The sequence below is a fragment of the Xenopus laevis genome, chromosome 4S, assembly GCF_017654675.1.
Source record: "Xenopus laevis strain J_2021 chromosome 4S, Xenopus_laevis_v10.1, whole genome shotgun sequence".
NCBI classification, from domain to species: domain Eukaryota; kingdom Metazoa; phylum Chordata; class Amphibia; order Anura; family Pipidae; genus Xenopus; species Xenopus laevis.
In genome coordinates, this window is record NC_054378.1 from 77,805,068 (window position 1) to 77,876,692 (window position 71,625).

At 38.8% G+C, this 71,625-nt stretch overlaps 4 protein-coding genes, 2 long non-coding RNA genes and 7 other non-coding genes across 26 annotated transcripts in view; 11 read left to right on the forward strand and 2 right to left on the reverse strand.

Moving 5' to 3' along the window:
- The window catches only part of serpinc1.S (serpin peptidase inhibitor, clade C (antithrombin), member 1 S homeolog), an 11,794-nt gene extending 11,271 nt beyond the window's left edge, over positions 1-523 (forward strand). The window contains exon 7 of the mRNA XM_018260937.2: positions 82-523. Coding sequence (XP_018116426.1) covers positions 82-273 — 192 coding nt within the window. The 3' untranslated portion in view covers positions 274-523. The remainder of the gene's footprint in view (positions 1-81) is intronic.
- A 2,057-nt stretch (positions 524-2,580) lies between these two features.
- On the forward strand, positions 2,581-6,594 carry LOC121393318. The gene is made up of 2 exons (XR_005960974.1): positions 2,581-4,699; positions 4,752-6,594. It is a non-coding gene; the product is annotated as an uncharacterized LOC121393318 (long non-coding RNA).
- On the reverse strand, positions 6,262-16,840 carry zbtb37.S (zinc finger and BTB domain containing 37 S homeolog). 3 transcript variants are annotated; one of them, XM_018260941.2, is made up of 4 exons: positions 16,140-16,840; positions 12,868-13,822; positions 11,544-11,643; positions 6,262-8,297 (listed from the first exon to the last, which is right to left on the reverse strand). In XM_018260941.2, exons 2-4 carry the CDS (start codon positions 13,794-13,796, stop codon positions 7,770-7,772), a joined length of 1,557 nt encoding a protein of 518 aa, XP_018116430.1. In that variant the 5' UTR covers positions 13,797-13,822; positions 16,140-16,840; the 3' UTR covers positions 6,262-7,769. The 3 variants fall into 3 exon arrangements, with proteins under 3 accessions (XP_018116430.1, XP_018116429.1, XP_018116428.1); XM_018260940.2 differs by having other exon boundaries at positions 16,066-16,840; XM_018260939.2 differs by lacking the exon at positions 16,140-16,840 and adding an exon at positions 15,578-15,998.
- Positions 16,841-17,370: 530 nt separating this feature from the next.
- Positions 17,371-27,463, forward strand: xetrov90011961m.S. Of its 12 annotated transcripts, none has more exons than XR_001935547.2 (13): positions 17,814-18,062; positions 18,674-18,709; positions 19,305-19,350; positions 20,806-20,853; positions 21,243-21,305; positions 22,273-22,299; positions 23,623-23,644; positions 24,291-24,336; positions 24,723-24,779; positions 25,016-25,037; positions 25,716-25,758; positions 27,105-27,128; positions 27,303-27,463. It is a non-coding gene; the product is annotated as a Xetrov90011961m S homeolog (long non-coding RNA). The 12 variants fall into 12 exon arrangements; XR_001935546.2 differs by having other exon boundaries at positions 17,827-18,062; positions 21,239-21,305; XR_001935545.2 differs by lacking the exon at positions 22,273-22,299 and having other exon boundaries at positions 17,396-18,062.
- Positions 18,342-18,420, forward strand: LOC121393495. The gene has a single exon (XR_005961108.1). It is a non-coding gene; the product is annotated as a small nucleolar RNA SNORD74 (small nucleolar RNA).
- On the forward strand, positions 20,657-20,735 carry LOC121393485. Its single transcript, XR_005961098.1, has one exon. It is a non-coding gene; the product is annotated as a small nucleolar RNA SNORD79 (small nucleolar RNA).
- Positions 21,094-21,173, forward strand: LOC121393497. Its single transcript, XR_005961110.1, has one exon. It is a non-coding gene; the product is annotated as a small nucleolar RNA snR60/Z15/Z230/Z193/J17 (small nucleolar RNA).
- On the forward strand, positions 23,491-23,553 carry LOC121393463. The gene has a single exon (XR_005961083.1). It is a non-coding gene; the product is annotated as a small nucleolar RNA SNORD78 (small nucleolar RNA).
- LOC121393494 lies at positions 23,843-23,916 on the forward strand. The gene has a single exon (XR_005961107.1). It is a non-coding gene; the product is annotated as a small nucleolar RNA SNORD47 (small nucleolar RNA).
- LOC121393498 lies at positions 24,825-24,900 on the forward strand. The gene has a single exon (XR_005961111.1). It is a non-coding gene; the product is annotated as a small nucleolar RNA snR60/Z15/Z230/Z193/J17 (small nucleolar RNA).
- On the forward strand, positions 25,080-25,156 carry LOC121393496. Its single transcript, XR_005961109.1, has one exon. It is a non-coding gene; the product is annotated as a small nucleolar RNA snR60/Z15/Z230/Z193/J17 (small nucleolar RNA).
- Positions 27,464-32,055: 4,592 nt separating the features above from the next.
- Positions 32,056-38,869, forward strand: cacybp.S (calcyclin binding protein S homeolog; the record flags this gene model as incomplete). The annotated part of the gene is given in 7 exon segments (NM_001086745.1): positions 32,056-32,160; positions 32,926-33,136; positions 33,285-33,381; positions 34,581-34,680; positions 34,999-35,093; positions 35,872-36,378; positions 38,740-38,869. Coding segments are annotated over 6 exon segments (681 nt in total).
- Positions 38,870-39,816: 947 nt separating this feature from the next.
- Positions 39,817-43,212, reverse strand: mrps14.S (mitochondrial ribosomal protein S14 S homeolog). The gene is made up of 3 exons (XM_018260944.2): positions 43,063-43,212; positions 41,904-42,071; positions 39,817-40,346 (listed from the first exon to the last, which is right to left on the reverse strand). Exons 1-3 carry the CDS (start codon positions 43,105-43,107, stop codon positions 40,164-40,166), a joined length of 396 nt encoding a protein of 131 aa, XP_018116433.1. The 5' UTR covers positions 43,108-43,212; the 3' UTR covers positions 39,817-40,163.
- Between the last annotated feature and the right edge of the window lie 28,413 nt (positions 43,213-71,625).

A 71,625-nucleotide genomic window follows, 5' to 3' on the forward strand; every position in this document is an offset into this window, starting at 1 on the left:
ATGGTATTTCTACATTCTATCAAACAATGATACTGAGTCTGATCACAGGTCCTACAGAAAGCCTTGTCTTTTCTTCTATAGGTCAACGAGGAGGGTACTGAGGCAGCCGCATCCACCGCCGTGATTTTAACAGGACGTTCCTTGAACCTCAACCGGATCATATTCAGAGCAAATAGGCCCTTCCTGGTCTTTATCCGAGAAGTTGCTATAAATGCCATTTTGTTCATGGGGAGGGTAGCTAACCCCTGCGCTGATAGCACCAAGCAAGCCTGACCTACTGATGTGATGAAGACCTACAGTACTCAAACACACTTCCTAAACTATTTGAATAAAGTGTGTGTAATGTGTTCCCACTCTATGGCCATATAATGCCAAATATAACAAGTATTTGATTTTACATTTTCTGATAAGCTTGATGATAGCTGCCTTTTCTTGGGGGTTATAATTCCTCTGTGAACCATACACAAAATGGTTTAAGTCATGGCATTACTGTAGAAAAAAATAAACCAGCACAGCAGTCTGACATTTGGCTTTGTGGAATTCACTTTTTTGAGAAAAACTGGTTACTGTTGTATTCATGCCAACCTTCAACAGAGTTGTATAATAATTAAGTATATCGGCAGGACTGGAGTGTCAGGGCCCACAAGGATACCACTCACTACAGTCCCATACTCCAAATCATTTTTCCCCTATCTTTTCACTTTCTTTTAATTGTTTCTCCTTACATACTATGTGTCATTCTGTTCTTTTCTCTATGTTCTCACATAGAAATTTGGAATGGCCATGCTATAGACATGGTCAAGGAGGCAAATGGTTGGGTGAATAGGAAGCTCACTGACACCTGAGTTCACCAGGAATTTTGCTAATATCATAATGTATATGGGTCCCTACTGATCTGGCTAATCAAATTCTAGCTTAGTCTAATCAGAGATATGTGGCCTGTGCTGGCCAGATATGGGATGACTTTGACGTAGTTGGCCAGCTTAAATATATTGCAATATATGGACAAACAATCCCTGTGTTGTTTAGAGGGTAAGGCATTTTTTAGTAGCAGTATGAACAAAATGTCTCTGTCTTAAATATATTGATAATGGGTTGAGTGCAGAGGAATCTTGTATTTGACTATATGTATTTTGTGGTCACAGCCTCATTGCACTCCCGCCTAATGGTTTTAAAAACTAGTGGTGAGCACAACTTTCCCTTGTTTGTTATATATATATATATATCTCTCAAATCCACAGTTGTAAGCAGCGCACACCGGAGTTTAAAAAATTTGTTTCTTTATTTATCAAAAGATTAAAACCATAGTCGCAAGGATCATATATATATGTGTGTGTAGCTATTCAAGCACAGGATACATAGTAGATAACCGAGAAATACTGAAGAACCTCATTTTATCCTATAGAACTTTATAGATCTGTTATCTACTATGTATCCTGTGCCTCTTCTCCTTTTCCAGATTTGAATGGCTGCCCCCATGGCTACACAGCAGCTTGTTTATATAAACTATAGTACAGTTTCTGAAGCAAACACACCAGTTTTACCAGTGCAGCACAACAGTAGATTATATTGTCAATTCTTTAGGCCACTTTCATTGTTTTGGTGTTACTGTTCCTTTAAGTATGTTTCTGTATATCCTGAGTGGCTGCTTCTCTTTAATTGTTAAAGAATAGAAGAACTTTGAACATCTTCTGACACTTTAGATTGTACTGTGGATGAATGTGGAGTTTAGGACATTGTAAGTAAGAACCAAAAACCTTGCAATGTTTTAAGGGCATGGAAATTGGGATATTTTAAGTCCAGATCAGGTTATCACTTCTCCCAGCCGTAGAAAGGGCCCAGCTTTACTGTGCTAATTACCATACTACAAAGGAATATAGGCTAATTTAATTGGGTACAACATAGAGATCATTGGGTTAATTTACTATGGATAAGGGGTGTGTGTTGTTCAGTTAGGGTATAGTGTTTACATATTCCTTTGGGGAATAAAATGTTTGCACATCTTTTATTTCGAAAATAAAACAACACTCTGCCCTGTTTGAATTTGAATAAGTTTTGCTTCTTCAAAATTCAGCCTTTTTTGTTATATTTTTTTTTATATAATTTGCTCACTGGTAGCACTAAATCACTGAAGCCTATTATATCTCACATATAATATATATATATATAATACCATGTAATAGTATACTAATGAGTTGGTAGACATTCTATTGTGCAGAATAAACATCCACTTGTGTTTTACCGAAGCATAAAGGAAGTGAAAACAAAAAATATCTCTAGTCTTGCTCCTTTTTAATTAAATAAAATGTGTAAAATGTAATTGAGAATGATTGAGAGAATATTACCTTCAAACAACTAGTTCTTTTCAGACAGATCACCTGAAATAACTTTTTCCAATTACTTTCTATTTTCTATGTCTTATCAATATTGAAGTGTAAAGTGTCTTTTTTCACCTTCTAAAGCAGCTCTGGGGGGGGGGGGTCGCCGACCCTGTAAACTGTTCTAAATTGATACATTTAGTTGATACATTTGTTATCTTGAGAATCCCTGAGTTTCATTACAGGCAGATGTTAGAATTGATACAATAGTTGCTAATAATCCAGAGATGCTGCTGAGAAATGTATCAACTAAGTGTTGCAAAATTGTAACAATTTAGTCTTTGCCTGAGTTACTTAGCGGCCAGACTCCAACGCCAGAGCATTCAACTGTAAGCTTAGATTTGGGAAAAACAGTCAAAAATAAATAATGGAAAGTAATTGAAAACAGTCTTTATTTCTGGGGAACAATCTGAAAACAACTGAACTGAAAAAAAGTGAACAACCCCTTTAAGCTACAGCCCATGACTAGTACCTGCTTAAAGGAAAATGCACACAAGCCATTCTATCTCTAGGGAAAGACAGCAGCAGTAAACTTTAAACTATTAAAGGGGATTTATAACAAAAAAACAACAGAAAAAAATGATATAAGCTTCACCTCATTGAAATAAGAAATTGTAAAAGTAAAATTTTCGAAACGGTTTATGAAATAATTTGTAGATGTATCTGCTTCTGAACTTAATTATAAATTAAATATATTACAGTATGTCCTTTAATCCCAAGCAGTGTGCCCAAGAGCATCCTTTATTCCAACAGACAGCTGTGTATAATGTAGTAAACACAAATATAGCAGTACATTCCACTGCAGGTAAAAGATGAATCACAACAGAAGCAGCTGAAAATCTCTTTGCAGCACAACAAATGTACTTTGCTCTTTCAAACAGTCATTCACATTTAGCTAGTGTTTCCTGGGGTGAGGTTTTGTTCCGAGTACTCTCTCTCTCTCTCTCTCTCAATGCGGAATATGCCTGAAAGGAATCTGATGGATCAACGGAATGAATGTTCCAAAATGGAAATGTAGATGGAGCATCATCACCCTTCCCTGAAACATGTTAACAGCAGAGACCAGGAAAAGGAACAATATAAATCGTTTTGGGCTAGTTGATTGCACACCATGTTCATTTCATATTATAGTTTAGCCCATTTGTGGGAACCATGTTACTGTAGGCATTTGAGTGTTGGGTTATTCAGTACTCAATACTCCTGAGCACATAATCACTAGAGTGCATGACTGTGGCATCTATGGTTCAAGCAAACAGTTCTCAGGTTGATTGGGATTTATTCTTTGCTTGTGTAGGTCATGTTGCACCCCGTTATCATTCACAGTAAAAAGTGGACAGCAGAGATAGACCAATTTCCATTCAGCTTGCAGGATGCATTCTCCATAGAGAGTAATCGTAGGATGAGAGCACCAGATAAACTCGATGGAAACAATGCTCACCCATCAGCAGTATATTCTAGACAACATGCTATGTAAAAATATCCTCCATCCTGTGGATGTTTCTTATATGGAAACGAAAGGGCTGCCCTGTGTGTATGTTCTAAAGAGTAGTCAGGTCACTAACACAGCTTGATATAGCGGAACAGGGAAGCATGAGGTCTAAGTACAGAGATGCCCTCTACTCAAGTTGTGCACAGAGCCTTCTGACTGATAAACCTTGCGGAAACGGCATTGTGGCTAAATGATTATATTCCCTTTAATGCACAGGGCATTTGGAAATGTAAATAATCATAATGAGGTTACTTCAGTGTGAATTACTGATTCTCTCGCAAACATATGGCATAGATAGAAGGCACGTATAAAGTTTAAACGTCACAGGAGTTGAGTGTTGTAAGTATGTTACCGTGCATTTAGTCATACTTAATAGCAATTGATGAGTTAGGAATTAGTGGCTTGTACACTCAAGAGTGAGGAGGCTTGCCTTCAAAATGTCTCCATCTGTTCCTAACAACTACAGTTTAGCTTATAAGGTGAGCTTTGTGTGTCCCCCCCGTCACTATAAGCCCATTTTGATTAATGTGGAAGATAGGTATCGGGACAGTCCCATTAGATACGCAGAACAAATGACACCATTCTAATATTGGGGCTAGGGTAAACAAGGGTATAGAATACTTCTCTCTGCATAATTAATATTAATGAGGTGGAGAGAAGTAGATCAACTGAAATCAGTCATTAAACATCCTGTATCTGCCTTTAAAAAAAACAGTTTCCACCTTGTGAGCAGAGATTGGCTTTAAAATGTCTTCTATTGCACATTTCATTCAGATCTCTGCTTGGCTCTGTCTTGTCGCCTGCACATGGTGGAAACTGTTCTTTTTTAAAGGTAAATACAGGATGTTTAATAACTGATTTCAGTTGATCTGTTCTTTTTAAAGGTAAATACAGGATGTTTAATGACTGATTTCAGTTGATCTGTTCTTTTTAAAGGCAGATACAGGATGTTTAATGACTGATTTCAGTTGATCCGCTTCTCTGACTCATTAACATTCATATAAATATGTGTTTAATACGCTTGTGTGCCCTTGAAGATTACACATAGCCTGTGGCGTTTGCATTGGCTAGTTTAAGGAGACATACTATGTAAAAAAACATTAATGTGCCAGGGGCATTAAACGCTCTTAAATATGGAAGAAATGTGATTAAAAAGTAGTGTTTGCGGGTTGATTTATTGGAGAATTCTCCAAAACCCCTACTAATCCTGCCCATTCACTTCCTGCTTCCTCCTTACCCCGGCTGTGCAGGGGAGCTGGGGGAACTCAGCGCACTTTTACTGAGAAGAGCTCATTAAATTTGGAGTAACTGGAAACTGATTTCAGATGAATTTCCAGGTCCAAAACACTGGAAACCAGAATGAATTAACCTTTTACTGGGTTCCCTTATACAAGGAAGCATAAATTGGGCAGAAGAAAACAACATTTCTAGACATTGTATACTGTTAAAAATTGTAATATACAAACCAGAAATTATACAGCCAGATCTTTAGTCATAAGTGATAACATAAAAGGCTTTTTTGGAGGCCCAAGGGATATTAGTGGCCACAAGGCTGCCATATATATATATCTCTTTTTCATGTCATTGATCAGCGCCTATAAAATATGCTATACTGGATATTTGAGCTTTCTATATAGAAAGTGGTGAACTTTAAGAGGCCTAAACTATCATCATTTAATGATGTGGCCCATATGTACTTTATTAGAACCACTATGGCTGGAAAGGCTGGTCATCTGCCAAACCTAAATGAAATGTATGATTTAACTTTCTCCTTGTATAAAATACTGAAATGTTTCAGGACTATTACAGTATTATTGCAGTGCTAAAACCATAGCACCGATTGTATCAACCTAATCAACTGAGGTGCGTTTATTGCCTTAATAGAAAAGGCTAGCTTGTATTTAAAGTGCAACTTTACAGTTATAAAACTTTCAATTTTTCCACATCCTGTAAGAATTTTGTCAGAAAAGATGATTTTCTATCAAAGGGCAGGTGGTTTAAGTCCTCTGCCCATTGTGATGGTTACAGTATTAGCTTTCACTATGAAGATATTAACCATTGTTTCATAACTTAACCTTTTCCATACGATTTCCTATAATGCTGACGGTTCAGTCATTTTTCTAAAATCATGAATCTTTTTGTTTAAAGTGAGATGCTACTTCCCAGCTAGTCAAAATGTTGCATGTAGGTATCAAATGGAAGAATATGTCAGCTTCTGTAATACTTCTCCCTATTGCACAGTACTAGATTCTAAGCTTGAGAGGTACATTGTATAGTATCAGTTAAATACCCTGAGTTGTAAAGAGAATTGGGCCTGTTCTTCAATCTACACAAGTTCCACTGAGTAATAATAATGAGACAGCAACAAAGTAATGTACTACTGAAAGAAGCAAGCAGAATTAATGATGTGCCATATTAAAGAGAGAAGCTGCAAAGGAAAGCCAGAATAAGTATTAATAATCACACATGCTGCTTGTTTCTGGTCAGAAAATTAGCCACGCCATATTATCTGAAATACTGCTGTTATCCCATTCCTGAGAGGCACACAGCACAATACATTTTTCTGTGGTTGGGGTTAATGAAATGCATATTATATAAATCACGTTGTGTAAAAAGCAGTGTTGTATTTTTGTTTCTGCAGTTTGTTTTAAAAACAGAATCACCCAGTCAATAGAAAGTTGGGGAAGGTTGGAGCCCACTCAATGGTAGCAAAGTGTTTGGGCTCCATTGCAGTGTTTGATGAAATCTTTTAGTGCAATTCCAACTTGGGTCATTAAAAAAAAATCTCAGCTGCTGTTGAAAACCAAAAATGCCACCGTACATACTGGAACCTTCTAAAGAGGTCCACCTGCAGCACCAGAGGTGAATCTCTAAACATCATTGGAATCAGAAGAGTAATAATCTGAGATGTTGTTGACATGACTAGAGTATGCAAGCATCATGCACCTCATTCTAATGCTTAGTACAACTGTCACCTCAAACTAGAACATTTTTAGGGTGGTGGAAGACCTGGGGATTAGTCGCCCAGTGGTCACTACTGCGGGCAACTAATCTCCCCGAAATCTCTTCCCGCTGGCAAGAATACAAATCACCGTCGGGAAGGCATTTCGGGGAGATTAGTCACCCGCATAGTCTGCCACCACCCTAAGGGTTCTTCTTTTTTAGTGGTGAATGTAACATGTACAGTATGTGTTTGAATTTTACAGTAAGATCTATAATGGGTTAATGGAAGAAAAAGAAACACAAACTAGCAGACAATGTTGTGACTGGGGTCCTTATTTGCATCTAGTGAGAGTTTGCTTGCTTGCATGCTGAGCAAATGTCTATTTGTAAATCCCTAAAAAGACAGCTAGACTATCTACTCCCTTCTTACTGTGTGTCGGAAAATCCACAAGTCTGATGATCAGCAGCTAAGAGCACCTTAATGTTTGAATGGGGCAGAGGAACACTACCTTTATACCATGTTTAAGAGGAAGCCTTTGCAATAAATATGTGCTGCTTCTACCCTGTGAGTTCCAGGGTATAGATGTATTACTAATTAATGTTATATAAAACTCTTAGTATCACCATTTACACTCCCATATCTATTAGTTGAAACCTGTATATGTAAAAATGCACTGATAAGTCACTAAAAAGATACTTTTCCTCCTACAATTGTCTTTGTAACAAAGAACTTGGCTGCTCTTGGAAAGATGGAAGAGAGCCCAGCAGATGCTGATACAATTTTTTCCTCGTTTTGGCAATGCATTTTTCCGTATTTCGACATTCTACTGCTGCCAACTCAAGAGGCCTCACATGTGGAGTATGAATGAACAGTAGAGAATAAGAAATGGTGGGGCAGCTGAGGTAAAAGGGAGGAAATTCGTCTTTCTAGGTCATCCTTAAATATAAAATTCTGTTTTTCAGTCTGGTCCTGTTGTAGAAACAGAGCCATGAGCTGACTCCCCTCCATATGACACCTCAACTGTTGCTGAAGGGGCCACAACCACTGCTTCCTCATGACAGGGAGATTCTTCTCCTGTTGGACCCCTGGAGGTGACGACAGTGGTGGTTTCAGGGGAAATGCTATGTGGCCCCTCAAGTGGAACACAGCCAGGATGGTTTTTGCGAAAGTGCTGATTTAATATGGCCTGAAAAGGGAAGCTTTTTCCACACACGTGGCAGTGAAAGGGCTTATTTCCAGTATGCTTTCGGATATGATATTCCAGCTGATCTTTTCGTGTATACTTCTTCCCACACATCCTGCAAACAAATGGAGTGATGCCCATGTGCAATCTCATATGACGATCTAGACTGCCCTTTTGGTTAAAAGACTTTGCACAGTAGATGCACGTCAGCCGTGGGTTGTAGCGGAACCACCGCTCTGACACTTCTTGCTCACGGAGGTATTCAACATATCCACTCACTCCAACAACCCCTGCTTCATCTCCCTGCACAGAAAACAGAAAAGACTTAGGGTAAGACTTTGGATGTGATTCTGTCAAACACAAGTACTATACTAAAGCCTTTCCTGCAGCTCACATTTTACCCTAGAAATACGCAGCTGTTTGTAGATGCTGACCCTTCATTTAACAATCAGGACATAAAAGCACCCTGATTCTTATTACAAGTATGGGATTTTTATCCAGAAAGCTCCAACATGAAGGCTGTTTCCCATAGACTCCATTTTGTGCAAATTTTTACCTTGTGCTTGATCCAAACTGGAGATGTTGCCCATAGCAACCAATCAGAACTTTGCTTTAATTTTCTAACTTATAGGTGGCTGTTTAAATCTAATTGCTGATTGGTTGTAATGGGCAACATCTCCAGAAATCTCTCCACATATTTATCTCCAATGTTAGTAAACATGTCCCTAAGATATAATTAAAAGCACAATCAGCCTATTAGGTTTATTTAATGTTTAAATGATTTTCTGATAGTCTTGAGGCATGAAGATCCAAATTGCAGAAAGATGCAATATCCGAACAACTCCAGATCCCAAACATTCTGAATAAAAGGTCCCATGCGTCTAGCTGTTATTTGTTTACATGTGTATGTGGGTTGTTATGTTGCATCTAAATGCACTATTCATGGAGAAGTCAAGGTTTTGTACAATATTTTGCCAGCTCTTACAGAGACTCTGCCCTGCTAAAATCAAGCACCAGGAAAAGCAGGAAACACTTGCAAAACTGGTTCCTAAATTCAATTCTAGTCAGGGTACTATCTGCAAGAAGGATTGTGTGTTTCCTGACCCGAAATACTGCACATGGATGTCTGCACATGAAGAAAAAGGGACGGCACTCTGGTACAAAGGAATATAGTTTTATTCCAAGCTCATATAAGGATCCAACGCCCTACGTGTTTCGGGAATCACTCCCTTAATCATAGGCATACATCCTGAACTACACAGACAGGTTATATCCAGAATGTAGATAGCGGCCCCTACTGGGCACAACATGATAATGCATTTAAAATTCACATACTTTATTATCACTATAAAAACAAATCTACTAAAGGTGAAAACCTCGTTTTGTATATTAAAACCATACTGTAGTCAAAAATGACGATCCTTATATAGATGTGTGTATCTCTCTCTAACCCCTGGAGAATAGGTAGTTAGTAATTAATAGTTAACTATCTGGGGGTAAACCTATATGGTCAACAAGTGTGTAGATATATAAATATATAAATGTGTAAATATATAAATAGAAAAATGTAAATAGAAAATTATAAACAAATATAAATAAAAAAAAGATGCAAATAGAAAAAGAGGGGGGAGAAAAAATTATTAAACCCCAAACCCCCTTAGTGGACAGCCAATTACTCCTATGACTCCCACTTCCTGTAACCTGGGTGCCAGCATCTTCCCTAAAGTGGGAGCTCTCCTCGAAACACATTTGACATTGGTTGCTGATAGGACTTCTGACAACTTCACATCATTGTACAGCACTGGAAGATGTTTTCTAATCACATTACAAATTCTTCCAAACTCTTCGCTGTACTCCGTGATGAAAAATACATCATTACTCTCCTCTGCACATGGATAGGAAACTGGCTACAGAGGGTGGTTGTTAATGGTACATTCTCTACTTGGAGTAAGGTTCTTAGTGGGGTCCCTCAGGGCTCAGTATTGGGTCCACTTTTATTTAACTTGTTTATTAATGACTTAGGGGAGGGTATTGTAAATAATGTATCAGTGTTTGCAGATGACACAAAACTATCCAGCCCAATTAATTCCATCCAGGATGTGGCATCCTTGCAACATGATCTTGACAAACTGGCAATCTGGGCAGCTAAGTGGCAAATGAGATTCAATGTTGATAAATGTAAAGTCATGCACCTGGGATGTAAAAATATCCAAGCCACTTATACCCTTAATGGGACTGCACTAGGCAAATCCATTATGGAAAAGGACCTTGGAGTCCTTGTAGATGATAAACTTGCTGTAGCAAGCAATGCCATCATCAAGGGCAAATAAGGTCTTGAGCTGTATTAAAATGGGCAGAGATTCACGGGAGATTCACCACTCGTAAGGCCCCATCTAGAATATGCCGTACAGTTTTGGTCTCCATCACTCAAACAGGACATTATTGAATTAGAGAGGGTACAGAGAAGGGCAACTAAGCTGGTGTATGGAAAATCTTAGTTATGAGGAAAGACTGGCCAAACTGGGGATGTTCACGCTGGAGAAGAGGCGCTTAAGGGGTGATGTTATATCTATGTATAAATATATAAGGGGATCATATAATAATCTCTCTTTATTTACCAGTAGGTCTTTCCAGCTGACACGAGGTCACCCATTCCGATTAGAAGAAAAGAGTTTCCGCTTAAATATTCGGAAAGGGGTTTTTTGAAGTTGTGAAGATGTGGAATTCTCTCCCTGAATCAGTTGTACAGGCTGATACATTAGATAGCTTTAAGAAGGGGCTGGATGGCTTTTTAGCAAGTGAAGGAATCCAGGGTTATGGAAGATAGCACAAGTTGTACAGTTGATCATAGTAACATAGTAAGTAAGGTTGAAAAAAGACACATGTCCATCGCGTTCAACCTTTATTTTTTTTAATTTTTTTATTAACTACCTATCTGCCAGTTGATCCAGAGGAAGGCAAAAAACCCATCTGAAGCCTCTCCAATTTGCCTTAGAGGGGGAAAAATTCCTTCCTGACTGCAAAATGGCAATTGGACTAGTCCCTGGATCCAGGGACTAGTCTGAATTTTTTCCCCTCTGAGGCAAATTGGAGAGGCTTCAGATGGGTTTTTTTGCCTTCCTCTGGATCAACTGCCAGTTAGGCAGGTTAAAAAAGTAAAAAGGTATCGTTTTCCTTTAAGCTTCGATTCGAAGGATTTCATTTTACGATCGTATGATTTTGAAAATCCTTCGACTTGGAATGTTGAACTACCCTATTTGATGGTCGAATTTTGAGGTTTTTTGCACTTCGAAATTCGACCCTTAGTAAATGTGCCCCTATGTGTGGTATTTATATAGGTATTTGCACACACACTAGACATTCTAATAGTGGATCTGATCATTGAGTGGGAAATATAAATAGTATATAATAAACCATCCTGCCTCTCTGCAAACACTCTTCTCTATTTAACTCATAGCAACATCTTGATTGCATGAATTAATATAGTTGACTAGTTTTTAGGCAAATTATTTTTCATTGTGTTTGTGACTGGGTTCTTCTTTTACAGACCTGTGAGCTGTTTTGCTTTGGTTCCTCCATCCTCCTTGGGGACTCGCTCTTTGCTCTGTGCCTCTCTGTCATAGTAACCATGCTGCCAGAGGGGCTGAACCTGTAGTTGTACAGATTATAAAAGAAATAATCAAAGTGATGAGAGAAAGAGAGAGAGACTCTGAGCAGTGCAAGTACTCTTTGTTGGAAAATATGAGGATATTATATATTTTTCGAGAGAGAGAGAGTCTGAAGAGCAGCGCACTCACCCCTAAAAAAGGCAAAAAAAAAAACCACAGATGCTACTGCAGAAAAAGAGCATGAAGAATACTGAACACTCATGGGACTTAATTTAAAGTGTGTATATATATATATATATATGTGTGTATGTGTGTATGTGTGTATGTGTGTATGTATGTGTGTGTGTGTGTATGTGTATATGTATATGTATGTATATGTATGTGTATATGTATGTATATGTATGTATATATATATAATACATATAAGCCATGAATATCCTGTAAATTATATCCTTATAAATGGTGAGTTCTGATGTCATCAGTTATAAACGGTGAGTTCTGATGTCATTTCTGTCACATGACTCACCGAAACTTGTGTATTATAATAAATAAAGTACCCCCAGTTGCAAAATATGAGGATATTAGAAGTTACCTCGGAGTTTCCTGACCTGTATAAAAACACTCGGCCTTCGGCCTCGTGTTTTTATATGGTCATGAAACTCCTCGGTAACTTATAATATCCTTATATTTTACAAAAGGGGGTACTTTATTCACTATATATATATATATATATATATATATATATATATATATATATATATTTATATATTTATATATATATATATATATATATAGGCAAATTCATGGTGCATCGGAAGATCATGAAATGAAGAGGAGGCCCAGCTACTCTTCATTTCCTGCAGTTCAAATGGGATCAATAGAAAGGTGAACATATATGTGTATGGCCACCTCTACAGTATCCATGTGTCAGTTTATCGGATACCATAGATGATCAAACAATACATGGCCACAAGCTGAAACTGTCGCTGACATACCCAACACACGTGCAGCCAATTGTTGAAAATTTGCTCGCCTACATGTGGAGTTATAGAAATTAAAAGAAAGCTAAATAAAATTATGAAATCGACATTTGCATTGTAAACACATTTTACTTTTGCTTTAATCCACTAGCATTTTACATTTGTAGTTATCCTACTGTCTCTGTGCAAATTGCAGGCCTGCATTATTATCATAAAAATAGAAGACAATACAAACTGTGATAGATTTATTCAGCTAGTTCAGTATCATTTTAGTTAGCAACTTACCTGTCTATTTCACTGCTTGTTGGTCTAGATACTTTTGTTCCAGATGACCCCAAACTGTAGCTTTCCTGTGCAGTTGCACTATGTCCTGTTGTATCAATGACCATGGCAGTCACTTCTTCTGCACTGCTTCCATCTTCACAAGAAGGCTGGTTCTCTGGCCCCAGCCACTCCTCAAGGTTCTCAGTCTTAATTTGCATTCCACCCATCACCCTGATTTCATCATCACTACGTTCTCCACGGTCTGCTATCCCTGTCTCCACATACCACTGACCCGCTCGGTTGATTCTCAGGATAGGCTCTCTGCTTTCCACATCAGATCCCTGCTCGACCATCTGAGGGCTTGTGGATTCTTCAGCTGGGCTCAATTCCCGAATGTCCAACACAGTGCTTACCTGACCCCTCCTACTCCCCGAACTACGAGGAGTGCTGTGTCTAGGACTTAAGGAACGGCTCAGGCTCTGGGTAACACGATGAGCATCTTGAGCCCTCTCTGCATGTTTCGGTCGACTCTGGCTTAATTCTTCCTCAGATTCTGGTGAACTAATTTTCAAGTGAATGCCCTCCAGTATTTGAGTGCACTTGTCTATTATGTGTTGCATCTGCAAGAAGCTGGCAGCTGTGAGATAACTAATAATATCAGCAATCTGCAAACAGATCCGTCCTGTATAGCAAAATGAAAGCAACTGCTCGAAAACACCAGGATTCTTGATGACTGAAAGTGAGACTGCACTCATCTCATTGAGGGACATGTGGTCACGGAAATAGGGGGAGCTAGCAGCTAGAACAACTTTGTGGGCTCGGAATGACTGTCCCTGTACATTGACAACAATGTCACACAGTCTGCCTTGCATTCGCAGCTGGTTTAGGTGGCTCAGCACAGAGTTGCTGTACTCTGGGATTTCTAGCTGTATATTACTTCCTTTCTCCATGGCTGCCCTCCTTCTGCTACTCAACCCTGCAGAAAAAAAAGAAAAATAATGGATTATAGCACTGTTTTCTGAGTTAGACCTCCTGTCCATCTGCACTTCTAATGCAATGTCAGTACCATCACTTGCTCCGATCAGTTGTATTGTTACATCTTTTACTTCACCTGTATGGGAATGTTTATACACATGGTGAGTGTGATTTGATCATTTTCTTTCAAGGGTTGAATGTATAGATGGAAAATGTGTGGATGTCTGCAGCTATGATAATATGATTTTGCTTAGAAACGGGAAGTAACCTGATCCACCCAACAGCACAATTTCTCAGAAGAGTCCTAATTCTGAGAGGGCCATGTTGAGCAAAACTCCATGAGCCTTTCAGTGGTTTTACATTACATTATACAGAATAAAGTATAGGGGAAAAATGCCCCTCTCCTACACAGACAAGGAATCTAAGTAAAAAATGATGTGGTAAGAACTGCTTCACAGTCAATTGACTAAAATAGAAAACAAATGTTGGGTAATTTTCAAACATGGAACAAGTTTTGGCCACATTTTAAAGTGAACCTACTGGTAGGATCAGTGCAATATGGCCATCAACTCACAATACAGGTTCTTTATGATCAATCATGGGCTCATTTTCATTTGAGTTGTAACTTAGGACAAAATGAGAAGGCAAAATTTGGAGCTCACAAAAGATTTAGGCGCAGTTGTCGCGAAGCAGAAAATTGCTTCAACTGTGCATGCGCCGCTTCGCAGGTCTCACTCAGAAGACTACCGAAGAGAAGAAGGTGGCGCTTGTGAACTCCGCTGGACAGAATCTGCACAGAGGGGTAAGTAAAGAGTTAGGGACATCTCCCCGGGGGGGGGGGGCAGCTAGGCTGGGGGCAGGAGGGAGGGGGGATCTACATAGAGTAGGGGAGGTAGGGTTTTTTTTAATTAAGGGTTTGTTTCTCCTTTAAAACTCAACAAAGAAGTGCAATGACCAGGGCTTCCTCCCGTGAAACCAATGCTTCTAGCTTTCTTTAGTGCTGTATTCATGAGGGCTGGATGGGGAAAGGCATCACTCCTCCTGATCATGTCATTCAGCAAGATAGTAGGTACACTAGCACTGCACTCTGCATGTCTATGGCCAGCTGAATTTGTATGTAAGTTGAAACATATACATTTACTTATTAAATGCAGCTTAGATGTCTCAGCATAGCATTTATGTTTACCTTTCTGTGCTCTGCAGTAGAAAACACACGCCAGAGGGGATTGGGGCAGGTGGTTTATTAAAGCTAAATGCTAATAAAACAGTATGTTACTTTAATAGCCTCTCTTTGTAAGTGTGACTTGTATGTAAGTTGGGTGTATGTCACTCGAGGACTGTTTGCATTAATACTATCTACGTAACTTAATCCATTCCTAAAAATATGTTGAACCCAGATACAATGTTTTGATTCAACTGCACTGGAAAAATATTAATTAGCAGTCACTACTCCAACTTTTTTCTATATAAAAATGGTCTGTCCAGCAGATCATCAACTGTTGCCAGAATTTCTAGAAAATAAACGACTAATGAAAATGAGCACCCTACATAATAATTGCTCTCCTCTCTCTCTCTCCTCTTAAAGGGCATGTAAAGCCAAAAAATGTCATTTTTCCTAATGAATAAAAGTAGGATTCTTTGAAAGTCTGCATGCCGAGTCGTGATACATTCTTTCAAGAGGCGGAAGCAGCGGTGCAAAAAAAGAGACAAATTGTGCTTTGAATGGCAATTAACTTTAAGGCTACGTTTCACTTACAGAGAATTCATTTGTTGTATTTTTTCTTCATGAGGCAAAATGTTATCTTGGGCTTTATATCGTCAAACAAAAACTCCTACAGAATGTTCAGAATGCCCCATTGCTGCGCAGAAAGTGAGAAGTAGACGACGCCAGCAGCAGCAGCAGGATATCCGTACACTAAACTGCGTTAAGGCAAAATATAGACGGACACGAAAATAAGCAAATAAAACCAAAGGCAGCATCAGTTATGGTGCTTGGAGGGAGCGTGCGCCAAATAAAAGTTATACCATAAAAACTGACATATGCCGCTTCCAAAATTGAAGTTATCCCTGTTTATATGGGCAAACCTCGATATGAAAGCTAAATGTACAGTGACTGTCAGGGGGCGGGTTGGAATAGGAGTAGCCCCGCCCTCTTACGGGAGAAAGGGTGTGAGTGACCAAACCGCGCCCTGACATCCATCCCCCCTCCGCTTTCTCTCCTCCCCCCAGGACACTGCTACCTACCTCCGGGCTTGCAGGCTGGCCGGGACGGGGCCACCGCCGGAACACAGCGCTCCGGAAGTGATATGTCAACATACCTTCACTCGGCCTTTCTAGTCACCCGGAAACGAACGAGGGTCCTCTCCCCACCTCTCGTTGCGCCCCCTGCTAGTAAAGTACAGTAGAATGTATGGCCGGCCGCCATCTTAGATGGGGAATGTGACTAACCACCGCCACGCGTAGCGTACATTCTTCCTGTCACTTACTTTAGATCGAGGCTTGGAATGCTGTGTTTATTTTCTGTGCTTGAGAGACCCCCCCCTGGTTTTAGTGTCATGGGTTCAGATATTATGTAATTAGGTGTGAGACCATTTAGCTTCTGTATTTGGTTTAATATAACAACGTAATGTATAATAATCCAAAGTCTAGTCAAAAGCGTGCCGTGGAGCTGCCAGTAGTCCATAAGATGCCATTCATAAGAAGAGAAGAACGAAGGAGCGCTTTGTCTCAAAAACAGCTCCATTCAGCTACACTCCCTGGCACAGTTACTTACATTTTTCTGTGTAATTTATGTGTTCCCCGTAACCAGGTTACTTCTATGCTCCACTATGTCAAAACACTAGTCTCTCCAGGGGTGACAATAATGCACACCACCAAAACATATCTTGTATAATGCTCAACAGGTGCCTAGTCTCCATCTAGTGCTCAATAATTAATCAGCACTCGTATCAATTAAAGGGGAACTCCACAAAAACCTAACATAAGCTTTTTGAAAAGTAGACATAATTTCAAGCAACTTTGCAATATACATCAATTAAAAAATATGCAGACGTTTCATGATTTTTAATGGTTTCTGACAGTTCCCTAAGCTTCGCCCCCTGCTCTCCTGCTGATCTGTCTGACTACTTTGCTGAGCTGGCTGACTACTGTTACTTTGTATCAGCAACCATCTGTCCTCAGCCTGTATCCTCCAATCCCCACAATTCCCTGCACACTTGATTTCAATAAGGAAAGTAACATCATAGTGCAATGCATTGTGGGTTATGTAGTTCCTGCATGCTGTCTGTAAGCTGTGGAGAAGTTGTTACCATTTGTAACATCAGTGTTTAGTCCTCCGGAGCCGCAGGTTGCCTACCCCAGCTCTATTCAGTCCTTCTTCTAGTCATGTTTCAGTCACTCATTCAAACCACTGCCCGGTTGCTAAGGTAACCAAGACCCTAGCAACCAGATAGCTGCAGAAATTCTAAACTGAAGAGCTACTGAACAAAAAAAAAAAAAACAACTATAAAAAAACACAAATAAATAAATGAAAACCAGTTGAAAATTATCTCAGAATAGCAATGTCTATTCGATGTTATACTAAAAGTACTGTAACTTTAAAGGTGAACAACCCTTTATTAATGGCCACAGGAAGAGAAGTGCAGGGTTCAGAAAGAAAAGAGGCCTGTTTGCAAATGTGACAGTGTGTATGAACCCCAATTACATTATACTTTGATGCCAGTGTCAAATACCAGGGAAAATATAGCAGATATGAATGTCAGTAGCCTTTTTTACATAAGGGAAGTTGACCCTTGATTTTATCACACTCTCCATGTGGGATTTCCATTTGACCCAATGCTTTGCCAACACCCATAGGGGTCTATTTGGATGTCCAGCCTGCGCTGCCATTGGGTACACCGTGCTGTACAACTACATCTATGAGCCTGCTAAACCTGAGCACATGTCCGTGTAAGAAACAGCAGCAATTACTTCCTCCACAGCACTTTGTGCCTATTAAGGCGCCACTTCCCACAACCTCCCATCACGTCACAGCTTTGTTCAAACTTGTTGCGCGAGCTCTGACTTCCCTTAAGCCGAAAATGCGCATGTGCGAGGAGGCCTGCGTTGCTGAGTAAATCGTTTCCTGGGGGGCGAGCCATAGTTGTGAGGCAATTTCCGGCGGTTCGGGTATATAATGATCAGATTGCCTCCTCATTCATTCTCTTTGTACGTCGACGTGGTTGGAGATGGTTCTGTGTGTGGTGAGTTCGTTTAGGATCTGATGGTTTGCGCAATATATAGGTGGTTTGCGGAGGTCCCGGGATTGTGCAGAGGTGCATTACTAACGTTGAGCACTACTATACGTTTGTATCGAGGCTGGTACTGCCTCTCAGTGGGAGTGCTGCTTGGGTCCCTCACGTTAACTCGTTCCTTATGTCTAAATTGTAATCTAGTGTGACGTGCTGGCTTCAGGGCACGTGCTCCTCCTTCCTCGTGGCTTCCTTACATGAACCCCAGGAGCGCGTGTATTTTTTCCAAATGCGCCTGAGAATGATGAAAATTGTGTTGGTAGGGACATCTGAGCGCAATGATGATTACCAACGTCTCTGATCAGGCTGCGGGCTCCAACTTGCGTTTTGGTCGCACTGTGAACATTGCTGCTGCTGGCTCTTTAGTCTTTAGCGCTATTTGCGCTCTGCCGCGTTGCCGTCCCTCCCCAACTTTATATGCGCCATGTTTTTTGCTGCGCGCCTTTTATTCATGTGATACCACATACCAACCACTCGCTCATTAAACTGTACAGCTGATGCACTTGCTTGAGCCCTGCTACTGATTAGTTTATGTAGATTAACTTTGCTTTCTATTTTTCTAGACTTGTCTGACAGCAAACGGATGCCTTCCAGAAAATGTAAGTTCTGCTGAATCTGTAGAATCCTATTGAATGAGTTGTAACCCAACTGTGAAACATACTTGGCTTTTAAGTATATAAATGTTTAAAAGTTTGTTTTTAATCTTTTGTCACACTGGGATAAGATTCACAATATAAACTATTTAAAGGCTGTTCATTTCTCACCAGAACAGTCTTGTGGAAACCTGTATCCTAAAAATGTTTGCCAGAAATCACAATTTGTTAAAGCACGTTCTGAAACTGAATAATTTTCAATTATGCTGGTCCTCTAAAAACGAACATAACTGAGTAGATGTAGAGAATGTGCTTAATAGGAAATTATTTAACTTTGACATAGGATGTGGGGAGTCCTTACCTGCCTTATTGCCTGGTCCCTTTGATTCCACCATTCATACATAAGTACCTGTGGGGTACTTTTTTTTATTTATATTTTTTTCTCTTAAATGCCACAAGGATGACTCCTATTTGCTACTCTTGACTGCAGGAATGATGAGAGTGCAAACCACCTTATCTGTATCTGAGGCATTGGTTATCAGTGTTCTATATGGTTAATGAAACATTACTTCCGGTAACATTGCCTTTTCTCTTCCCTCAGATGTCTATGCTTATTAGTGACTGCGGTGTCATGAGACTACTTGAAGGTATGCAATGGATTGTAGGTTAATTTTGTCGGACTGAAGTGGAATAACTTATTTAAATACATATTGTACACATTCTGCAGCCCTGTACAATAAACACTGAACATAAAATTATTTATAAATTATAATTTATAAAAATAGGTGAAGGTCTATTTTCAGTTCAGCTTACAATTTAAAACAATGCACACCAGGCACATTCCTCTGCAGGTAAAATGTGTTCTAGCCCTTACTTTAAAACACCAATTTTTTTGACGTCACTTTGTGATGAAAAATAGCGTGCCCTTCGCTTTTGAAACTAGTTTATTTACAGACTTGCAAAACCTAGAGTACATTATTACACACTTCCTCATTTTGTTGCTAGATGACCAGTACAGATAGTGTTTGCAACAATGTTCATAACTTAACCTTTACTCTGCATTACATTAAAACATGTTTCCCATTCACACACAAGTAATGCCCCTGATGAAGCTGGGCAGTCAGAGAAATGCATAGGGTGGATGGTGGTGAGTGTAGCACCTCACATAAATGGGCACTGCTGCATGTGTGGGAACTTTGGAAGGTAGGGTTTGTGTACTTTGCCCTAATCACTTTATTGCTTCTAAGCAATTTAACTCATTAATGGCAATTGATTACATGGAATCCCTGTTCCACTCTATGCCATTTTTAAGGACATTGTCCTGCACGGCTTTTGTTTTATAGAGCAGCATGTCTGTATGTGAATGGGCAACATGTTTTCATGTAATGCAGAGTAAAGGTTAAGTTATGTACATTGTTGCAATCACTATCTGAACTGGTCAGCTAGCACAAAATGAGGAAGTGTCATATACATGTTTCTCTAGGTTGTTGCAAATAATTTGAATAGGTTTATCTGACCTGCCGAAGGTTGGTTGGCCTAGTAAATTGGTTGCTCCTTTTTGTTTGTATAAAACTAGTTTGCTTCAGAAACACTTTATGTAAATTAAGTTGCTGTGTAGCAATGGGAGCAGCCATTCAAAGGTGAAACTGCTAGGGTTACACAGCGCATAGCAGATGACCCATTATGTTCTACATAGCTTATCTGTTATCCAATTAACCTGTGCCACAACTGCTACCCTGCAGCTTGTATATGAACTATAGTAGTGTTTCTAAAACACAGATCAGTTTTACTAGTAAAGGACAACAGTACATTTTCGTTACTGTAAGTTATATTTTTGCTGTTACTATTCTGTTAAAGGGTTTCTAAGTATTGCAGCATTATGCTTGGTTGCAGAAGGCATTTTTTCAGAGTTCAGTGTCTTAATGCTTGCACTTGTAGTTTGGCTTCTTCCTGTGCTGTCTATGATGATTTTGAAATATCAATGGGAATCTCTCTGAATGATAATGAGGGAACACTTTACACTGAGCCAGTACAGCTCAGAATACTTAAAATGGTTTGCCTTACAGTCCTTAGTTCTAATGACTCTCCTTTTTATGTTTTAGGATGCATTGGAATATACTTCTGAAGCAGACCTACAGCACAAGGAATAGGTAAGTCTTTAATGTGAATATGCCATTTTAATATAAACAGGCTTAACTGTTACCCCCTTTTAATTAACATATTGAATGCATTCATATTGTGGTTATTTCCAAATCTGTGACCCACTTGGAACTAACAAGTGTGTTTGAAAATTGGTGGGAAAACATAAACTTGGCATAGCTGTAGTAATATTTGAGTATGGATATGATGTTTAAGTGCATTTAATAGCAGATTTTTGTGATATTGGCAAACTGGCACAATGATGAACACATAGTTCAGCTGATTAACACTGATGAATTAACTTGTCTTTCGCTCCTATCTGATGTGTCAGATTTCCTCAAGGCTATTTAGGACATGGTCTTGTACAACATATAAATTATGGTCTCTCCTTTACAGCCAGCACAGGGAAAAAGCTGTAGATAAGATGTGAAGACTTGATGAATGGAATGTCTTAAGCTTCTCTGTAAGTAACTATCTTTGCAACAGTATTTGGTTACAAACATGTGAAAATGCTGCTAGTCCATGGCAGCGGTCTACTGACTGAATGGTAATCTGTATATGTACCCGCTTTCTCCCAATAGCAGTCATGTACATTAATTGCTATAATCACTTCATAGGCTTATCTTGATCCACAAATGTCGGCCCGCTTAAGGGCAATACTAGCTTATGGTTGAACTTTCTTGTCATTTAAAAATCATACGTATGAAGTCTAATTCTGGTTTCAGATATTTGGTGCTTTGATTGGCAAAATGGGTATTTCTATAGTCTAAAACTTAGTGGCCATGGCTTTAACATTGTTCTATGTAAGTGACTTAAAGCAGCAAACTTTAATCCATAAATTGTATTCTTTCTCTGTACCTATTTAAAGGAACATTCAGTGTAAAAAAATAAAATAAAAAAAAACACTGCACTGAGAGCCACCTGAAGGTGGGCCACATGGGACAAGGGACAAACTGTTTAGTGAGTGCAATTGATCCTTAGTATGCAGGTCGGATTCAAAAGCAAACGTGCTGTTACCCATGTGCCCCCCTCAGGTCACTTGATTAGTCTGGTAACAAATTAATGCAAACCAAGAGAGCTGGCTTAGACAGTCACTCCAGTCTTTATAGATTTCAATAGATATCAGAAATGTAAACTTATTTTGCACAGCATATCTATAAACATTACTTTAATACTGAATTCTTAAGTACCCTGTTACTGTCGTTTGCTTTTGAGCAAGGGCAAATTTGTGTGCAGGAAGAAAGTTTGTACTAAGGGCAAATAGGACTTTAAAATAAGATGTGTTAACCTCTTAATATGATGAATAAACAGCTTGACATTTCCATGGAGGTCTGTAATTAGCTCTATCTGACTGGGGTTTTGTAAATAATATAACCTTATTGGCAGAGAATTTAGTTAATTTACTTTTTTTTTTTCACTTCCTTCCTTAGAGATTGCAATGCAAGAATGGAATGGAGGTAATGGTAACTTTCATTTCAAGGCCTAAAGCAAAAGCTGTTACAGCCACAGTTCTCTCGTGTATCTGTTGTACTGATCAAAACAAGCAGCAGCTTCTGTTTGCATACATTTGATAAACCTTATTGTGATTACATGTATTTAGAACAGGCCAAAATGCGGCCCAGGGGCCAATTGTGGCCCTTTTTCAAATTTACACCGGCCCTCGGCCTCCATGAAATTAATAGTAATGAGGCCCCCAGCACAGTGCGATCAGGAATCCCATAGCGGTAATAAGGCACATTAGTGAAATGATCTGCCACTTGATCTATACAAAACAATGGTAGTGCTTCCACCCCTGATCATATACCCTTTGTGGTACCAGGTGCTACACTGGGCGACCCACTCCTGCCATATGGGTCATACAGGTACATAGAGAGATTCCAGTGGCACACTGAATGTTGAAAGTGTAAAATTCACCCCAAACACATAAAGAAAGGCAATGTGACAGACCACTCGGGCCCTTTATCAAGCCTGGTGCAACAATCATGTAATCCACATTAAAGTGTGAGGAAGGGGTGTGGATAAAGTCTCCTCCCCTTACTCGGTGACATCACAACCTAAGTGATTGTGTTTAAGTGCGATCAAAGACCATGAAGTGTCAAAGTCCAAAATCCAGTGTGACCATAAAGAGTCCTTGGTGATCCTCAAATTAACAATCAAAATTGGTATTGTACAAGAGGATCTATAGTGCTGCCTTGTGCTGAAGTTGTTGGCAATAGACACAGATTGGCACGTAAAGATGCACTGTTTTCACATACTTTAGGGCTGGATGTGTCAGACGTACTGACATGCCAGTACAGTAAACTAAAAGTATGGCGTAGCTATGTTCCAGTATGTGTCTATTGCTAACACAGTATAGACAAAGTGGCAGATCATTTCACTAATGTGCCCAAATATTACGGCTACGTGATTCCTGTAATTTAATAGTTCACAGAATGTTGGGCTGAATGGTTGCCAAATCTGGCCCTCGTTGCAAAAACCTTATTTAGAGCACCAACATAGAGTATTCTTCAGTATGGTAGCTTAATATTGGTAGGTGGATATCCCTCAGGTGTCCTTTGCCTCTTCAAATTTCCTGAATAGAAGCAGCTGTTTATAGGGAAATGGATTGTGGGTTTGGCTTTTCCTGTAACTGCTAATCTGATCAGGGTTTGTAATGATGTTTCAAATGTCTGACCTGAAGTAAATGTGTGGAGAGTGTTATCACTGAACTGACCCTGTTAACAGTTAAAATTGCAGTTGACATTTGGACTGTTGAGTCTAATTCTGACTTTCTGTTCTAGGTCTGCACAACACTATGTATTGGTGAGTTGCAAAAGTGAAATATTTGTTTGCATAAAAGCAGTAACTGTAGACCTTGGTAAAGTGGATATATTTCAATTCTGCAGTAAATCTCTCAACCATATGCAATTTACAGAAGAAACTCCTACAATGGTTTGCACAGTAAAGGCTTTCTAACCTAGACTTCTACCTCCTAAAGCATAGCCAATAAAGACTGCTGGTAACCTGTGATGAAAATGATTCTGCCAAATGATAAACATGATTTATCCCTAACCGTTCCATTTTTTTCTGAGAGCCAGCTTAAGTCTTGTCAACACTAGTTCCATTTGTGGATACTGAATTAACTAATGGGCAAGCCAGGCATAACACTCTTGAATTTATGCCAATTTATGAAACTATCTTTAAATTTGTCAGTTTACCTGTTCTTGGAAGTAACCCTGACTTGTGCCTAAAACTAACTTAAACATGCTGCATTAAAATGCATAGAATTCTCAAGCAAAATCCTTCTAGCTGTAGCAGAGCAAGAGCTGCACTTGTGTTATCTGACATGCAGTGACCCTCATTGAGTAGACAGTCCTATGCGCAAAATCCAGCCTCCTTGTTCCTTATGTCCTAATGCTGTTTAATGTTGTAGGCTTGTATGTCCTAATGCTGCTGCTTTTTCCATTAGTGTTTGGCTTCTGTTCAGCAATTCATCTGCAGCCACAGCATATTTGGTGAGTAACTACAAACCTACACCTTTTCTAAACCAGTGATGCTTCAGAGTAGTGGACAGGTGTGATTCCTGACAGCTTGTAAAACTGAGGCTTACATGTATTCTAACTTGTGCTGTTTCTGAGAAGCATTATTGGTATAGAAACTTAACTACATCTGAAGCATTACTATTTTTCTCTTCCAGAGTGCATCAATGAATAACTCCTAATGTAAGTAAAGTTTTATGAACCTTGAATCACTTCATTGCAGTATGTGATGATTTTTGTTTTACAATGGGAATCTCTCTGAAATCCATGATAGACAAACTATAACTGATAATGGTGCATGTCTCAAAAGGAGGACATGCTTATTTGTAAATACTATCTTTAACAACTTTGTTCAATTACAGGGAATGTACTATGAAGTCTTAAGTCTGGCTCCGCAATTGCTTTCTTGTGGAAATAAGGTAAGCTTATGTACTTTTTTTTTTTTTTTTCTGAGTCAAGCACTTTGAATACAATGATGAGTACATAGTTCAGCAGACTTGATTATGGTGAACAGTCTTTCGCTCCTATCTGACGTATCAAATGGCTAATACACTATTCGAGATTGAAGTATGCCTTAAAGCTTTTAGTTTAGTGGGAGGGCAGTAACCTATAGCAGTGTCTTGCTTGGCTTATCTGTTTTTTTTTGTTTTTTTAGGTGCAACACAACTGTGCCACTGGTAAGTGACATTCCATAACATGCTTTAGAATCCTGCTATAGCAAGATGCATTTGATGAAAACATAGTTCAGCTGACCTTCTGTGAAGAAGAAGTCTTTCGCTCCTATCTGATGCATCTTCATTGCGCCTTTAGGGTTAATAATAAATGCAGTGAATACTTAAACCTGTAGTCTTAAAGGAGAAGGAAGGGTTAAAACTAAGTAAGCCTTATCAGAAAGGTCCATTTAACTATACCAGTAAATCCCCAAAGTAATGCTGCGGAGTCCCCTGTCAAAAGAAACACTGCATTTCTTTCCCTCTGTTGTGTACACATGGGCTTCTGTATCAGACTTCCTGCCTTCATCTTAAACCTCATTGCCCTGGGCAAGAGCATGCTCAGTTTGCTCCTCTTCCACCCCTCCCTCCCTTCTCTACTGTAATCTGAGCCCAGAGCAGGGAGAGACTCGGGCAGGAAGTGATGTCACACCACATTAATACTGCAGCTCCTAAACAAACAGTTTCTAGAGCTTTTTACAAAGGTATGGTAAAACATTCTACAGAATAAATATAGCATTCTAGCTTGCACTGTTGCAGCTAATCTATTGGCAATAAACTGCCTCAGTAGCTTTCCTTCTCCTTTAAACTAACCTCTTGGTCAATTCATGTATCTTATAGAATTTTTTTTTTTCCCCCCCCAAGGTCTGTCGCAGAATTGGGGAAATATGTGGTGCCTGATACAAAGGTAAAGTTCTCAACCACTTGTTAGACCTCTTTTCCAAAGAAAACATTTATGTGTAGAAAGTTGCTTTCCTGTGGAAAATTAACCATGTTTGTCTTCTATGGAAAATAATGTTGGTACACTAAAACTAGGGAATTGTAGGAATAAGTTTCATGCAGGTTATCCTGTAAATCTTCAAGCATAGCTTTTTAACTTGACATTAAGTAGCAGGTACATGTAATTGTCTGACCACTAAATGTGTAGGCTAAAAACAAACTCTACCTTATTGGTGCCCACAATTTTGGGCTTGACAATCTTGTATGGTCATGTACATCCTAAAACACCATAGTGCTGCCTGCCATCATCTTTGGTTGTCATGTCATGATAAAAATTTTGTGCAATCCCTGTAAAAGGGCTCTGCACTTTGCATCAACCATAAAAAAAAACTTGTATATGAAAATTGCACTGTTCTGTAAATGATGAATTATTGAATCAGGTCTCTGACTTCTCTGAGGATAACCTGACCCCACACTGATGCAGACAGTGGAACTTAACATTACTCTGATGTTTTGGAGAGATCAGTAAATCAGTAAAATTAATTTATTACAAATATGACAGATGTTTACATGATCTGCTGCATTCTGAACATGCTTATGCTAAGCTAGGTGTTGAAATTTGCCTGTAAGCAATTTAGTTTGCAGTGAATTACATGCTGTACACACAAAGTGATACTGCCACTAAGAATTAACTCTTTAAAATATGAATGTAAATTAAGCTACCTATAGGTCATGATCACATGGAGTTGGATAGGTAATGAAAAGCATTGGTCAAATACTTTGACAATTATAAGCATACAAAGTCAATTTTATGGTAGATGTAAAAATAGGTTTAATTTCTAGTCTGTCTCTTAAAAAGGATTAGGAATCATTCAAAAGTAACTTATTTCTGTTTCCAGAGGCTCTTAATAAATGTGCATATAGGGAAGCTTCCCCCCAATTTCCATTTGTAATGCTGAAGGTAGCTCTGCTTTCAGGCATACTTGACTTAAGATGCCAGTAGTTGGCCATAGTGTTCTGTAAGCAGTGATGAAAGTGATTCTGCCATATGAGACACATTTCTGAGGGTAACACAAATAGCTGGCCAGTTTGGCTGTTAAGTCAATAGATTAATTATACACTTCTTATGGTAGACATGGTTGCAAGTTGCTCTCTTGGCTGGATTTCCTTTGACGTGTTGTGTAAGGTATAGCTCTAGCAATTGGGTGTTAATATAATATGCCCAAACCTTTACATGCATGGTTAATCAGTTCTTGTATCTTTAGTTGCTGCTTTATCATATATTTGTGTTCTAATCTATTTCTGTCTCTCCAGGCAAGGCATGACCACTGCTAAATGGTAAGTAATTTCAATTCTTAGTAGTGGGTCTCTGTTGTGGGTAAATGATGACAATCACTTTGAACTCTCTCACTGAGACAGAGATGACTAAACAAAGCACTGATCCCATAGTTTAAATGCTGGACATTTTGGCTTGACATCTGATATTCATTGATCTTTTCTCCTCTTCTACAGACTTGGATCTGCTACTGCCAAATTAAGCCTATGCTACAGCTGAGAAAAAATGAGCAACTTGGATTGTTCTAGAAACTAGTTACATCACTAACTGAAAAATGTTGTAAATAAAGAGCTCCAATTTGTTTAATGGAAACATGTACAAATAAACTTTAAAGCTTCTTTGACCTGACTCCTAGACTGTTGGTTTCAAAAACTCTGGGCTGACTGAACTGCAGTTGCCTGTGGTGGCACACAGGAAGATTAGTCACCAATTGGCAAATCTCTACTGTAGGATTCTAAAATCTTGATATTATGTAAGCAGTACTCACAAATGTTTAGGGCTCTTAAAAGGGAACTCTGTCTTCCAATCCAAAATTTGATAACAGGGCCCACATAAGACACCCTAATATACCCATCAGTTACCTGTTTCTTCGAAATTATGAATGTCACTTTCTATGCTGCAATCTGGCTGGTTACCAGTTCTTCCTGCATCATTTTGAAATCCTGGCAGGGAAGGAGGGACTAAAAACTGATGTTACAAATTGTAATGCATTGCACTGATATTCTGTTACTTATTGAAATCATGTTTGGGGAATTGTGGGGTTTGAGGATGCAGGCTGAGGACAGCTGGCTGTTACAAAGTCAGCCAGCTCAGCAAAGTAGTCTGAAAGATCAGCAGGGGCTAGGCTTAGGGAACTGTTCCAAACCATTAAAACTCGGTTTGCATATTTTAATATACATTTTACATTGCACTTTATGGTGTTGCAGTTGAGTAGTACAGGTATAGAAACAGAGCCAAAAACATTATCCAGTATGATCTGAATTACAGAAAGGCACTAATTCCATAGACTATTAATGGGTGGGAACCCTTATCCAAGTACTCTGTACTTGATTCTAGCTAATAGTCAAGAATCCATATTGGTGGCAAACATGGAGGTCCTAAATTATAACGTGTTTTTTTTTTTTTTTTTTTCCCCTCTTGGTGAACACCTTCAGGGTTGCCAGGTGTGGGCTACTCATTTATAGCACAGGTGGATTTTTGAAGTACAACCCCACAAAGGTACAGATTTGGATTGCCTTTCCCAGTGCATGTTGGGCAATGTAGTTTATGTAAAACTACAATAACCAGCAAGCAGTTTGATGTATTTAAGAATAAAAAACCCTTTTACTACTCTTTGCTGCAGTTTCTGTCCCAACTTTTTTGCATTACAACCTGCTAGAAGAAGACTAGAAACATGCATAAAAACCAGAGGCATATCTGATCACTCCCTACTCCTACTTACTTTAATGCCATACCCCGCTCCAGAGGACAGAATCTGGAGACTGAGCACCTTTTGGGCCAATATATATGAAAATATTCAATATAATAACTTTTGGGATCTCAATCAACCTTACCTGGGATGCATTTAAAGTGCACACGGGGTGAAAATATTGGTAACATTGCAGCAATAAATCCAACAAGCAGATTTATCTCAAAAGTCACAAAGGGTGCTAGATCTGGAGGCTGACTATGTAAACTCCCCAACACAGCAGCGCTAGGGCAAGCCATAACAGAAGCAGAAGTTGAGACAGCGATAACGGCTTTCCAAAGTGGGAAAACACCAGGCACAGATGGCTTGCCCACAGACTGGTATAAACAAAATGTGAAACTCCTAGCGCCCATCCTCCCACAACTATATAATGAGATAACAGAGGACAAGCCCCTACCACTTTCTATGAGGGAGGCCCCAATAATTCTTATCCCAAAGCCAGGAAAAGACCCTCTTGACTGCTCCTCATATAGGCCGATCTCACTTAACGTAGACGCGAAAAAGTCCTGGCTACACGGTTGGCTCATTGCCTATCTAACATCATCTCCCCTGATCAAACTGGCTTTATGCCAGGATGCACCACGGATATAACTATAAGGAGGCTATTCACTAACATAGCCACGACTCATGACAACCCAGGGACTAGGTTGATAGCCTCTTTAGACAATGATAAAGCATTCGACTCAGTCGAATGGGAGTACCTCTGGGCCACAATGTCTAGGGTTGGGATACACCCAACATTTGTGAAATGGGTTAAAGCATTGTACTATCTCCCAGTAGCAAGGATTCGAACCAAAACAAACCTATCAGGCACTTTCAAGATCACTAGAGGTACAAGGCAGGGTTGCCCTCTATCTCCTTTTTTATTTGCATTAGCCATGGAACCCATGGCCTGCCGTATAAGATCCTCGCCTGATGTAATTGGTGTAAAACTTGGCACCTTGAAAGGGGTAATAAGCGTGTATGCAGACAATACCCTCCTGTACCTGGCCAATCTGCAACAAAACCTCACACACGCACTATGCATAATTAATACACCTACGAAATTCTCAGGTCTAAAGATAAGTTGGTCAAAGTCGGTGCTTTTTCCACTTGATCCACTCCGATTATTGTTCCTCAGCACACTCATGGCCTGAAATGGGTGGCATCTTTCAAATACTTAGGTATATGGATACAAGCCGACTTAACTAGGTTTGAGGAACTTAACATCCTGCCTGTTTTACGAACTATAGAGGAAAAAAAAAGGAACTGTGGGCCAATCTGCCACTCACTCTACTAGGTAGAATAAATCTTTTTAAAATGGTGCTATTACCCAAGCTCACGTACATCTTTAGACAATACCCATTACTGATATCATCCTCAACTTTCATAAAGCTAAAGAGTCACATGTTATCTTTGTTCTGGGCTGGGGCTGCTCCTCGTATAGCCCTTAATACCCTGCAGCTACCAACCAACCAAGGAGGCCTTGCAGCCCCCAACCATTACTATACTACCTGGCAACACAAAGACAGTGGTCAGAAATTGTGCTCTATCATCCCTTACAAATGCAGCTACAGTACTGGAAGCACAAGTATTGGGGTCGTTTAAGGAACTCAGAAACCTACCATACAGAGGTATTAAATACACTACTAAAGTCTCACCTCTTATGGGAGCAACTGTTAAGGCCTGGCAAAATGTAGGAAGGTTCTATCCAAAGCCACCACAATACTGCTCATTGTTTTCTCCTTTGTGGGGAAACCCAAACTTAAAACATCTGTCCGGTCTCCCAGACCCACCAGCCTGGGCTAGGCACAGTATCAAGTATGTCGTAGATGTTATAACTGAGGGTAAGCTTTTGAGTTTTCAAGAACTGAAAGGAAAATTTTCTCTCCCTAATGCCATGTTTTTCAGGTACCTGCAACTAAGACATGCTTGGGAAACCCAATTTCAACCTGGAAATATAGACACGACTCCGAATAGTTTGGAGGTCGGCATACACAATACAGATTTAATTAAACCTCTCTCTCATTTTTATGCGCAATTGTCTAGAGTAGGAAATGCTAAACTGTATAAACTGAAAACCTCATGGCAACAAAATGTATCAGAGATTACGGATGAGAGCTGGGAAGATATTTTGGACAATGCTCTTGTAGGGGTAATTAGTAGCAAAGACAAAATGACACAATTAAACTATTTGCACCGCACCTATATTACCCCACAACGGCTACACAAAATGAATCCTCTTCTAAACCAGGAATGCCCCAGGTGTCAACACTCCCCAGCGGATTTCTTCCACATGACTTGGGAATGCCCACTAATTCGACTGTTTTGGAAATCAGTAACACAGATAATACAAGGTAAAACAGACATTTTTTTCAAAACGCATCAGTTAATAGTGCTACTCCAGCAGAATTCTGCACTGAAATCCATTTCTCAAAAGAGCAAACAGATTTTTTTATATTCAATTTTGAAATCTGACATGGGGCTAGACATTTTGTCAATTTCCCAGCTGCCCCTGGTCATGTGACTTGTGCCTGCACTTTAGGAGAGAAATGCTTTCTGGCAGGCTGCTGTTTTTCCTTCTCAATGTAACTGAATGTGTCTCAGTGGGACATGGGTTTTTACTATTGAGTGTTGTTCTTAGATCTACCAGGCAGCTGTTATCTTTTGTTAGGGAGCTGCTATCTGGTTACCTTCCCATTGTTCTTTTGTTTGGCTGCTGGGGGGGGAAAGGGAGGGGAGTGATATCACTCTAACTTGCAGTACAGCAGTAAAGAGTGATTGAAGTTTATCAGAGCACAAGTCACATGACTTGGGGCAGCTGAGAAATTGACAATATGTCTAGCCCTATGTCAGATTTCAAAATTGAATATAAAAAAATCTATTTGCTCTTTTGAGAAATGGATTTCAGTGCAGAATTCTGCTGGAGCAGCAGTATTAACTGATTCATTTTGAAAAATGTTTTTTTCCCATGACAGTATCCCTTGTCCTGAGGGACCGGGGTACAGAGCCCAACTGGCAACTCCCAGCTGCTACACGTCAGTCCCATTGCATGCTGGGTATTGTAGTCTTACATTAAACTTGGTAGTTGGCAAATTGTTAAACAAAAACTACATTACCCAACATGCATTTGGAGATGCAGGCTTGGCACGTTATGGCAAGAAAGAACTTTGGCTGGTTTCTGAAGTAAAAACCAGCGAAAGGCCCAAAAAGTAGCCCAAATATGTACTTTGGCTAGTTTGTATTTTCACAACCAGCCTGGGCTTTAAATTAGTAGCCTAATTTGGCTGGAAAACCACCAACCAGGCAACGCTGAACTCTATACCGCTTTAATATACAACCCCGCCCTCTGCTGGTTATAAAACGCAGGGAAAGGGCTTGTCTTACGTAACGTGCGTGGGCTGGGCAATGATTGGTGTGAAGGCTTAGAAAGGGGCGTTTTGCTTGACGTCACGAGCCGCTGCGGAAGGTTCCAGAGAATCCATGATCTGAGTGAGAGGTGTGTGTGCCTTGTCGTGCCTGTGAGTAAGTTGTGTGGATCAAAGTGCCCGTGTGCCTGGCCAGACATGGAATCCGTTGTGCAAGAGGTGAGTAGGCAAATGGCTGCCAGTGGGTCAGTGACTGACCGCAACCTGTTCCAGAGACCTTTGTCCCGCGTGTTTGTAGGGATGCAACTAACTTCTGCTTCTCTCAGACGCTATGTCTATGTACAGAGTTCTTTGGGAGCAGCGCTAATGTTAATCAAGGCTAATACATTCCATAGAGGTAGCAAGTCTGGGTTCCTTTTGTTAAATTCTATCGTTTAGCCCTCAGTCCACCCAGCACCATACCTCCCTGTTCCTATATATAAGCTGCATATAATAGGGAGCACCACATATACATATCTATTAGTGCTGCTGAGATTTCAAAAATATTGCTCTCCTTACAGGGTTACACTATGCCCACCAGTTGCAGGCCTGGCCCTTAAAATCAGTAGGGGGTGACTCTTACTACGCCAGCCACTGTGTGTGTATATGTATATTCTGAGAGTGAAAGCAAAACTGATGTCAACTGTTTGGAGCTGTAAACTTTACTTAACCCTACAGCAACCACTTGATTTCAAATATATTATCAAACCTCTTGCTGTAAGCCCAAAGTGCTTCTGAGTAAAGTAAGTATGGGGCGATTACAGTGGCATAATGTGCCATAGCCCTAGCACTGATAACATATGCCTGTTTTATCATCTTCATTTCCCAGTGTCTCAGTCATATTGTTTTCTATCAATAACTGCTATTTTTGTGTTTTTCTAAAATGCAATTAATAAGACTGTATAAATACACTATATCTATAACCCTTTGGACTTTGTTATCCAGCTTAAGAAAGACTTGGAAGAGGTGAAGCAGCTGCTTGAGAAAACCACAAGGAAACGTGTGCGGGATGTGTTGTTTGTGGAACAGCGTAAGCTGGAGACTGAAATATCTACCAAACAGCAGCAACAAGCAGGGGCATCTATGGAAACCCAGAAACCATCAGCCATTGTTCCTCCAATGACTAGCACGTATACAGTCAAAATAAACAACTATGGTGAGTAAAAAAAAAAACATGTTTCATTTTGTAGGGTTTTTTTTTATCGAGATGCAACACACACACACACACACACACACACTTCAGTATTTGTCCATATCTAATATTAGTGTGGATTGTTAATTGTGTCTTGTTTTTCTTTCTGCAGGGTGGGATCAATCTGATAAGTTTGTTAAAATCTATATTACTCTAAAGGGAGTGCAGAACGTTCCTGCTGATAATGTGCATGTCAATTTCACAGAGAGGTAAGTAGATCTGTGTTTATAGTCTCTACTTCCTGTACCCATTGGTGTAAAGCACAGGTAGCGGTGCATACAAAAATAGAGAACGGTTAAGCTGGTAATAGACGCAACGATCCGATCGTACGAATTGTGGATATGTACGACTTTCGGACCATGTGTGGAGAGTCACAACATTTTTCGTCCGGCGGAGATCGGTCGTTTGGTCGATCGGACAGGTTAGAAAATTTCTGTCGCCTGCCGATAATATCTCTGCATGTATTGCCGATCGTACGATTTTCAGTGGGAGACTGTCACTAGCTTTGTCAGACATAACTATCTTACGATTTCTGTCAGGGGCAGAACGTCAGCTGATCTGTTCTTTTACTACTTTATTTGATCGGAATGGTAAGACTTTGATCTGAATGGTTAGTGGAGGGTCGGGAGATGGGAAAGTCCGAACGTACGTTGATTCGTACGATCGGATCTTTGCATCTATGGCCAGCTTTAGGGGCAGATTTATCAAGAATTTTTTTCCCCGATTCAAATTTTTATTTGCACTCACACATTCAAGTTATATTTTCGAAAACTCGAATGTCTGTTTAAAAATTCACCATCTAAAAGAAATTGATTTGAGTTTTTTTGGGACATGAACCTGATCATTTTTTTTTTTTTCCCCCGTCGTTTTTCATTCGCGTTTCTGACACTGATTTTTTTTTTTTTTATAAATAAGCAATCATTCGCAATTAGATTTTATTTTAGGTAGTAAAAAACCCTCACACAACTCACAAATTTGATTTTAGATAGATATGCCCCTTAATGTGCCATTCTGAGACAAATCCAGTTGCAACGTTGGGTTCTAGAAGCCCGTATAAGTGTTGCATCCCTGTATAATGAAAGCAGAAACCGGATGAAGGACCTTGTTCATACAGAGCTTTTTTTCTCTATAGAGGGTGTGATGGGTCTAAAATAGCATGGGTAAAAAAAAAAACATGATCTGTAAAATAAAGAATATTTGTAATATTAAGAATAGTCCGAATGTGTTTGCAATGTGTCCCTTGTACTTGCATAGTGCATATTATTATTATTATTATTATTATATATTCCCTCCCCTACCAACATTTTAATCAAAGTATGCTGTTCTTTTGAACAATGTCTGGAACAAGCCATTTTACTGAGATAGTAAATGCACTATAACCAACATTTACCAATGCCTCATTTTGCAGGTCATTTGAATTGTTAGTGAAAGATCTCAATGGGAAAAATCACACCATGATTGTGAACAATTTGCTAAAGCCCATTTCTCCAGAGGGTAGCACAAAAAAAGTAAGTCTTTCACAGTTATACTTGCATGGTAAATATTATGCACTTTTATGCATGCATATATGCATTTTTGAGAACATTAAAAGGCCACAAACCGTAAAATAAATCCCATGGTGCCTTGACATTTAAGGGTTAATTTTAGTATGAAGGTGGGTTGCAAAAAATTTTTTTTGCACCCTGTGCCTACCCACCCCCTAACTTGCACTTGTATTCAGACATACAAGTCTGTGCAGTAATATATAAATCAAACTATGTTCTGGATACTTAAAAAAAATAAATAAAAGTAATCAATTCACACTGTTCAATTTCCTTCTCATATAGGTGAAGACAGACACAGTGCTGATAATGTGTAGAAAGAAATCTGAACATAAATGGGAATTTCTAACACAAGTTGAAAAACAAACAAAGGAAAAAGAGTGAGTATTTGTACTAAATTGGAATTATTCATGGATAAAATTTTTATTCCATAGGTTCATGTTAGAAGGCCTAGGATGTATTGGAAGCCACAAAGCATTAGTCACACATCTAAACATTTAATATATTTTAATTGAAAACAAAATGCAGAACTTTTATGAACATCACTATGGTCAATAACCCACGGTGATCTGATTTTTGCTTTTATTGATCTTCCTGCACCAGCTGAAAAACCTAATAACTGATTGGTTTCTGTGGGTTACTGTCCATATGCAAAAATTATGCAGTAGTTATAAATGTGCCTTAAACTGTTTCCAATAACTGACAACGAACTGCCTGCTTTTCTGTAATAATGAGCAATTTCTATAATAATGGTCAAATTAAGGTAATTTTGGCAGAGCGCTGCTATGTTAGCCATGTTTCTGTATTGTATAAAATTGGGTCAGTTGGATTTTCAAGCTGATTCATTAATTTGGGTACCCTGAAAAAAAAAAGTGTAATGCAATTTTAGTTGCACATCAAGAAATTACACATTTAGAAAATAAAAGACTTTATTTCTTAACAGGCTATCGTTTTTTTTTTTCGTCGATTTACTTTTCACTCTAGATTGTAGGCTAAAAAGCCTATACTCTTTTTATAGCGATTTTGTCCACACATGTTCTTTAATGTACAATGGATCCAAGTTACTATGGCTATTAAGCTTAATATGGTGTTCGTCTTAGTTTTTGTATATTGCATTGTGTAACCTTTACAATATAATATCTTGTTTTTCCCCCTTAGCAAACCAGCACTAGACACAGATGGAGACCCAAGTGCAGGGTTAATGAATGTTCTAAAGAAGATGTATGATGAAGGAGATGATGAAATGAAGAGAACACTTAACAAAGCTTGGTCGGAATCACGGGAAAAACAAATGAAAGGCGATCTGGAATTCTGAACATAAGCTTATTATGCTTACGCCTTAAAGTGATACCGACACGTTCCTATAAAAATCATAGGAACGTGTCCTTATCAAGTAGTTGATGCACCCGGAATATTTCCCCTGAAAGCCGCCCCACAGACCTGCTTTGACCTGACCCTCCTACACTGCTAAAAGATCTTCTGTGTGTTTTTTTTTTTTTTAAGCTGGGCTGAGGGCGGCGCAATCCTTCCATAGTCGAATTACAAATGAAAATAGGACTTCAGCCTATGGAAGGTTCGCCCCAGTCCAGCATCATGGAAGCAAGGCCGAACATCAGTTAGCTGCATCAGCGAGTCGGCTGCACAAAGGTTAGCGGGGCTGGGGGCAGCTTTCAAGGGAAATATTCTGTGTGCAGCAACTACTTGATACGGACGCGTTTCTATGATTTTTATCGGAACGTGCCAGTATTGCTTTAAACAATGCCTATACCCAGAGACGGAACTCATTTTAATGCCTGGAGACATGATCTGTTCTAAATTTAACAATTCATTTTACTTCCCAGCCCTGAAAATCGCTACTGTTGCATTTCATGCCAATTGGATTAGAAACTGCATGGTTTATATTCCTGGAAGATTCATTTGTATACCTCTTAACACCGTATCCTAGTCACTGTTTTGATTACTGGCTATGTTCTTGTGAAAATAATATACCTTACTTGGGCATTGCTTTTTTTCTTTAGATCAGAAGAAGAATCATTGGTACACTAGCACAAAGGACAGGGATATCAATAAAATATACAAAAGCCATGAATACACTGTAAATTATATCCTTATAAACAGGTCATTTTTGTCACATGACTCACTAAAACTTGTGTATTATAATAAATTAAGTACCCCTTGTTGGAAAATACGAGGATATTAAAAGTAACCTCAAAGTTCCATGACCTGTATAAAAGCACTCAGCCTTGTGCTTCTATATGGTCATGGAACATTTCGGTGACTTATATCATCCTTACATTTTACAATAGTGGGTAGTTTTTCACTATATTACAAGTTCACTTTGTTTTAAAGGGAATCTAAACACAAAAAATTATTTATGTAAACGTAGGTGCTTCTCAAAGCATTTTTGTAATTTGCATTCATTTTCTATTTTTAGAGATATTGGTAGTTTTATAATGCTTGGAAGACTTTTGCTCCGTAGCAAATCTTCGAAGGCCCACCGTGTCCGTGACTGTAAATGTATATGCACTTCCTGGATTTAGTTACTTGGTTAAGGCGACCACAAATATTGAAAAACCAGTAAGAATAGAAAATGATTGTAAACTTCAAATAGATCCCATTTGTCCCATATTTTATTTTATGGTTTACAATTTCCACCTTTAAGGGGTTGTTGAACTTCCAAGTACTTTTTTTCAGTTCAGTTATTTTCAGATTGTTCCCCAGAAATACTTTTTTCAATTACTTTAAATTATAATTTTTTTACAAAAATCTAAGTTTAAGGTTAAATGTTCCTGTCTCTGGTGTTTGAGTCTGGCAGCTCAGTAATGCAAGTGCATAGGGCTGTGCGGGCTGCCCCAATACCCACTGGTCGGTCGGGTTCAGACTGATCCTGCAACCCCCTTTGCGGGGGCGCTGGCGGGTCCAGATTGGGATGTTCCTCCTGCGCTTCCTCGCCCACCATTTTCAACCGCCAGCTTCTGGCTTTACAGCCGCTCGCCCCATCCCTTTTGTGATGTCATCCATAGGGCGGGTCTATAAAGGGAAGCCGGAAGTCGGGCACAGATGGGAGTGGGTGCGGTTCTGTGAAAAACCCGACCAGCACATTGCTACAGGTGCAGACTCTAAACTGTTACAATTTTGCAACATTTATTTGATACATTTCTCAGCAGCATTTCTGGATTATTAGCAACTATTGTATCAATTCTATCAGCTGTCTGTAATGAAACCCAGATATTTTGCTCAGCAAGGACAAATATAAATTGAAAAAAAAAACCCAAACATTTAGTTGATAAATTTCTTAACAGTTTACAGGGTCGGTGACCCCCCCCCCCTCCCAGAGCTGCTTTAGAAGGTGAAAAATGACACTGTACACTTGAATATTAGTAAAACGGTGACATATAGAAAATAGAAGGTAATTGATCATTTTTTCTGGTGATCTATCTGAAAACAAATAGTTGTTTGAAGGTGAACAATCCCTTTAAATGAATTGTTCAGTATATAAATAAAATCTGTGAAATAGGCTGTGCAAAATATATTTTTTTCAATATCGTTAGTCAAAAATGTAATCTATAAAGTCTGACACGAGCAGATGTCTGATATAATAGCCACAACTTCCTGCTTTGCACATCTCTGGGTTTCCACTGATTGGTTACCAGACAGTAACCAATTAATGACTTGAGGGGGGACATATGGGTCATAACAGTTTGCTTTTGAATCTGCGCTGCATGCTAAGTATCAAAAGCAAACTAAATTAACATTTATGTCCTATGTGGGCCCCCTTCAGGTCGCTAACTCAAGAGTTAGAGAGCAGCAAAGCAGGAAGTTGGGTTCTGACTACTATATAAAACAACCATTATAGATTACATTTTTGGCTAACTATTAGAAACATTTTTATTGTGCACACACTTTAGTAAACCAGTCTTGTGATAAATTCATCAAATGATAATGTTAAAAATGGTTAAATTCCATCTCCTATTCACTGTGATCATCTGTAAGAATGTAACTAACCAATCTCTCTCTCCCTTATAGACTAGGGTATTGCTGTAAAGAAAAAAGGAAGCTGCACATTTTGACAATGTAATTAAACTATAGTGGATTTGTATCCTCAGATCTTATAGATGTTTGATACAAAACAAATAAAAAGTACATTTTAAGTAAATGACTAATGCTCAAGCAATACATTTGCAGGAAAAATTGTATTTGATCTTGTTTCCCCTTGATTTAGATTTTAGCATCTGCCTGTATTTCCCCATCCCACCCGATTGGCTCTTCACTGCTTTTCTTGCATGCTGGCCTGTTATTTGAATACTTTACAATCAGTGCTAATGATTCATCAAAAATATTGTTCAGGAAAAGTCCTCTCAGCCATCCAGAGAAACAAAAACAACCACATTCCAGTGACATCTGAATGCCCAATATTTATTTTTAAGAAAGTTAATCCATAACTTGTACAGCTTAAGCTTTCATCCGGGGTTTCAAAAAGAAAACTGTATGTCAGTTTTTTGTAGGTGTTTTAATCAGGTAATTGTTTCTGGAATTTCTTTACTACCGGTATATGGTTTAATCTAGGTTAAGAATACACCACCTTTGCCTGTAACAGTAAATATAGTAGTGAGTTCACCACAATCTGCCAGACGGGGACTTCTCAGCTCTCTATTCATTTTTGTACAATTTTTAAAGTACCAGTAACACCAAAAAAGTGAGTGTGTTTTAAAGAAAAGACAATTTAATGTACTGGTTCCCTGCACTGGCAAAGCCGGTGTGTTTACTTCAGAGAAATAACTATTGTTTATATAAACAAGCTTCTGTGTAGCCATGAGGGCAGCCATTCAAGCATACAACACACAGTAGATAAGTTCTGAAGAATCCAATTGTATACTTTCATCTGTTATCTGCTGTGTACCCTGTGCTCTCCTTTTCCAGCTTGAATGGCTGCCCCCATGGCTACACAGTAGCTTGTTTATATAAGCTATATTAGAGTTTCAGAAGCAAACATGCCAGTTGTACCAGTGCAGCACAATAATGCATTATATTTTCATTACTTTAAAACACTTTAATTTTTGGCGTTACTGTTCCTTTAAGGAACTCTTTTTTTTCCCCACCCTATTAAAATACCCCTAAATATTTATACAAGTGAATATAGAGCTATGCAGGATACTGTGGTAAGGATAGCTCACAAATAGGTCTCTTTTTTTAGAAACAAAAACCTAAAGCAAAACTGGAGAAGTATTAAACACTTGATCATTATAGCATAAACTTCAGTTTTTAATGTAAATGTTGTCGTGATACAGATCTTTTATTATATATATATATATATATATATATATATATATATATATATATATAAATAAACCATTTTTTGTTATGATTAGGGAGTAAAGAATGCTCTTTTGATGAATGTCTTCAGTAAATGTCAGCCCAGTAGCCTCAATAAAAGTCCTTAAATCCTATTGCTACCACATGGCTCTTTGAATGCCAGACATTTGGTTGTTATCAGCTAGATGACGGAACACGATTCGACTCAGCCGCCAACGTCTTTTTACACCCCGTGGTCGAGAGGTCATAACACAACGGTTACGGATTCTTACAGGGCAGCTATCTACTGGAAATGCAGCAATTTCTTTATCTGCCACTTCCTGCAAGAAAATAGAAACAGCTGAAATCCAAAACCCAGATTTTTTTCCCATTATTTAACAAATATTCTAAAATATACAACATACAAAAACATTCAAAGTTGGATTGATCCTTGGTGGAGCTATGGTTTAGTGCCCCACCCAGTCTCTTTGCCACCTCGTGTGTCTGCCTGCAGCAGATAGTTTGCAAAAGATAGTTTAGCAGGTTTCCAGGGGCAAATTCAGCTATAGAAGATCAGACCTTGAAGTCTGGCCACACCCCCGCGACTCGGGGGTCAGGTTTCTCCATAGTTACTCCACCGATCACCCCCATCAGAATGGGTAGAAAGATGCATAACTTCTGTCCTTGATGTGGGCAAACATATACAAACTTTATTTTATATGATCTGGACCTGCCCACTAAAAGCCCCCTTTTGGCAAATTGTTTAAAATTCTGGTGAATGATCTAGAGTTCCTTCATATAACATCACCCAACATGGATGATATTATCCTCACCAATTATGTTTGTAACCAATATTGGTCCCTGTTATTCTATGCTAGAAAGGACATTGCAATGCTCTGGTTGGGAACAACCCTAACTAGGGTTTCTTCATGGCAACAACTGGTTAATAAAGCAATACCATTTATTAAGCCAACGCCAGAAACCAGGGGTACCCTGACCAAATTTGAACATATCTGAACACCAAGGTTGATCTAGGGTTTTAAAAACGATGCAACACTCACTTCAGTACCACTTTCTAAATACTAGTCTGTACAAAGAAATCTGTACTACTGCTGACTCTGTTATAAAATGCCTTCACCTGGAAACCATTAGTTCACTTGCATTAACAAAACAATTAAAAAATTACTATTCATCAGCCATTCAAAGCTTAAAAAGGAGAAAAAGACACAGGATACACAGCTGATAACAGAAACTCTTTAGTTTACAATGGGATTCTTCAGAACTTATCTGCTATCTACTATGTATGCTGTGCTTGAATGGCTGCCCCCATGGCTACACAGCAGCTTGTTTATATAAACTATAGTAGTGTTTCTGAAGCAAACACACCAGTTTTACCAGTGCAGGGCAACACTACATTATATTGCCATTATTTTAAAACCATTTAATTTTTTGTTACTGTTCCTTTAAAACACGCAGGTTGATAGAAAGTACTAGATATCCTAGCGCATGCAACCTCTAAATCATGTAATCACTATTAGGTATGCACTGAATGCTTGAGCCTGGCCAAATCTGAATTTGCATACGTAAATTAGGGTAGGAAGGGAAATCACATGACTTTTCGTCACAAAACAAGAAGTAAAAAATGTTTCCCCACTTCTTCCTTTCCCATATGCAAATTAGGATTTGGTTCGGTATTCGGCCAAATCTTTCAGAGTATTCGGGGATTTGGCTGAATCCCGAATAGTGGATTTGGTGCATCCCTTATCACTATAGGTCAAACGTTTTCAAGGAGATCAATTTGCTAATGTATGTTATAGTCCCACCAAGCAGTCCAAACTGTAACTATAGTGTCCATATACTTAGTGCTTTTGCTGCACAGGATTGCTGAAGTAATATACCCGCAGTTCTTTAGGGAGGATGATGTTTTTCCGCAAAGCATTGACTCTCAGCCTCTCATCAGCAAATTCATAAGCCATTTTCCTCCTTTTAACATCCCGAAACATCCTCCAGTCAACATAGTAACTTCGGACTTGATTAGTACAAGTTGCGGAAGGCCAAGTAAACAACTTGAAAAAACAAGCATAATGAAATTATTCATTGACAATTGTGAGATTTTTTTTTAAAAGCATACACGGTAAAGTACTGATTAAGGTGGTTAGGTATCACTTGGGCTATACATATAAAGATCCACTGTTTGGCCTGGTTGACAAATTGACATTTCTGCATTTTAACCACCACCACTGAATAATTAAATAGTTGATTTGAAGCTGAAATTTCAAACTGTCTCAAAGGTCAAAAGGGAGGGAGGATGCTTTATATCTGTGTACACCCATCAACACCAGCACTGTTTGAATGAACTGATATATTGTAAAAGGAAACAGATGCATGAACCCACAGTTTTCTGCCTACTGCTCCCAAACAGCCCAATAGAAGCAGCAGTCAATGGAGACTTATAGCAGCTCCACGGTCATTTGACACATTGTCACTCCTGGAAGAGTCCTGCATGAAACCAATTCCTGGCCTGCTTATGGTAACATTTCTGTTTCTTGGAAATGAAAAATGTTCATCCCCATAAGCTACTGACAATGAATGCCTAGAGTGGGTGGTGATGCATGTAATTTAGATCAATAAAGTAATTTGTACTGCATTTGAAACAAACAATCCTTGAATGGAGCCCCCCCCCACCAAAAGACATTTTTCTCAAGTAATTAATGATGCAAATATCAGTTTATTGCAAGTTTCCCCAATTCACTAGACAATGTAAAATGGGCCATTTAAAAATGATCTAATAGATAAATGTATTGACCAGGTCAAATATATTACGGCTCTTCCATACATTTATGAAATAGTACTTGGCAAAGCTCTCCTAAAGGTTGTAATGTTATTTGAGAACTCTGTGGTACTGAGATTTCATGGGGCAAGTTGCCCTACTGCAGACGATGGCCACTGGTCTCACAACACTCTCTATTTATCAATTTCCTCCGTCTGACCCCTTATCTTACTCCCTGCAGCTCTTAATGCCTTTCATTCTGTTGTCAATGTCATCGTTCTCCTCACCTGCCGGGCACCTCGAAACACACTTCCAAGCACGGAAGCCGCCATCTTGTTTTCAGATTCTATTCAAAATCCAACTTTATTAGTCAGGAGCGGCGTTGATATGAACACACGAAAGTGCAATACATTGGCCGTAGATACCTTTACCTAATTAGGACTGTTATGACTGGGAGTTACCATCTTTGCCATAAGATAGTATACATAATTGTGGTTTTAAAGAAAAAAAAGTTGCAAGCCGCTCCATAACGCGACCAACATGTGGACAGTATTCTTTACATAGTATGAAGTATACAATTCCGTCAATAGGTGTCAGCAATCCTTCAAAGAGGCTAGTGTGCGAGAGCATTTAGAGGTGAATGTGTGGTAGTTAGGCACATAAATAAGAACCTGAAGGGCAGTGGGCTCCTACAGAACTAGCAGTGAGGGCAGAGAGAATGGACACAGCAGATGCTGAAGGGAACAATAGTTACTCTACAGAGTGACACCCCTATCAGTTTCCAGGTGACTGCCCTGTGGTTTTATTCAGGCTGCAGGAAAGAGACCCCAAAGAGACATGATTGTTTGAGTACAATGTTTGAGTGCAACATATTTATTTCTTGTTGACTGTTCCAGCTGAGTACCAATAAAACTGGTGGGTTCAGTTTCAGACTGGCCCACCCTGATAGCAGGAAAACTCCTGGCGGGCCCAGCTGTCAGTCAGCCCTCTTTACGGTTGCCACCTGGCCGGTAAAAATTATGCTTGATGCCAATGTTATTAATAGGAAAAAAACGGCAAGAATATAGGAAGGCCGGTATGTTTTTGCTGGTGGCAACCCTACCCTCTTGCTTTTAACCATTTAGCCTATTTCATTTCCATTACCTGTTTGCAGGGCCAGAACTAGGGGTAGTCAGAAGAGGCACATGCCTAGGGCACAACAATGTAGGGGCGCTGGGCAGGTGCCTGTTCAAGGCACTTCTGCCTGTGTCTAGTCCGGCTGCACTCCCCTCTGCCGCTCTCGCCTACTGCCCTCCCTTCCCTTCCGCATTGCCATTCGTATCGCCTGCTCTTCTGCATCACCTCTCCTGCTTCCCCCTCCTATAGTGCTGCCTGCCCCTAGTCCGACTGCACTCCCCTCGGCCCTTCCGCATCCCCTCTTGCGTTTCCCCTCCCCTATGTTGCATGCACGCTCATGCGCACACACAGGGGCGGGGTTTAGCCGACCGGGTTGCCTAGGGCGCCTGGTCAGTTTGGCCCGGGGTTTGTTTATGGAAAAAAATGCTTAATAATCGAAGAATATAGTAAGTAGACTAAAATAAAGAGGTTGAGTGAGAAGAGGAGGAATAATAGTTTGGAAAGTGGGCCCACGGTCTAAAGTTTTCTGGAGGGCCCCTTTGCATCCCAGTCTGACACTGGGTGAGATCCTAATAAGGCTGTTAATTTCATATCTGTAATGTGCATTTGCCCAAACAAATAATGTATTTACAGTGCTGCACTCATCAGTGTATTACTGGCCCACTGGACACTGGTTCACATTAATTAGTATGTTATAGAATGTCCCAGGTCCTGACTGAGAATTAAATAGGCCCTGGCATTTTAGATTCACAGAGGCCCAATCAGCCCACAGAGAGGCCCAAACAGCCCCCACCAGCCCAGTAAATACTGACTTTCCATGGCACCTTATAGCAGCCCCTCTGGCATTTCCTGGAATGTCCTGTTCATAACAATTTTTCAATTGTGCTACATTTTATATAATTTCTGAATTATTTACCTTCCTCTTCTGTCTCTTTCCTGCTCTCAAATGGAGGTCACTGACCCCAGCAGCCAAAAAACTATTGCTCTGTGAGGCCTTATTGTTATTATGATTTGTATTACTTATATTTCTATTACAGCCCTCCCCTTCTCATCTTCTATTCTTTCATCCAGACCAATTTATGGTTGCTAGGGTAAACTGGACCACAGCAACCGGATAGCTGCTGGAATTCCATACTGGACAGCTGCTTAACAAAAAAATAAAAGCAACTGCACATAGTCTTAGAATATGCACATCTATATCACACAAACATGTAATTCAAAGGTGAACCACTGCTTTAATGATACCTAAGGTCTGCAAGCTTACCTAAGGTTTGTAGGTTAATTAGGAACATTTTCTTGTTGCATGGTCTATACCTGTAAATAGGATTGTATAATAATGTATGAGAATCCTCTGCACAGGGTTAATCCCCTCTGTACCTTGCTGATAGAAATTGTACAAATCAAGGAGAAAGGTTCTCTAAATATAATACAAATCAATTCCTTTTTTTATCATCTTCAACAAGAAATTTGGCTTGTTTATCAGATTTGAAAACATATATCAAATACATTTATCTTCAGATAGTGTTTTTCAGCCATTGGAAGCTTTGTTGTAGAACCATATGAAACAAATAGTTTTAATGGCAAGAAAATTAGAAAATTGGAAATGATATTTAACTGATGTAGCATGAAATGGATGTGTAGAAGATGGCAACACATTCCAAGTTTGTAGATAGGACTGTTGTGCATGAAATGAACTGTACAGGAAGGTTGTGAATTTTGGTTTATGTCGTGTGACAGCAGAAGGAAGACAAGTCTAGATTATTGTTTCTCTCTTATTTCTTAAAGTTGCCAAAAGTTTTTGGTTTTCTCTTATGAACCTAGCCTGAGGTCTAGTCACTGTGAGATAGTCATGCCAATGGTTGTAGAACAGAGAGTATGTGCAAGTCAAGCCATTTTCAGTAATCAATAACTAAGATAGACTACAAAATTGGAGAATAATAATAATGCAAGTATGCAATATTTTGGCACATTAATTTCACATTGATGAACATTTGCATTTTTTCCTCTGTTTATTTATGCTTATGAAACATGTTTTTTTTTTTTTACAAAAAGTAATTTAGCCAACTCCAAGCTGAATTATCATTATAAACACACAGCAGCCACTTTGCATCTTATTGTCTGTGTCATAATGTCCAGACTCATATCCTACATACATAATTGCTTTATGGCAATAATTCACCATTGTATTTTCCCCTGTACCATTTTCTAAAACTACTGACTTAGTTAGACAAAGTATTTACTTTGATTTTAAGTATGTAAATTACATATAAACAGATCAATATTATCTCAGTATTATCCCAATATGGAAGTTTACAGATCTCCTTAGTGACTTCCAATGTGTAATACCTATAGAAAGGATGCATCATATACATGCAAATGATGAGGGGACATGTTTCAGTCTCTGCAGAAACAAACCATTCTAATTATAAAACAATAGAGACTTTTTAATAAGTATATATTTTTAAATGTTCTAAATAACACGTACATGAATTATTGTTTTTGACTTTAAAGGAACAGTTCAGTGTGAAAATAAAAACTGGATAAATAGATAGGTTGTCCGAAATAAAACATGTTTCTAATATAGTTAGCCAAAAATGTAATCTATAAAGGCTGGAGTGACTGGATGTGTAACATAACAGTACAGAATGCAGCTTCCTCTATAGTATCCCCCATCCCGATGCTTTTCTCCTTTAAACTCTCCTTTAAAAGGTAATGCGCACGGGGCTCCTCCAATTTGTATTTTTCTGTGAGAATTGTTTTTAACTTATTATGTTTGTTCTGTTTTATATTTAGCATTTTGTGTTATGGATCTATTGAAGTACATGGACTATTATCTCAAGTCAGAAATAGAAATGCAAGTATAGTCAAGGAGATAAATGACATTCTCTGTAGTGTCATGTTTTTTGTATGGATAATTGATATAGAAGCCAGTAAATGGTGCTGTGTAAGGCTAAGGCCACACTAGGCGATAGCGCGGCGATTTGACTCGCGGCGACTTTTCGCCGCGACTTTTAAGCCGCAATCGCTGTGGAAACTTTTGCGCTGGCGTCTATGGGGAATCGCGAAAAATCGCCAGCGTAAAAACACACGCGGCGATCTTTTCTCTACTGTCGCTCGAAATTGCCTCGCTAGGCGATTTCGAGCGACAATAGAAAAAAGATCGCCGCGTGTGTTTTTACGCTGGCGATTTTTCGCGATTCCCCATAGACGCCAGCGCAAAAGTTTCCACAGCGATTGCGGCTTAAAAGTCACGGCGAAAAGTCGCCGCGAGTCAAATCGCCGCGCTATCGCCTAGTGTGGCCTTAGCCTAAAAGGGTATAAAAATTTAACATTTTGAGTGAATCAGTGGCTTGATAAAGGGCTGGGAGCAGAAGAGAAACATTGCAGTTGTCACAGATCAAAACCAAATGTTATGAATAAAGTCTTCTTTCTTCTTGAACAGTGCTGTGTCATATACTAGAATTCTATAATCCAGTTGGTGAGTGGACAATGGGTCACGTGCACCGAATTGTGAAAAGAATTGTACGGTTGGTGAGTGCTGACTGAACTACATTGCTGCTGTGGAGTCGGTAAATGAAACACCCTGACAAGGGAACGTTTATTCAGCAGCAGAAGTTTGTGTAATAGGAGTGAAAGGTAGAGGCAGGTATTTAGTGAGCAGCTTTCTGGCTCCAACAAGGAGAGTAGTTGTGGTTAGCACACATATAAAAAAAATCCCCCCTTTTTTTCCTTTTTCCCCCTGAGCTTCATTTAGCGCTGACCTTTGTAAACTTTGGATTCCTATTTATTCACTCGAGGAAAAACAAATATTTTTGGGTCGGATAACAAAGGGGAAGATCCAGAAACTTTGGTCATTCTTTACACAGTACACACTATCTTCCATAACCCTGTATTCCCTCACTGGCTAAAAAAAACATCCAACCCCTTCTTAAAGCTATCTAATGTATCAGCTTGAATGACTGATTAAGGGAGAGAATTCCACATCTTCACAGCTCTCACTGTAAAAAAAAACATATATATGATGTTTTATCTTTGAACCTAAGGATTCAATTGTCAGAAATGTCATAAAATCGGATACTTTTACCAAAGTTTTGCAGTTCAATAGTTTGGAGTAGAAAGACATATTTACCCAGCTTACCCAATTCATCACCCAAAAAACATATACGGTCAAGTGGCATTTATGGCATATAAAACATGGGTATTTTTCTTGTCCTGCAGAAGTGTCATCCATGAAAATTACTATACACAATTTTCATTTTTGGGTGTCTACATTGCCACCTACTTTGGCAATCCTATGAATATTGGCATCATTTTCTTCAGGAAACTCATGGCATTCATATATGGAATGTTCTATATCTGTACCCAACGACATATAGTTGCCAAGATGCTGTAAAATACAAGCTATTTTCAGAATAGAAAGCCAGTTATTCAGAAAAATTTTTAAAGTATGCATTTTAAAATTCTGTGCTAGGGTTGTCAACTTTTTTGGCTTTAGGGTCAGGTGGAGGCCATTAAGGTGGGGTGGGTTATGTTTTTGAAGGGGGTCTATGACATTGGGGCTGATCTCCGCATTCAACTTAAAGTCCTGGACTTCCTAATTTGAAAATTGTGGTGTTCATGCAAATGGCCTGTAGATGTCACTGTGCTCATACTTATACTGTGCATACTTCCTGGTAGCTTAAAAGTGAGTTATACTCTCCTTATCCTCGGCTACCCAAAACATAACAAAAATCTGGATAGAAAGTTTTCACCCAGACAACCTTTTTGAAACCCAGGCTGTCCATGTGACAACCATGTTCTGTAACTGGCAGATTGGGAGATAAAAATTATACATTTCTCAGCATTGTAAAGTCAAATATCTTGTTGCAGAATGAAGAATCCCTGATACCAATAAACACATGGGAAGGGGATGGTGGAGGGGGGATCATACATTAAGATAAAGTGTTCAGTTAGAAAAAAACTAAGAATATCCTATTCACTTAACTAGATATAATATGTTCAGATTATTTTTGGCTATTTTAGTTATACCTAAAAATAAAGTGTCACAAATTGTCTCTTTCAGCTATGCACTGATTTACTGATTTACACTGTAGGTTTATTGTTATACTTGTGATCACACTAGAGGGTGCTGAAATGTCATGTTATAGGACAGAATCAGTGTATCTAGCAGCCTAGCAGAAATGTCCTTGGATCAGAGAAAAGCAAGAATGTATTTTTTTTGTATAAATACAGTCCATTTATATATTACAAACCCTCACCTCCCTGAGAAGGCACCGTTACCTTATAATCAAATTGCACTGAAAAGAGACAAGATTGCAACATTTTCATAATTACCTCACATGGACCTATAGTTCTGCTTATGTTCTTATTGTCTGACTAGATATTCACTTTTTTTTACATTTTGTCCATCCATCCTGAAAGTGTTTTTAAGTTGATCTGTCAACCAGACATAAAAAGCTGTATAATAAGTCCTTTTCAAATTAAACATGAAACCCAAACATGACACAGCCATACTTCTTATACTCTCAGCTGTCAATCATATATTGACTGCCCCTGCCCTATGCCTTAGGCATAGAGGCAGGGCAATCAACTTTCCATTCTTTCCATTCTGCACTTCCTAGATACCACTGCACTCCCCACATCCCCCTCCCTCCTCACCATCTAATTGTGTAGTAAGTGCATGGGCAAGGACATCAGGGGGTTATTTATTAAAGCCCTGATGGTAAAAACTCAAAAATATTGATTTTTTTTCACTAGAAAATTGAATTTTTAGAGTAAAAACCTAAATTTTTTCTAGATTTATTATACCCCAATACTGCAAAAAGCCTGATTCCAAAAATCCGCCATCTCAGACCTGTTGAGGTCCTGTATAAGTCATTGGTTGAGGCACTTATCTCAAATAGAAGTTATCGGGGTCTTCGGGTTTTTTTGCCAGAAAATCCAACTTTTTGGGGGTTTTCAGGCAAAGACTAGAAAAAATGGGGCAATTTAAGAATATAAAGCTCGAAAAATTTGAGCAATTTGGGAAAAAGCCCGAAAAAAATTGAGCAATTCCGTTTTTCCTCTCGATTTTATCTAGTTTTTCCACAATCCAATTACATTAAGTTATTTTATTAATAAATAAGCTTGGCATGGAAGTTTGGTTGAGTTTTTTTAATAAAATATGAGATAAATTCAGATTTAAGTAAATAACCCCCCAGGTGTCTCATACACAAACAAGATTTTGGTATGATGTAAAGCTTGCCTTAAAGAGATACCGACACCATAAAATAACCTTTTTTATATCTATCATAATATTGTCTTTGCATACTATTTATAATTTTGCCATATAAGTATTTGTCAGATGCTTTTACATTTCTTACCTCCATGTTCCTCTATGAGGGGGCTGCCATATTTGTGCAGCAGGGCTGAGAAGGGACAGTCAGGTTGGCAAAACAGTCAGGTTAAGAAACATTTATTAAAATGAAAGTTGTGCTACCTTTTGTAGGACAACTTTTTAGTCAGGGCCCCTTTAGTCAAAATAGTATTCACCTTAGTGTTTACACCAACCAAAGTCATAAAAAACAACATATGCAGTCTGGAATGCTGTAGCTCTACAAACTTAACCGTAAACCAAATGATTCACTTAAATACAAAATATGCTGCAAAGGATTGGTGTAAATTAGTCTGAAGTCTACTCAATTGTTTTTAATTAGGGCATAAATAGACATAAGAGATCCTCAGAGCACAATCTGAAATTAGGCACCCCATGCCTGTTACACCCAGTTATATATATATGGGTGTATTTATACCACTGGTACAAAGTCAGCAGAAGGAGACTGGAATTGCTGAAGACTCAAATAAAATCTAGTTACATCTTGAAAAATTATGTCACTGCGGAGTTAGAAGGCAAAAACATCCAATCTGTTTTAAGTATCAGCAGCAGCTGACCAGAATGATTATTTTCACATCTGGGATGGCAGGTATTGGCAATTCTGAGATCCAGTTACATTTTGTATCATGTCTCTATGAGGGCTTGGAGAGGCCATCTTTGAAAAAGGCTGTTCGCAGTTAGAAATTGTGAAAGGCTGTCTACAGGTACTAACAGAATTTTTGACTGAGCCTTTGCTCTTTCCCTTGCTGACAGTACGTTACCTCAATTTGCAGATAGGGAGTAGGATGCCTTTTCTGTATTAGACGTACAGCACAATGGACAGATTTTGCCTGTAATTGCTTCCTGACATTAATTTGAAAGACAATTCAGTGTTAAGCACGAGGAAATGTTTTTTTTAATGTTCCAAGTAACAAGAGATACATACTGTAAGTAATGGCAATGTTTTGTTTTTTAATTATGACAATCACCCATGAACCAGGGAGAATGTTGCGCTATTTAATTATGGGTGGCATATCTGTGCATTATATACTAACCAATATAGCTGCAAAATTCAGTATATCTGCTCTGAGACTGAGAATATCTTATTGTAAGGAGCGCCCGACTGCGCTCCTTCCTGCTCCGGTGCCGTCGGAAAGATGGCGGTCCCCAGGGGACACACGTGGCATGTTTTGACGCCAATGTGTCAAAACGTGTGCAGCATTACGACGCCTGCGGGTCAAAACGTGCAGCGTCAACACACAACATCAGCGAGTGGCGCATGACCTCCTCACAACCTTGATTCCTGATCTTGGCCTCGGCCTGTTATATTGATTAAGAACCTTGCTGCCTGAACTGACCTCTGCCTGGATTGACTTCGCTACTTCTTTACCCCTTGGATACCGTGAATTGTGTTTGGTACCCGTTGCTTCCTCCTTGGTCCACAACTCTTAAAGGAGAAGGAAAGGTTAAAACTAAGTAAGCCTTATCAGAAAGGTCCATCTAAATTTACCAGTAAACCCCCAAAGTAATGTTGCTCTGAGTCCCCTGTCAAAAGAAACACTGCATTTCTTTCCTTCTATTGTGTACTCATGGGCTTCTGTATCAGACTTCCTGCCTTCAGCTTAAACCTCATTGCCCTGGGCAAGAGCATGCTCAGTTTGCTCCTTTCCCCCCACCCCTCCCTTCTCTACTGTAATCTGAGCCCAGAGCAGGGAGAGACTCAGGCAGGAAGTGATGTCACACCATGTTAATACTGCAGCTCCTATTCTAAACAAACAGAGTTTCTAGAGCTTTTTACTCAGGTATGGTAAAACATTCTACAGAATAAATATAGCATTCTAGCTTGCACTATTGCAGCTAATCTATTGGCAATAAACTGCCTCCGTAGCTTTCCTTCTCCTTTAAGCGGAGGTGGAAAGAGGTAGTGCTTCAGTTTCACTAACAAACAAGGCAGAAAACTTGGGCCTTCCATGGGTGCAGTCCAAGCTGTACACAAGAAAATATCGGCCCAGCTGATCTTGTGTCCTTACCTGTTCTTTGTGTTCTCTAACATACCACTTTTCTAATGAATCCAGTTTCCAAGAAAGAACAGATCAGGTTTACATGAGCACAGGGATCATTTAGTGAGTTAATGCTGATACATTATTGAATTCTGAGCACAGGGATGGAGAAATCTGCATCATACTAGATAAAAATAAAACAAAACTCTGTTTTCCATGTGTAACTCATACGGAGTCTTAGATTTTGGTTACTGCTATTCAAAATCAATTCAAGGCATGTTTTAGGATAGATATAATCTGTATTTACATTTTTCTTGGACTATTACTCCCAACATCTCTGACAGTTTTGCTGGCATATCTAGCTTAACAGGCGTTTGGGAATTGGGGGGGGAGCAAGGGTTGAATAGAACTTTTATTTATACCATTTTTTTCTCAGCTTGGGTACCAGATGGGATCTGTTATCCAGAAACCCGTTATTCAGAAAACTCCGAATTACAGAAAGGCTATCTCTCATAGACTCCATTCTATTCATGTTTTCCAAATTTTTGAAAATGATTTCCTTTTCTCTGTAATAATACAATACCTTGTACTTGATCAAAACTAAGATATAATTAATCCCTATTGGAAGCAAAACCAGCCTACTGGGTTTATTTAATTTTTACATGATTTTCCAATAGAGTTAAGGTATGAAGATCCAAATTATGAAAAAACCCTCAAATTGTTCATGATTTATTAAACCCCAAGGCTGCTAAAAATCAGAATAAAAAAAGTTCTCCATCTCAAACCTGCCGAGATCCTGTAGAAGTCAATGGCAGATGTTCCGTTTACAATTGGAAGATGTCATGATCTACTCTGGGTTTAGTACAATAATCCGAGTAATTGGTGGTTTTCGGATGATAATCTGAAAGAATTGAACGATACAGATTTTTTTCATGCACCAAATTTTGCGAGTTAATTAATTTATTGATAAATATTGTAAAAATGTGGACAGGAGTTTGGTCGAAGTGATTTTAAAAAATGAATGAGAAATTATTTTAGTATGTAACCTCCTACATGTCTCTCCTTGCTCATTTTGGTTTCAACCACATACACTGATGGTGGGGTTTTGCTTTATTTGGAAGATATACATGTTCATGTGCAAAATCAGATGGGTGCTAAATTTTTTTGTTTATACAGGTGCAGACAGGTGTAAATTCATCAGTCACAAAATCAGTCCTTTCAATATCGTAGTGCTTCTCACTTGCAATTAGTCATACTAGTCAACATTATTTATTTTACAAAGGCTGCCAAGGAAATTTCCACTAGTCTTAAATCTACAAACTTCCTTTGTGGGTTATTTAGTCTATAATGGTATTAGCCCTATTATACTGTTGAAGTCAAACTGAAATATTTCTCATTGTAGTATAGTACAGTGTATGTTCCTAATTTGAGGGAAAATTTAAGAATTAATCAAGCCTATACATTGGGGTTTATCAACCCTGTAAATATTTTTCATTGTAAGTATGGGATATGTTATCTGATAAAAATGAAAGGGTTGTAGTTGTACTGTTTTGTTCTGCTCTATGGGTCTGAGTATTTCCAGTACTATACATTGTGTGCAGATATGGATGGCTGATGATAGAAATCTCTCCTGTTAATCATACAGCTCTTACAAGGTCCGGGTCTCTTTTTCTATTACTTATGTCCAAAAAATTTAATTGTTAAATAAAACTTTCCTATATTTGTGTTTTTTAACTTAAAAACACTAGAGGAAGCAATGCAAAACCACAAATAAAGCATTCATATATTAAAGTCGAATACAAATCTGCCCATTTTAACCATTTGACTCCCATTGCAGTTTGATGGGTTTGATGCAAAACAGAACAATTACAAACTTAATCTATTTGCTGCTAGAGTGGCACATATCACACTCAGGAACAACTTCTATAAAGCTCCATCTGTGACAGGCATAAAATGCAGTGCTTAGAACCACCGACAAGGTCTTTCAAAGTGGCCTATTATCTGCCCTGCGGGTAATAATGCAGAGAGGAAAGCAAATAGACAATAACTTGCTCCTTTTGACTCTAAATCAGTTCAGCATGAGGAGAGATTTCAATCTCCAACTATTTCAACCGCTGGGGGAGAAAGGCTAGACTTGGCATAAGATCAAGGCTTCGAACCACATAGTGGGAGTTAGAGGGCACAGCTGAAAGAAGAGCATTTTTCTTAAGATATGTAAGTAAAAGTTTGTGTTTTCAAGACTGCTACCTATTTGTATTTAACAAAAAAACAAAAAGGCGACTTGCAAATGTGAACAATTTTTCTGTGTAGTAAAACAGAGAATTTTAGCCTTTGGGTCAGGACACAAAAATGGGCCCCATACTTTTTGGAGTGGGTCATCCCAGATAAATAAAACTGTAGTAGAGACAGGATTGGTCAGGGCAGGTGTTGGTTAGGGCAGCAGATTCATCCTTGAATTCAAGACATTCAGTGCCAGGAGATAAAATTTGCTCACAAATGATTAAAATACTAAATTTAACTGAGCTCATATTGGGCATTGGGGATGCCTAATATGAGTTTACTCATTATTATAATACATTTTATTATTAGGATAATTTGTCTAAACTTTAAAAACAATTTAAATGGGTGGTTCACCTTTAAATTAACTTTTAGTGTGTTATAGAATGGCTAATTCTAAATAACTTTTTAATTGGGTTTCATTATTTATTTATTATAGTTTTTTTATGATTTGTCTTCTGATTATTTACAGCTTTCAAATGGGGGGTCACTGACCCCATCTAAAATCAAATATTTTGTAAGGCTACAAAATGTATTGTTGTTGTTACTTTTTATTACTAATATTTCTATTCAAGCCTCTCCTATTCATACTCCAGTCTCTTAGTCAAATCAGTGCATGGTTGCTAGGGTAATTTGGACCCTAGCAGCCAAACTGCTGAAATTGCAAACTAGAAAGCTGATGAATAAAAAGCTAAATAACTCAAAAAACACAAATAATAAAAAAACAATTGCAAATTGTCTCAGAATATCACTCTCTACATCATACTAAGGGGCGCTGGTGGTGTGCCGGAGCTCCCCTCGCATGCCGATCCATAAATGACACTCGCTCACTGCTTCTGGGTTTGATGCAAGTGCTGCGTCATCATTGTGCACTTCAAAAATTTAAAGAGGCTAAGGCCAAATACATGTTGCCCAACGTATGTCTATTTCCAAAGCTCCTGGGTGTGTTTTTATTGTTCCGATCTTGTTCCTTGACTACTGCTACTTTGCTGCCTGTACCGACCTCTGCCCTTTTACTGACCATTCTTCGGATTCTGATTCTGTACTGTGCTACTGTTTGTTCTGACCCCTGACTGTGACCCTGACTACGTTTCTGTATCCTGATTCTGTACTGCTCTGCCAAATTGGTACCGCCCCGGCCTGACAATTGACTACGCTTCCTGTTCCCCATCCTTCTAGTACACGTTCAGTTCCCTTGCCTGCCCAGAATTTACCCTTTGGTCCTCACACTATAAGACCTGGTGGGATCCGAGTAGCGGAGGGCTCCTCCTGAAGCGAAAGGCAGCGGTTATAGGTGGAATAGTGACCAGGACCATGGTGTTAGTTCTGAGTTTTGGGATAGCTACGTTACATTGTGTATTATAATAATAACGATCCTCATGAGGATATCAGATGTCCCCTTGGTGTTCCATGACCTGTATAAAAGCAATCAGTCTTTGGACTTGTGCCTTCATATGGTCATGGAAACTAACGTTGACAAATAATATCCTTATATTTTACAATAGGGAGTACATTATACATTTTACATTTTTCCATGTTCTCTACTCCATTCTTTTTACATTTTTTTCTATCTGTTTTATGCTGCCCTCTCACTTTTTCTGTATTTTTTATAATCTGATCATCCCTACACCCATTATTTCCTAGCTATTTTCCCTTCCCTCTCTCTTTTATTTCTCCTCTTCTTTGCTATTTTGTCATTTATCATGCAATTTTACCCTTCTATTTATCTTCTGTTCCTCCAACCAACCTATTCATTTTCTCAACCCCATTTTTTCTTTCACCACTACTCGCTGGTCCATTTTCTGTAGGAAGTAGTGTTAGACATCCACTCACTCTAGCCTTTATACATTACATTTTTGGCTAACTAACTACATTAGAAACATTTTTTATTTTGCACAGCCTATCCATTTACCTAGTTTTTTTTTTTATTGAAAAATTCTGTTAAGATGACAGCTACAGTATGTTGCTGCTGTTATGGCCAGTCCTACACTCACTTCCATTCAATTCATCCAGCTTTTAGTATGCCTTTATGCATTTACAAATGCAAGTTTTACTTGCCAATTGCATTACTAGGAGTATAACCACTTAGATTTCTCAGTCAGCACCTATGCCTCCCAACTCTTAGGATCTGATGCACGTCCAACGGTTTCCACCATGTTTCCGTTTACTCACAATTTGCAGATATCGACAGCACCAGCCATAGATCGCTTTGTTTAAAATTCCTTTATTGAGAAATGGGTTTCTGACCCCAATACACTTGGCAACATTTCAGACCGCCATCGGTCTTTTATCAAGCCACCTTAACAGCACCTGTGCTCAGTTATTTATACAAAATCACACAGTGACGCCTAGTGATTCTTTTCCAGAATACAATCTTACACATTCACAAACCATTACATTTGTGAGTAAACGGACACATGGTGGAAACCGTTGGACGTGCATCAGAATTGGGAGGCATAGGTGCTGACTGAGAAATCTAATTGATTGATCTTCCACGTAAGTCGTGCACCATACCCCATATGAAAATGACTTTTGCATATACTGACCTTGATAAAGTGTGAATCACTGAGGCAGTGGATGGACAGTGTGATTTTCTTAGCACTAAGGATCATGTCCAGGATTTTAGAAATTTGGAACCCATAAAGACAAAATATGTTTCATATGATTTGCATTTGCGAACCCTGGCAGAGTACGTGAGGCTACAACGTATACCACGGGGACTCCGAGTTAATCTATGCCCCACATTGTTCTCAAATGAGAAAGAATTCTGTAATAAATGGGAATCCATAATGAATAAATGTTCGACTGACCTAATGCTTGCCACCATGGAGCGTCTACAGCAAGAAATACCTGTAATTAAGCGGGAAGCCAAACAAGCCGAGAAGGAACTAAAAGAACAGTTCACAGCAGCCGTGGTTTCAGACGGACTGAAAAAACTAACGGACCACATGGAAAGGTTTGATGCGGAACTGAGACAGAGGAAAAGATCAAAGTTCCAGCGTGATGCGGCGGACTATACCACCGGTAATGTATACAGCTGGCAACGGAGAGGGAATGAAGCCGCAATCGCAAGACGGGGGCCTCTGGCAAACTCCTATAGCCGCAGATATCCATCGCGAAGTGGAGGAGGCAGCACCCGGGAACGCTCTGACTCCGCATCAACTTCAATCTCCTCGGCATCATCGCAAATTTCTTTTTTAGGTGGCTCACTAGCGGCGAACGATCCGCCAGGCATAGGAAACATTGAGGGGGCTGAAAACAAAGAAATAAAAAGAAAGAAACCGTGGTGGTGAATATTTCAAGCATTACCCTGACCGAGGGGCAGACTCAGGTACTTTCAAAGGGACTTTCATTTGGCATAGTATCGGGTCCTGATTTTTTTTTAATTAGATTGTGATCTGTATAGATTTTTTCGGAATATTAAACTTAAAGTGGAATTCCAAAACAGGGAGAGCCAAAATGCTACTGCTGGGTTTGGTATCTTTAAGGGAAATGATTTACAACTGAGGAAATTAAGTCAGTATATACCACGGGGAGACAATGTTTTTGTAGAAGCGTTTATCAAAAATGTGACTAGGGAGATAAAAGAAGTGGAAGGAGAATACAGAAAAGGGAACTTACGTACCATTTCTAAAAACTTAACCGAGGGGGAATCTAAGGCTTTACAAGAACTAGTGAAAGATGATAGACTTACTATCAAGCAGGCTGATAAAGAAGGAGCACTGGTGGTCATGGATAGAGAGTATTATATTCACGAAATTGAATGTCAGTTGTCTGATGAAACAACATATAAAAAATTGACCACCAGCCCCCAACCTAATATCAGGATGCAGATAACATCACTTATCAAATATGCTCGTGATGCAGGCATAATCAATGGACCCCTTGGGGAATTTCTGCAAACAGAAAATCCGATTACACCAGTATTTTATGTTTTACCAAAAATCCATAAGAATTTGCAGAGTCCCCCAGGGCGTCCTATTGTGTCTTGTGTAGCGTCGATACTGTCCCCACTTTCAATCTTTGTAGATAAGATTATAAACCCGTATGTATTGAGACATTTTTCTTATATCAAAGATACAGGGGATTTTTTGGAAAAAATTAAAAAACATAAGAATTTACCTGAGGATATCATCCTGGCCACGCTTGACATGGAGAGCCTGTACACCTCCATCCCACATGATGGGGGTGTGGAGGCTGTCTGCGTCGAATTGGGCCGGGACGAATCACTGGATGGCTCACAGAAGGACTTTGTCCTATCGTGTTTAAAATTGGTTTTGTACAATAATTTTTTTCTTTTTAAAGACCAATTCTTCTTACAAATACGGGGTACGGCAATGGGGTCCAATGTGGCCCCATCATATGCAAATATCTATATGAATGCATTTGAGGAGGCTTTTGTGTACACAAATGATTTATACAAAACACATTGTTTGAGCTGGTATAGATTTATTGACGATATTTTCATAATATGGTCAGGGCCACAGGGGACCCTGGAGGTATTCCATCGCCAGATCAATCATACCAGAGCCAAACTAAAGTTTACCTTGCATAGTGACGTAAATCAGGTTTTGTTTTTAGATACCCTTATTGGTCGAAAGGAGAATGCACTTCGGACCTATGTATAAAACCAACTGACAAAAATACTTTATTACATTATAGATCATTCCATCTCATACAGATTAAAAAGTCAGTACCTAAATCACAATTTAGTCCAGTTAAAAGAATTGTGTCCGACGACAGTGCATTGGAATTTCGACTAGATCAAATGCAAACAAAGTTTGAGGAAAGAGGATATCCTACTGAGTTGTTAAAAAAACAACGGGCCGATGTAAAACACAATGTAAAGAGACCCCCAAATAATCAAATACATAGAATTCCATTTGTGTCCCGATATAGTACTATAAGCACACATGTAGAAAAAGCAATTAAGAAACATTGGCCATTATTGAGGGAAGGTTTACCAGATATTGATATATTCAAAAATACCCCATTGGTCTCATATAAGAGATCAAAAACCATAGGATCAATGGCTATAAGATCAGATGTGGGAGGGACACAAACACAGGAGCGACTGTTGTGGCCAAGAAAGAATGGGACATACCCATGTCTTGGCTGCAATTGTTGCTCTAATTGCTTAAAGGGAGAGATTTTGTATCACCCTAGGAAAGGAACAGCAATTAAAATTAATGGATATTTTACATGTGAGAGTACCTTCGTAGTGTATGTGATTAAGTGCCCGTGTGGGTTATCATATGTTGGACAGACCACAAGAAGTGCTAAGGAGCAGATAAGAGAACACAAGTCCGCCATAAATACTAAGAAAAGCGATCAAGCAGTTGCAAACCATTTCCTTGTTGCGGGCCATGGGGTACAACAATTAAAATACCAAATAATAGACCACGTCCCGTGATAGAGTAAAAATGTTATTAAAAAAGGAAGCGAGATGGATCAGAAAGTTGGAAACATTGGCTCCCCATGGCCTCAACAGGGAATATGATTTAAGTAAAATTTATCGGTGAATTTATTTTTTTAATAATGGTTTTAAAATTTAATAATGTAAAATTTAATAATGGAAAATATTTTACTGACAATGTGTTTATTATGTATCTTTTTTACAGTCAAATTTTTCACAAGGATATTTATGGACACTAAAGAGATATGGACACTTTATTGCGTAAAGGTAGAGAGAAACATTTTTGTACTATGTAGCAAAATGTGTTTTGCAACAAATGTAATGGTTTGTGAATGTGTAAGATTGTATTCTTGAAAAGAATCACTAGGGGTCACTGTGTGATTTTGTATAAATAACTGAGCACAGGTGCTGTTAAGGTGGCTTGATAAAAGACCGATGGCGGCCTGAAACGTTGCCAAGTGTATTGGGGTCAGAAACCCATGTCTCAATAAAGGCATTTTAAAAAAAGCGATCTATGGCTGGTGCTGTCGATATCTGCAAATTAGGAGTATAACCACCAAACGGCTTCCATGTTTATTGGAAACCATCTGATTCATCAGACAGACATTGGAATTGATGGGAGCTCCAACAAAAAGCTGGCTAAAACTGGACTGGAGATATGGGTAAATGTCAATCAAGATTTTACCAACAATTAAGTGACAACTATGCCTCTTTAGATATTTTTAACAGCTGAGATTGGTGGAACAGAAGGAATTCATATATTTAAAGAGTGAAAGGCAACATCTGGGAAAGACAACACTGAAAGAACAGAGGGATAATGAGAATATTAGGATGAGTTCTACAGAAAAGACAGACAATATTCTCTCTTTGCCTGAGGATCCACATAATAAAATTACCCAGGTGGATTAATATTATTAGGCTTATGATAATGTTATTAAACTTACAACTTTTCCATCACATTAACACAGCTTCTTTGTTTGCCATTGCACAACTTTTTTCTAAATGACCCACAAAGGTGCAGAAAAGGTCAAAAGTTATCCTTTTTGTATTACCTTATTGGACAGTCAGTATGCACAAGAAATGTAATCCAATGTTCCACAACAGCAAAAAAAAAGATAACGTAATGGGCAAGAAGCTACACAATTTTTAACAAGATTATATACATCTTTCCCATAAAGGCTATGGAGACAATGTAAAAAAGAAAACCAAACTCAAAACAATTATAGTGGAATTACATGACATTCTATGACTTGACTATACAGCTAACAAAGCTGTATAGTAAAAGACATGCCTGGTGCTTCATTAGTGTCGGACTGGCCCACCGGGATACCAGGAAAACTCCCAGTGGGCCCAGGTTTCAGTGGCCTCTCCTGCTTCTAAACGTTTGGCCTATTTAATGGTCATTGCCTATTTCTATGAAAATAAAGAGGCTAAATAGATGGAATAATAGGTTATATAGTATGTAAAGAAAAGAGAATAGGAGAATAGAGGTTGAGTGAGGAAAGGAAGAAAATAGTACTTCCTCTGGTCTAAGGGTTTTTGCGTGGGCCCCTGGTCTAAGGGTTTTTGGTGGGCCCCTGGTGTCCCAGTCCGACACTGTGCTTCATATATACAGTACATACAAGAGATACGATTAATGAGCACAAATAGAAAGAGGACATTATAGTAATTAGGGTCTTTCTAACATTTAGAATAGCATTCTTCTACCAGCTACACACAAATAATGAGATTGTGGAGTCACTCTACTCTTCCATCTCGCACAAACAAGGCCTTCAGACTATACGTTTTATCATGGAGACTGAGAGTGACTGGGATAGTCAGTATATTGACTTTATATCTGATTTAACTGTTTTTTGTTTAAATCACAATTTTTTTGTATTTAATGACAAATTTTATTTGCAAGTCCGAGGGGTCGCAATGGGGGCAGCATTTGCTCCCACCTATGTTAACATATTCATGGGTTGGTGGGAGGCGAATTGTGTCTTTAGCGACCAGCTGTCACACTACACACAGCATAGATCACATTGGTTCCGTTATATAGACGACCAAGTGTTTCTTTGGACAGGTGAGCAATAGGGATGTAGCGAACGTCGGAAAAAAAGTTCGCGAACATATTCGCGAACTTGCGCAAAAATGCGAGCGGTTCGCGAACGGTTCGCGAACCCCATAGACTTCAATGGGAAGGCGAACTTTAACATCTAGAAAAGACATTTCTGGCCAGAAAAATGATTTTAAAGTTGTTTAAAGGGTGCAACGACCTGGACAGTGGCATGCCAGAGGGGGATCAAGGGCAAAAATGTATCTGAAAAATCTGCCTGTGTGTGCTTGGAAGAGATAGTGTAGGGGGAGAGCTGTTAGTGATTTCAGGGACAGATGATAGTAAGTTTGCTGGCTAGTAATCTGCTTGATACTGCTCTGTATTGGAGGGACAGAAGTCTGCAGGGATTTGAGGGACATTTTAGCTTAGGTAGCTTTGCTGGCTAGTAATCTACTGTTCTCTTTAAACAACTGCCATACGTTGACCTTGTAGGCATTGTTTGCCCAGTTTTTTTGGACGCAGCCACTGAAGCACAGTTGCCAGAAAAAATATGCCATATAAATGCTGAAAATAGTCATTTTTCGCCATACGTTGACCTTGTAGACATTGTTTGCCCAGTTTTTTTGGTTGCAGCCACTGAAGCACAGTTGCCAGAAAAAATATGCCATATAAATGCTGAAAACGATTACTAGCCAGCAAACTTTCAACTGTCCCTGAAATCACTAACAGGCAGCAGCTCTCTCCCTACACTATCTCTTCAGCACACACAGGCAGAGTGAAAAAACGCTGCAGGGCTTCGGTTTTTATAGGGAAGGGGAGTGGTCCAGGGGAGAGCTTCCTGATTGGCTGCCATGTACCTGCTGGTCTGGGGTGAGAGGGCAAAAAAAAGCGCCAACAATGGCGAACCCAAAATGGCGAACGTCGCGCGACGTTCGCGAACTTCCGGCGAGCGCGAACACCCGATGTTCGCGCGAACAAGTTCGCCGGCGAACAGTTCGCGACATCTCTAGTGAGCAAGAGGAGCTGTGTGAATTTCTGAAGCTCCTTAACCACAACAATCTTAATATCAAGCTCACACACACCATTAGCGATACGAGTATTGATTTTCTGGATGTAACATTAGCCATCAGAGAGGATGGAACAATTGGCACTGACCTATTTCGCAAGGCAACAGCAACCAATTCAATTTTACATTTTCAGAGTCACATTCCCATGGCCACAAAGAGAGGTATGTGAACAACCTGTTAGGCTTAGCGGCACTTTTTGCAAACAATGGCCAGTTATTAATTAAATTCTAACAAAACACTGGCATATCTTACAAACAGATCCGGTTTTGACATCAATTTTGGGTCCACGACCTTTAACATGTTGCCGACGGGCACCCAATCTAAGAGATAGGTTGATTAGAAGCCATTTTACTAAAGCTGTCAGTGAACCACTACGACAGGGTACAAATGCATGCGGCAAGTGTAAAGCTTGCAAGTATATACATAAATAATCAAACAACGGTAGTTGATCAGTTTGGGAAGATATGTCATATCACGCAGAACTTTACTTGCACTACCACAAACATTATATGTTAATTTTTCCTTGCGAAAAGATATATATATATAAATATAAATATATATATATATATATATATATATATATATATATATATATATATATATATATATATATATATATATATATATATATATATATAGGGAAGACCAATCGGGCGTTTAAGAAGAGATTGCTAGAGCATGTTAGGAGCATTGATAATTCACCGGATTTGATCAAGGCTAATAAAAAATTACCACCAGTGAGTCGCCATTTCTTTGAGTTCTAGGATTTTTCTAGGAATAAGAGGAGGTGACCTTGAGACAGCGCTTCTATCTAAGGGAAGTGAATGTATTTTCCTTATGAACGCACTGAGCCCAATGAGAGCATCATCATGAACGTTTTTATATAGATTTTCTATCCTGTAATCAACTGTAGCTTGGGACAAAAGATTACCCATAATTAGGATATGTGCTCTTTATTAATATTTTTCCAGTACAAATAACGTGCTAATGTTATTACTGGGGTCTATGATGCTAAGGATTGCTTGGTGTTTTATACCTGATAATAATCTATTCAGTTGTAGAAGCAATTATAAATATGCACGCAATAAACAGCACTACCACCGTGCTATAATACTTCAACATAATGTATCACATTTGAATGATCATGAGCAACAATTGTTGCAATTCCTTATCTTATTGTCCGTAATTGGTAACAAGTTTGGTGACATTGTAGGCTGATGAACGGATACTATGTATAACGCTATATATTACTATGGATATATCCACAATACTTCAGAGAATCTAGGTGGATTCTGATCATGTGACTCTCGAAGATGCGGATTGGCTGATTTGAACCGCAACCGTTCAAGCCGCGGTTATAAATGTGTGAGCGGCCCGGCATTTTCATGCCTTTGACAAAGCCCACTGGTTGTGGGCAAAATGCGCATCGGCGCAATTTTAGAATTTGGTTAGGCAGGGTGCCGTAACAGACCATTATAGGGGCAACACCCACGATCCAGGAGGGTGTTTACCAGGTCCGGACTGAGAATTAAAATAGGCCCTGGCATTTCAGGTACACAGAGGTCCAATCAGCCCACAAAGAGGCCCAAACAGCTCCAACCAGCCCACTAAATACTGACTTTCTATGGGACCTTATAGCAGCCCCTCTGGCATTTGCCAGAACCCACAGATTGCCAGTCCGGGCCTGGTGTTTACTGAGGATGAAGGGGTTGATTGTGGAAAGGATCGTGGGGTAGCACCTGGGGCTAAGTTATTGCCTGGGGCACAATATACATAGAGTTTGGCTTCATCTAAGTGCCTACGGCACAATCTAGTTTAACAGACTACACATGGATACCACAGGCTGATATGCCTATCCATGTGGTGCATGAAGGAGATGACTGTGGCAATTGATCTATAGGCAGCGTAGGTGAATCCGACAAGTGCCCGTGGCACAACATAATTAGAGCAAGTGATTTAACAGACACCACATGTCGATCTGCTCATTTTCGTTCTGGGAGGGGATTTCATGCGGGTGAAGGGGTTGGTGGTGGTTTTGCGCCTGAGGATATTTAGGATTTGATTGTGTAAACCATTCAACCATCACCAGCGATGTGCTTGTGACTACTGTTACCGCATCAGGCAGGCTATATAATCCCCCCAGGCAAATTGTAACCGTCAACACTTACAACCAACCTATTGCCTCTGTTCAAGACGTCTTTCTACGGTTAACTTTGTTTTTAATTGCTGATTTCTGGACTTAATCATTTTATCAATGTTTTTATTAAAGGTTATGTTTAATCACTATATGAGACTTTGGATGTAACAGATGGGAGTGTGCAGTAAGATTCTCTTTCTCTTTTCTCTGCATATACCAGCTACACACCCTGTCTAGACTTGCAACACAGCATTTACTTTTGAAATGGTCCAGATTTGTTCCAAAATGGTCTGCAGCAGATTGCTAAGGTGATGGCTTTTCAGGAAGTTGGCTGTTGGCTTACAACATAGCATATGGGTAGTAAAGCTGTGTTTAAAATCACATTCTCGTGCCAGTGCTACTTCCCTCAATATAATGGAACAAACTGCCACTGCTACAAAAGTATAATGCATTGAGTGTATCATTGCAAGGTATACAGTATGAAACATTGCATGTAACACACATTAAATATACTGCAAAGTTTAGGAAGCTAAAACCTTACAGATGGCAACAATCTGGAAATAATCTATATACATGTCCTTATGCCAAATTTCCTGAGGAAAACAAATTGTCGTGTAATAATATTTTTTTTAACAATGTTATAAACTGTGGGAGACTCAGTAATGGATCTCAATGACTAAAATATAATCCAGAAAAATTTACACAGTAGTCCGTTAAAGTTTCTAGATGCAACACTTTGGCTATAGACATTCTGGGAAAACTGTTATTTGCAAATGGAGTGAAAGCAACTTTGCCATAAATGTTTGTGTTGTGAAAGTATTGTGATTGCAGATAGAGGTTTATTAAAATGTGATTAGAAAATCAGCACCTGCAATCAAAGAAGAAGTGGCCCTATGTTGTTGATATATATCAGTATATAAGCATATCATGTTTCATTATATCTGTTTAAAGTGAATTCGATATGAATGCCTCTGTGGCTAGTCTTTTGGGGTATAATGCAGTTGGCTTGTGTTAGTTTAGTAAACAGGTATGACGACATTGGTAATATATCCATCACCATATTGATTATTCTGCAAATATTCTGCAAATATTTTCCGAATAATCCAGTAGGAAGTATTAAGGATTGCTCAAAATGCACTGGTTTTATGCACAAAACTACAGTATATATTATTTCTAATCGATATACAACATGCATGGAATCAGTCTCTAAATTACATAGCCACAACCACAAGCTGGAAACAAAACAAATCTTTGTAGCCCTAAGTAAAGTACATAACCACCAATATTTCTAAGCATTAGCCTATGATTTATTTTAATGAAAAGTTGTAATTCTACTGCTGGGGAAAGAGACTCACATAAAAAGTGGCATTTGTGTTATTTAGAGCTGTTTCTCATAAATGACTTGGTTTATAGACATCACATGTCTCAAAGTGATGGTATGTTCTATTCCCTTTTCTGTCTATTATAGCAATCCTTTTGTTCTAAAAGCTTTTCTCCTTCTTCCTCTAATGCTCTTTCCATCAACTACCTCAGCCTTCCTTTCTGTTTACCTTCAGGGTATTTTTCAAACCTCATTGATTTAGACATTTCAAATCACATTGCTTTAAAGGGTATATGTACCTGAATATGAGACAGGTAAAGGAAGGTAGTGTTATTTTGTCCTTTTTTAAATTCTTTGTTTGCACATTACAATCCAACGTAGAACTTAATTTGTTTTGCTAGATTGCATAACTAATAAAACCTAAAATGCCTGTCACCCAGACACAAAAAGCTGTATAATTAAAGTCCTTTTCAAATGAAACTTTTTTTTTTTTTTTAAATCTCAGCTGTCAATCAAATATTGCCTGCCCCTCATCTATGCCTCAGGCAAAGAGGCAGGTCAAGCAATTCCTTTCACTTTCCATTCAGCACTTCCTAGATGTCACTGCTCTCCACACATTCCCCAGTTCTCTTCACCCTTTAATTGTGTAGCCAGTGCATGGGAATGGACATCAGGTCCCCTATTCTGATGCACAAACAAGATTCTGAGATAATGCAAGGCTTGCCTTAATAACACAACAACACAAAATTGCTCCTGCCTGCTTGCTTTAATTATGAATTCCCAGACTGAAGGAAACAAGATTCAAATCATTTATAAAGTGTAAATTATAAAGTTAATTTTGCTTGACTAATGTGATAAAATAGGATTATGAATATTTTTTTTTAGATGACGGGTCCCCTTTAACTTCCATTTTTTCTTTAGTAGCAAGATGGAGGGTAAAGAAACCTAGCAATGATAAAGATGAAGATAAAAAGAAAAAGGGATACATTTGAGATGCCAACAAAGGAATAAATGGAGGTAAGGTAGAGGACAACAAACAGTTGCGGAAGAGTGAATAATGTATCCAGGGGATGGAGAGGAGGGAAAAATTCACCAAGTTGAGGCAATAAAGAAACTCATTACAGTGAAAAAAACCACAATGGAGTGAGAACATTTTAACACTTCGAAGGGTGATTTCAGTGGTAAAAGTACTTTTGGAGGCACAAAAGTCAATGGCTCTATGTAGGTGCAAAGGGAGGTTTGTTGGGTAAAATGCCATGCATCTATGAATGTTAAATCCAATAAATGAAATATCATGGGTCTCTGCATTCTTGCCTTTTTTTTCTATTTCTTAAATGTAGCATTCATTTGATGCACTGTTAAGAGGGGGCCTTTGAAAGCATTTGATGGCTTTGCCATTCCCACCACTAAATATATTTTTTGGATTGATACACAGAGGCGGATTTATGAAAGTTTTCAAATTTGAGGGAAAAAAACACAATTGCAGAAACAAATGACAGCAAAATGCAGATGACTTTTCTTAAGCAACTGAACACACAAATGAAAATCACATTGTTCCATTCATTTTCAATGAGGCTGAAAACCGCAAATGTTTTTAACAAACTGGAAAGTGAATAAAGTTGCTTGAGAAAATTCCCATTGATGTCTACAGAAATGTGCCAGCTTTTACTTGAAGAGTTCACCTTGAAAAAAATGTGACTGTTCAAGGTTTCAAAAATGCAGAGGAATGAAGAAATGATTCTCTCCCACTCACTGAATCGGTACTGGGTGTAACTAAAAAAATTATTTTTACTGTTGAACAGCTAAGGGTCATGTATCCCGTGGTGCTGTAAACCAAGGGATACATGATACACCTAGCATTTAAAAATATATATTGCAGACCTTTCAGATAATTGTAGTTTTTTAAATATTTCTTTAGGCCTTCCATACAAAACAGACTCAGTCATGAAGCAGATCTATTGTATTTCCGATTTCCTGTACAGATATTCACTTAGGATAGGATTTAGTTGAAGTGATGCAAACAACAAAAAAATCAAAAATACCATTTCAACAATGTCCATTTCAGGGTATAGAAAATTTGTGAATAAGGGAAATTATTTATAAATATTTGAAAAATAATACAAAATGTGCATGTATTTTTGCTAAGTTAAACAATAGTAATACTTTACATTCATCAAATATGGTGGCTTGGTAATTCTCATAAAGTAGTCCAACATTTCTTCTTAACTACTAGAGAAGTCTGCTAAAATGTATCTGACCAATTTTTTTTCTGAGCTCACAATTCATTGCCATGGAGTGTCGTGGCTATAACATCAACGATTTGAACAAATGTTTGGTTTGGTTGTGGGTGTTGCTGACTGCACTTCAGTGGATACAATCCTTGCTTGGCCCAAAGTGTCAAAATGACTTGGATAGCTTGTTTTCATTTGCAGCTAAGTCAGCAACATGCAGGCGTTCCCAAACAGAAGAGGTAGTTATAATGTTAAGAGGTCCACGTTCTTAGAAGAATAAGAAATTAATGTAATGAAAAAAATGAATTTGCTCTATCCAACTGGCGATTCCTGGCATGAGGCCAGTGCAAATACTGAATTATAACAAGCATTAACTGTTTTTCTCCAGAGACGCTCAGATGGCACTGTAATAAAGTACATGTTCATGTTGTTACTTAAAAACTGAACCAAATACAAACCCTATTTTGCATATTCAAATGTGAAAAAAATAATGGGCGAAAAATGCTCAGCTGGGCATTTTAAATTTAGTGAAATCAAACCCTGGACTGAATGTAGTGCTACAAATTTAGTTAAAGTCAACAGGACATTTCTTCATTAATGACAGCTACAGATACTTTACAAATGACAAAAAAACTGTCCTACATTGTATAGGGTTGGGCAGATTTACTAATTGTTATTCTTTGAGCCCTAGTTTATTTAAGAAAAAACAAGACAATATTCATGATTGTTTTTTTTGTAGAAGAAAAGCCACACACAAATGATGATCACTATGTTCCATTAATTTTCAAATTAGTCTCATGTATATGTATATGTTTGTATTTGGGCAAATGATTGGATCATAATTGCTGCTATGCAGGCCATTGGTTTGAGGACAGCATCAACTACTAGTTGTGGTTATCGATCCAAAGAAAAAAACTGACCCATCCTATCGATATCTTCCAGGCCATTCAGGCCATTCAGGCCCATTGGCTGACACCATACATGCCTTTTATTGGTCCCTGTATGGTCACATTTACTCTGTAGCATAGACTGGGTGCTGCATCACATTTTAGACAAGCTAATTTTACACAGTTCAACAAAAAGTGACGCATTTACCTTCATGTAATGAGCTACCAGCCTTTCGTCTCTAACTGCTGTATTTTCACACTTAAAATCTTTTGAGTGAAATGTCTGGTTACAGATTTGTTAAATCCCATGGTGACCAAAGGTTCTGAGGACAACTGTTATATTATTTATTGCAACTGCTAATTGCCACAGGGCCGGGGATAATTAATATAAAATTATTGTAGGAACACTCTAAGGAAATTAAATGGAAGTGTGTGTCCAGGGACCTAACTAAGGGGGGCCAGCCCCACCCCACAAAATGTTTTTTTCAGAGCTACATGCCACCAGACCTGCAGTTAACCCACAAGCAGAATTGTGATGAACCCTTGATTTACCTGCAAATTCCCCTGGTCCCTACTATGCACTCTTCATGCCTGATCATTCCTGGTTAGCTGACATACAGGCATACAGGCATACAGAAAAGAGGAAAAATTAACAAAATACATTACAAGTCTCTATGTTTTATAAGTAGTTAGTTATGACCATACATGACCATAATGTTGCCAAGAAAGTTCAGTTAATTGATTTGCAGAGCTCTTTATATTATACTAACGCAAACTTACTGCAAACTAATGGTTAATCATGAAATGAGTTAGTAGGCAAAACATGAGTTACTAGGTAAATCAAAAACATTTGTAGGGCCCCAAAAGTGTATTTCATGTTATTTCATAACATATACTGATATGGCACGCCTGGCTAGTCCTCTACTCTCCTAGGCCTCCCAAAAGTCACATGATCTGTTCCCACTATTTGTAGTTAACCAAGCTGAACATTTGTGTTTAGTTGTATGTTGATTCTATGCTGATTTATGACGGGAACCAGCAGAACTAAAGCCATCAGACTGAGGTAAGTATAATACCTACCGTGTCCAATTCAGCATTGCTGATATGTACGGTGGGGTAGAAATCACATATTGGCACAAATTGTATTGTTTTGTTATTCCTGTTCAGTATCCAACCTTTGTGCAAAAGACTTGACTATCATAAAAGAAAGGTTTTGCCTTAATATTCAGCTACTTGTTTTATATTGTGTCCTGGCACTTTTAACATCATTTCAATCATTTAACAAATTGGAAATGCTATTTTTTTTTTATTTTTTGCAAAACTTTTTTTTATTGTATTTCAAAAGTAAATAAAATACATTAAAATGGTAAAACCGTACATTGTGCTTTTGTTATGACATAATGGATATACAAATACCCTTGGTTCTTGAGTTTGTTGTTGGAAATGCTATTTTTAACATTTCAGTGTGGATATGGATCCTTTCATGGATTTTAGGTGGAAGCGAGTAAGAGGGTGAAACAGATGGAAATGTTGTTATCTTGTGGGTGACAAAAATGTGATTGACAGTAAAATGTTGTGTGTTTAAAAATGTTGGGTGTAATTTGTGTAAATCGCCACTAGATGGCAGTTGAGTTTTTTAAGTTTAGCTGTAATTTCTTCCCCAAACACTAGAGGCCACTGTAGGACACAGAAGGGCTATAAAAGGAGGTGCCCCGCCCAAGAGAGGCTGTCTTGATGGGAGGGCGTGGCCGAAGAAACATCATCTGGTCGGTGAGTGGAGACATCATTGACAGATAGGAAAAAGATTGATAGTAAGATCTTAAGTACAGTGAGCACTAGGTACACGAGACAGTGAGGCCAATTAGTAAGGGCAGCTGCGGCCCCATCAAGGAGTAAAGTGGAATTAGTTTCCTACGGGCACTCCATAAGTAAGGGAATCAGTGATAGTTTAGGACAAGGTAGGAAGGACACCAAGGCTTCAGGCCAGGACTTGGATGGAAAAGGTCCT

Bases quoted from the DNA above. Each gene is read 5' to 3' on its own strand.
- mrps14.S (XM_018260944.2), bottom strand. From the start codon at position 43,107: ATGGCGGCTTCCGTGCTTGGAAGTGTGTTTCGAGGTGCCCGGCAG. The intron at 42,072-43,062 runs GTGAGGAGAACG...TGTTTTTTCAAG, and splicing joins TGTTTCGAGGTGCCCGGCAG to TTGTTTACTTGGCCTTCCGC. The intron at 40,347-41,903 runs GTATATTACTTC...ATTTTCTTGCAG, and splicing joins TCCTCCCTAAAGAACTGCGG to GAAGTGGCAGATAAAGAAAT.
- zbtb37.S (XM_018260941.2), bottom strand. From the start codon at position 13,796: ATGGAGAAAGGAAGTAATATACAGCTAGAAATCCCAGAGTACAGCAAC. The intron at 11,644-12,867 runs GTAAGTTGCTAA...GTACAACTACAG, and splicing joins ACAAGCAGTGAAATAGACAG to GTTCAGCCCCTCTGGCAGCA. The intron at 8,298-11,543 runs GTCTGTAAAAGA...TTTTCTGTGCAG, and splicing joins CAAAGCAAAACAGCTCACAG to GGAGATGAAGCAGGGGTTGT.